Source organism: Cajanus cajan, chromosome 11, assembly GCF_000230855.2.
Source record: "Cajanus cajan strain Asha chromosome 11, NIPB_CcT2T_4, whole genome shotgun sequence".
In the NCBI taxonomy this organism is placed as follows: Eukaryota; Viridiplantae; Streptophyta; class Magnoliopsida; order Fabales; family Fabaceae; genus Cajanus; species Cajanus cajan.
The window spans coordinates 35820266-35892354 of NC_138527.1; the positions used below are offsets into that span (position 1 = coordinate 35820266).

General features: G+C 31.2%; 3 protein-coding genes across 6 annotated transcripts; 1 reads left to right on the top strand and 2 right to left on the bottom strand.

Moving 5' to 3' along the window:
• Positions 1-32994: 32994 nt before the first annotated feature.
• Positions 32995-42332, top strand: LOC109807817 (diacylglycerol O-acyltransferase 2D). 2 transcript variants are annotated; one of them, XM_020370464.3, is made up of 9 exons: positions 32995-33451; positions 33531-33605; positions 33684-33769; positions 34904-35010; positions 35103-35258; positions 36291-36377; positions 39276-39421; positions 40376-40463; positions 42028-42332. In XM_020370464.3, the coding sequence occupies exons 1-9, from the start codon at positions 33261-33263 to the stop codon at positions 42127-42129; spliced, it is 1038 nt and encodes a 345-aa protein (XP_020226053.1). In that variant the 5' UTR covers positions 32995-33260; the 3' UTR covers positions 42130-42332. The 2 variants fall into 2 exon arrangements, with proteins under 2 accessions (XP_020226053.1, XP_020226054.1); XM_020370465.3 differs by having other exon boundaries at positions 32998-33451; positions 39324-39421.
• Positions 42333-42826: 494 nt separating this feature from the next.
• LOC109809662 (protein FAR1-RELATED SEQUENCE 5) lies at positions 42827-47362 on the bottom strand. The gene is made up of 2 exons (XM_020373033.3): positions 44541-47362; positions 42827-43402 (listed from the first exon to the last, which is right to left on the bottom strand). Exons 1-2 carry the CDS (start codon positions 46737-46739, stop codon positions 43235-43237), a joined length of 2367 nt encoding a protein of 788 aa, XP_020228622.1. The 5' UTR covers positions 46740-47362; the 3' UTR covers positions 42827-43234.
• Positions 47363-50750: 3388 nt separating this feature from the next.
• On the bottom strand, positions 50751-56627 carry LOC109808417 (protein PIN-LIKES 3). Of its 3 annotated transcripts, none has more exons than XM_020371417.3 (11): positions 56609-56627; positions 55720-55891; positions 55551-55630; positions 55299-55423; positions 54241-54362; positions 53842-54072; positions 53275-53367; positions 52931-53031; positions 51966-52018; positions 51681-51866; positions 50751-51158 (listed from the first exon to the last, which is right to left on the bottom strand). In XM_020371417.3, the coding sequence occupies exons 2-11, from the start codon at positions 55852-55854 to the stop codon at positions 51034-51036; spliced, it is 1251 nt and encodes a 416-aa protein (XP_020227006.1). In that variant the 5' UTR covers positions 55855-55891; positions 56609-56627; the 3' UTR covers positions 50751-51033. The 3 variants fall into 3 exon arrangements, with proteins under 3 accessions (XP_020227006.1, XP_020227003.1, XP_020227005.1); XM_020371414.3 differs by lacking the exon at positions 56609-56627 and adding an exon at positions 56233-56387; XM_020371416.3 differs by lacking the exon at positions 56609-56627 and adding an exon at positions 56206-56304.
• Positions 56628-72089: the final 15462 nt, after the last annotated feature.

The following is a 72089-nucleotide window of genomic DNA, read 5'->3' on the forward strand; positions in this document are numbered from 1 at the left end:
CTACTCACTTCACTCTTCTCATTTTCTCCCTCTCAACTCACTTTCTCTCAATTCTCTTTTACTCTCTCTTTTCCCTGTTTCCTTTTTCCTCTGATCTTGGGTGGCAGTGGTGATCTTAGGAGCTGAGTAATGGTGTTGGATTGCTAGCTGAACCGTGCGGAGCTCTTCTTCAAGCTTCTTCTTCTTCCTTCTCTTCCCGGAGCTCGGAATCGTCTCACCGAGGTAAGGGAAGCTAGGATTTTGTGTTGGTTGTTGTTGAGTGAGTTAGAAACTCACGGATTGTCTAATTCTTGGAGATTGATGGTTGTGTTTGAAAGATTTTCATTTTCGGGGTTTCGAGGTTTGATGGAAATTTGGGGTTTTTGGTTTCTTGATGGAAGGTTGAACATTGATGATTTTTCTTGAGTTTTGGATGCATGCATGTTGTGATTGTTGATGTTTTTGGGTTGCATGTGGTTAGTAGTATTGCATTTGAGTTGTAGCATGGTTTGGGTCTCCTTGGATTGCAAGTTAATGGAGGTTTTGAGTGAAAACGAAGCTGAAATCCATGGAGTTTTTGGAAGTTCAGAAACCCACAGCTATAGCCGTGGAATCACAGCTATAGCCGTGGAAGAAAAATGCACTTGCAGGAACCCACAGCTATAGCCGTGGATTCGCAGCCATAGCCGTGGGAAGGAAAAACGTGATGGCAGAGACTTGCAGCCATAGCTGTAGTTTTGCAGCCATAACTGTGGAGAAAAATTAAAGTGGCAGAAACTTGCAGCTATGGTCGTGGATTTGCAGCCATGGCTGTGGAAAGGGAAATTGAACTGGCAGAGAGTTGCAGCTAAAACGCTGGATTGAGCGCTGCAGCGGTGGGCCTTGATGACTGAATTTGGTCTTAAGGTCTTCATGAAAGTTGTAGCCTTGGATCTTAGCTTTCCAATGGCGTTGGAATCACCAAAAAAGGAGTTCTAGAACTCCAGATATGGCTGTTTTAGTGAAGAGGGGTCGAGCTGCTAGCTTTGTTTATAGCTTTTGCGGTTTTTATCATTTTTAACATGGTAGATGAAGGAATTAAGATTTGGTGTCTTCATGAGAGTTGTAGGAAATTTAATTATCTTTCATATGAGATAAGAATGAGCATGGTAGGAGTAGTATAACTCCTTATGCGCTGTTTGCTGTGATGGTTGCCATTTCACATTTAGTGATTTGGTTAAGTTGGAAATTGTTTTAGGTGCTTAGGTGTACTCTTGTTGTTTGGGTGAGTAATTTGACAAGATAGATGAGTTGTAAACAAGATGGTTGGGTCGTATTAGGTGTTGATCATGTTGTTTTAAGTTGTTAGTGATGAATGATTATTGAGCTGAATGATGATATTGTTGTGCTGCGCTGAGCGCGACCCTTGTCGCGCTGGGCGTGAGACTCCTTGGGAGTCTCTGCCTCGAGGGCGCTGGGCGCAATTTGGTTTGCGTTGGGCGCGAGACCAAGGGAGGTCTCTGCCTGGCCTGCGCTGGGCGTAATCGGGTATTGCACCAGGCGCAAGAGAGCTTTGGACTCTCTGACTAAGTCTCGCCGGGCGCAGGCACGCTTGCGCCGGGCGCGCTGGCCCCTGGAGCCCTCTGGTTGTGCCACGCCAGGCGTGACCATGAGTGCGCCGGGCGCGTATGAGGATGTAAAGTTATATGCTGAATTTGTTGACAATATTGTTTCATGCTGAACTAAGTCGAAATTGATGAATATGATGTGATGACTAGTTGAAATTGTTGTTTGATGATGATGAGTTGTGTTAGGTGTATGTTGTTGTAAGATGCTTAGATGTGCGGTAAGACAATAGGCTGTGCTATTAAGCTGAGCTGTGCTGAATGTTGTTTATGCTGATTAATGTTGCCAATGCCGTGTGATGAAAAGTTGTGTTGTGCGGTATGTTGTTAATGATGTAATGCTGAGTTGTGCTACGTGATGCTAATGCTAAACTTTATTGTTTGAGTCGAGCTGAATTATATGCTGATAATTGTTGAATTTTGTTGTGATTGTTGAGCTGAGATGTAATTGATAAATATGTTGTGCTGACTAGATGTAAATGCTGAAAAATGATGTTAAGCTGTAATAGATGTATCTCGCTATGCTGAGCTGGGCTGTTATTGATAATTTTAAATGCTGATTTATAATATGGTTGTGCTCTAGAATGATGAGTTGAGTTATGAGTAGAAGCTGTGTTGAATACTACTTGGCTGTGCTGTATGCTGATTTTGATGTGTTGTTTATTGCTGAACTGTATGTTGTGTTTAGCCACTATTGTGGTGCTGTTATAGCCGCTATGTCGGTGCTGTTAGCCACTATTATGGTGCTGTTATAGCCGCTATGTTGGTGCTGTTAGCCACTATTGTGGTGTTGTTATAGCCGCTAAGTCGGTGTTGTGCTCCGTGCTGATAGGAGCTGTTGTAGGCCGTAAGGCTGAGCTGTTGTAGGAGATCTCCGAGTAGATATGTGTGACGACGCATTGTGTGTTTATTACTATTTATCGATGTGTACTGTTGTTATTGTGGAATGATGTGAGATGTGTGATGTTATAAATATATATATACATAGCTGATGTTGTTAGGCTAATGGATGTTCTGATAGCTGTAGTTGTTTACTATTCTTAAATTTATGTATATGTATGTTGTTTCTTTCACTAGCTTACCCTTGTTGTTTCCATGTGGTTTAGACTGCGATGATCATACTATGTATGGGAGCAGAGCAGGGATAGGTTGGTGGCTTGTGGCAGGTCTGTAGCTGGCAGATAGAGCTTATTTCTTATGGACGTTTTGGTGTTTTAGCTACTTGGTGTAGTAGCTCTGGACGTATTTTTGTACATTTTGAATCTAGTCAGACTTGAACATGTATATATGTATATTCTAGACACTATATGTATACACTTGTTCTTTTCTGTCCGGTTTCTGGTGTACGGTGTAGCATATAGTGACCAGCCGGGTCGTTACAGATGACCTTTTTATAGTAGATCTAGATATCTTATCTTATCAAGAAAATGAATTGAAATTTAACTCAAGTTTATAAAATCAGACTGTAAGGTGAGAGTTATTTCTCACTTATAAACTCTTTATATATCTTATTTATAGTCAATGTAGGACTTGAGTTTTTGCTGATACACTCTTTCACATCAAGTACTATTGAATTTGATACGTAGATAAACGATGGTAACCTTTTTCAATATGATAGGTGGGATTTAGTTTTTATTCAAATACACCTCCTCATGCCTAATATTATTAGGCTTAGTATGTGCATCAATAGTGGGTGACCTTTTTAAAGTGGATGTAAATAGTTTTGATACAATCTTAAGAAAGTGGATTGAAGTGTTACTTGACCTTAAAAGACCAATTTATAACATGAGAGTAAGATTCTCAAATACATATTATGCTTCTCAAACCTAACTAATCCCATTTGTTGGAGGAAAAAAAAATATTCAAACTTACCCATTTTGATAATTTTGGAAAAATATTACACCACATAAGTTAAAATGTCTCAATCCAATGGTAGTATAAACACGATCGATGTTAGCCGTGTGAAAATTTTTTTTCAACAGATCTGAATCAATCTAAAAAATTGATATGATCCAAATTATAAAATCAATTTATTTATAAAAAAATTAAATCGATCCACTTTATAAAAGTAGTTCGGTGAATCAATCTATTTTTATAAAGTGAATCGCTTTAAATCAACTTTTTCAAAAGTAAAAATAAACCATATATAAATATAAAGTAGATAACTAAACTACATTGAACCAATACAATTTAAAAATAAAAATTAATCATTTTTTAAAAAAATTGAATTGATCCACTTTACAAAAATGATTAGGTTTATCAAATCATTTTAATAAAATAAATAGGTTCGATTTGGTTTAAAATTTTCAAATATTCAACCCAACAAAGTCCAAATCAAGGTGACTTAATAACTGCAAAGTCTCATTTTTAAAGGACACCAAAAAATTACTTAGTCAATATAAATATTAAAATAAAAATTTACATAGTTATATTTTTGTAAAAAAAAATAATAATTAACAATTATCAATTAATCGGTGATGTTAAATAATCACTTTTCACTAAAAATTTACTCATAATTTTAAGAAAATTTACTCGTAATTTTTTGAAAATATATAATGTAACATTGTACTTTTTTTTTATTATTAATTATTGTCTTTTATCAATAGTTACGTGTTATGTTGGTTTGGGGTTTTTTGTGAACTCCTAAGGAGTGTTTGGGTGTTTAGAAAGTTTCTCTCAGCAAAAGTCTAATTTGATTATGAGAGACTATATAAGGTTTTTTTTTAAGATTTGAACCTCATAAAATCATTTCTCAAATAACTCTAGAGAAAAGTTAGATAGAGGAACTCTGGGAATTTTGAAATCTTCTTTCTTCCTTCTAAACTCTCCATGTGTATAGAAGATCGTGGTTTGGTGTCTTACGACGATTCAAAGATGTTGGAGCTGAGGATCATCTTTATAGTGGTATCAGTGGAGCTTTTTGGTTGTTCGAAGCTCGTTCTTCTTCTTCTTCTTCCTCAATTATTTTTGGATGAGGCAAGAGAAACTAGAATTAATTTATGGTTGAATTGTTGAGTTGCATGTGTATTAAATTCTTTAAATTCATGGATGTGTTGATGAATTCAAAGGTGTAGATTATGTATGGAAAGTTTTTGGTGTTCTTGTGTGTGATGGAGGTGAAATGCATGATTTGATCTTAATAGTTGTTGCATGTTGATATTGTGAGTGGATTTAAGTTGTTGGTGATGTACATGTGTTGATTTGTTGCAATGCATGTCGAGTTCATAATTTTCAGGTGAAGGGAGGGCCAAATCATAAGCCTACTAAGTGCATAACTCCTCATCATACCAAGCACACGACTCAAATCAAAGGCCTTTATCTCACTCGCATCAGATGCAAGATTGGCTACATCGAGCATGAAGAGAGAGAATAACCTTTGATTTGGTCATGTCGGATATGATTTAAATGACGTCGGGTGTGAGGTGTGAGGCAGAGAGCTCCCCCTATCTCAATGGTGTTAGGCACATGGTGGATAGTGTTGAGCGTGGTTTATTTTTGAAAAATCTTGTTGTTTGATTAATGATATGGTGAACATGGATAGATTAGATAAATTTGTTGCATATGTTGTATTGATATATAGTTGTTGTTAGTTTTATATATATTGATATGAGATAATATATAGATGTTAATAATTGTTGAATTGTTGAGGTGTTGATATTGATAATATTTTAGATATTTAGGTCGGTGCCTTCTCTATGATGCATTATGTATGCATGTATGCTCAGCATGCCGTAATAGAGATGATAACAAATGAACTTCCTTTGTATACTGTACTTATCCCAAACCATTGAGAATTCAGTCTTCAAAACTGATTTCAATGGAAAAAGTAAAATGATATTTGTACATCTAAATATATAAAAAAAATTACAAATATAATATATATGATTTGATGCGATAAAAAAAATGCGTTAATTTAATATGTTTAGAAATGGATTCCTTACTATCACTTTTGTATCCGCAAGAAATCCTAACTATAAAAATTAATTATTATATATTAAATAATTAAAAATAAAATTTTAAAAATTATAAGTTCATTAGTAAACCTACATTATATATTAAATTTACTAAAGATTGTTTTCAACAATTATAGTTATATATATATATATATATATATATATATATATATATATATGACGATTATTATTAATTTTTATTTTTTTAAAAAAAATCTCACTAATATAGGATCTTAGATCCGCCACTGATATTACACACAAGAAATTTGGATCTAGATGATCTAGATGTTTGAAAAAGTAAGATATCTAAAAATCGTTTCTTGCGAAAAAAATACAAAAAAATCAGCATGTAATCCATGAAGTGTGGGCAACATAGTCAAATAAAAATTCATCCATCCAATGAATATTTGATAAGTTATATTATTAAATTTTTTTCTCGCCTCTCATAATAAATTTAATGTTAAAAAAATAAGATTCAAAATAAGTGTTATATTAATTTTTTTAATATAATATTAATTATTATTTTTATCTCATTTATATCTTTATTAACATTAGTTAAAATATTGTTGTGTCACATCGTTTTTAGAATTAATTTGACAAAATTAATTTTATAAAAATATCATTCTCTTTCACTTATTTATAAGTTTTTTCTTGGTTTTGTGTAAAATAATATATGATGACATTTATTATGGAAAAAAATAATGGTATTTTTTTTTATAAAATTAGTATTTTAACCTATATAATACATGGCTATGTTGATTATATATAATAAAACTTTATAATAATTTATATATAAATAAATATTATGTGAGAATATAAATTATATTTAAAATTGTATACATAGATTTTTTTAAAATGTATAAATTATTTTATATTTATGACAAATAATATATATTGTAGTACAAAATTATTTTTATTTATTAGTAATTTATTTTAAACTATTATAAAAAAAATTAAAAAATTCTTACAAATCGAATTATATTCCTCCGATTATGTTAATCATTTTATCTTTTGTTTTGGTTCCTTCACGTACCTCATATTGATTATTTGTTCATATTTTATTGACTGACGAAAGAGGATTCTTTCTTTTTGGTGTGCATATGGAGACAAGGTCATGACAAGCTAAGAGTTGTGCTTTTTAGCAAACAAACGAAACATGTTATTGCGTATAAATTTGATTATGTGGTGGTCTGTCTGGATATATAAGATCAACTAGAGAACCACTTGCCTTTGTTGCCAACAAGGTTCCATTACTATTATTATATCTCAGTGTCTTGTATTCTAAGTTTGTTGTCAAAAGCTAAAGTCAAAGGAAACATAATTGAACCATGGAATTGTTTGACTAAAATACATAATTTTAATATTCTCGATTCCGGTTAGTTACATGCAATTTGTTTTTACTTTTCTTTTAAGGATGGTTAGAAATACACCTTTAAAAGCACTCACATTTCACAATTTTATGATATTTTTTATAATTTGTCACTTATTGATTTTCTAACACTATTAGTTAACTGTCAATATGAAATATTAATTATTGATAGACTGTTAATATAATATATTGATTGTTGATATAATATGTTAATTATTTACATGATATATTAATTATTAATATAATAATATATTATGTCATGTTATTATTTATATACAATATCATTAATATACATAAATAATTAATATATCACGCTAATAATTAATATATTATATTAATTTTCATTATCAAATGCTCAATTAATAGATAATAAAATGTATAAAATTTTTAAAAAAATGATAATAAAATCGTAAAATATTAGTAACAAAAAAATACAATATATTAAGCTTATATTCACAAAAGTGGACCAATTCAAGCGAAGCGTTTCCGTTGGTGGAGAGGGCTTGGAAGAGCAAGAAGAAGGGAGAATTTTGCTTTTGTACACAAAACCTTAATAGTAACAATTCTTTTAAACCTTAGGACAGCTGTGTAACACTTGCATATACGAGATAATAATGTAAAAGATATTTTAAAATTTATTTTTTAAATTTCGATATCAATATTAATGAAGGTGATATGTTTCTATTCAAATATTTTTTTTTCTTCTCAATTTTGAAAGACTTTTTCTTTAATTTATATTTATTTATAATTAATTTTACTTAATTTTAAAAATACCCATACAAACTATATCTTAAATTATTGTAAACATATGTTCATACATTGCATTCCATTTATCTAATTTTGTTTTTATAATAAAATAGACTGTTTTTAATCTTTCTAAAATGAGTAAGTTTTAATTTTCTTTCTTATGAAATATTTTCTTTATTTTTCATTCTCCTAAAATTTGTAAACAATATTTTAATACTTATAAAACAATTTTAGTCCTTATAAAGTGAATAAATTTTAGTTTTAGTTCCTTTAAAAATATTTTTTTTAACTCTCATTCTTTTGAAATATAACGATAATTTAAAAGTATATTAATAATATTTATTTTAAAAATCTATAAAAAAATTTAAAGATATTACACACTAATATAGCATATCACATGTAGGTAGTACCTAAAATGATCTTTAACTTTTTAATGAACAAACAAGTAATTATATAATAATAAAAACTAAAAATAATAATTCTAATTTTTAGAGAAATAAAAAATAAAAATATATTTAAGAGAAAAAAAAGTGCGAAAAGGGCAAACCCCTAAAAGGGAGGCAACAAGTGAACAAAGGCAGCGTATTGTCTCATTTGTCTGGCTTGGCGAAAATCCGTACGGAAAATAGCATCTATTAATGGGTTCATCCGTAAAATTGGATTAATTAACCTTTCATCGGATCAAAACTTCTAATCCATTCCATTTATTGATGAGTTGACAGATAAACTCGTTTAACAATTAAAATTCACTTTAATTTTATTTATGTGTAATAATTATTAAAAACTAACTATATTAACTTATATTTTAATAATAATTTATTTAAACATCATAAATTAAATAAAAAAATTATAAAAATTAACAAAACTATTTACACTTTGTTAACGTGTATATATATAATTATATATAATATAATACTAAATACAAATTTAAAAGAGTCAAAAACTAATATTATTAATTTATATAAATCTTATATGTTAATATAATAAAAAGTGAATCTTGACCAACATAAATAAATAATAAAGTGGCAAGATATAATAATTTTATAAGCAAAAATCATTGATCCATCTCAACCCTCATTCAACCAATTTTCTTACAAGTCAAATATAACAAGTAAGAAACATATTAATGGATTGAGATCGAGCATCTCATCAACTCTTCCTGACAAAAAATGGATTGTAACAAATTGATTCGATGAGTTCAATCCATTTTATCATCCATATGTTTGGTGCATAATTTTGGGAGAATAACTTCAACCATGTTGTCCTGTTTTTGAATTCAAAGGCACGAGAAGAAGAATATGCTCGGTCTTTAATGTCTTGCTTCTGTTTTTTTAGTTCTACATTTCTACCAAATAATCTTTAGAAACGCATCTTTCATGCCTCTCTCTTTTTCCAACATATATAGTTCTAGTATTTAATAAATTTGGACGTATTCCCTTCAAAAAAAATAAATAAATAAATTTGGACGTATTAGAACAGTTTCCATGGAGGATTGGATAACGATTATACAGAGTGAAGAAACATTTTTTTAAAACATATAGTTGAGTCTCTATGTTTGGTGTGGATACTCAATTTAATATTTCAATTTTAAATATAAAAACTTATTAAATTAATTCTTATATATATATATTGGTCATTATCTGTAAGAACCAAATAAAGAATATATAAGCACTACATGTATAAAAATCAGATTAATTAAGAATATGCAAGAGGTTTAATGGTAACATAGACCAAATCAATAAAATTTACATGTGTAAAGATTGATGTAATAATTTTTATTTATAGAGATCAAATTGAGAATTTAAAATATGTGTAGGGAATAAATATTTTTTCTAGTTTAATATATTTTTGATCCCTTAAAATTGAAATAAGTTTTTTTAATCTCTAAATTTTTAAAAAATATTTTTAGTGCTTATTGTGAGGCCCTTTTCTTTTTCTCCTCCCCCGGAACCCTCACTCACTCTCCTTACCTACTCTCTCAAACTCTCTTTTTACTCTAAAAATCTTCATTTGGCTGATCATTCTTTCTTTGCCTTGGATTCGTGGTGCTTTTGGTGATCCAGGTGCTGGTTGAAGTGTTGGAAGCTAGTGAAGTTTTCTTCTCCGTCCCGATTCTCTTTTCTTCCTTCTTCTCTTTTATTCCTCCGTTGAGCTTGTCTCCTTCCCGGAAGCTTGGGCCTTCGAACTAAGGTAAGGGAAGCTAGTCCTTCGTTTTTGTTTGGCTGAAAACGAGTCTAAGAACTCTTTGGTGGTATGATGTTTGCTATGTTTGAGCTGAGAACTGCTGGAATGGGTGATTTGGAGTCTTTCGGGTTTTCGGGGTCTTTGGAGAATTTTTGGGAAATTCTTGATTTGTGTTTGCATGTTGAAAATGAGGCGTTTTTATTGATATTTGATGAGAATGGGAACTTTTGGCTGGATTGCATGTGAATTTGCTGTTAAGTTTTGCAGGATTTGGACAAATTTCGAACTTGGGGAGAGTTGCTGCTGAGTTCGCGCTGGGCGCTGTTCTTTGCGCCGGGCGCGTGACCACCAGGAGACTCTGTTTAGGCAAGCCCGCCGGGCGCAAAGCTGTGTGCGCCGGGCGAGCTTGCAAATGGGAGTCTCTGGTTGGCCCACGCCAGGTGTGACTTGAGCTGCACCGGGCGCGATATCAAGGGTGACAAGTTTTGGGTACTTTGGTGTTGCGCTAGGCGCGCGTTTGGGCTCGCTGGACGCGGAGGCTCCTTTGGAGTCTCTGCCAAGAGAGCGCTGGGCGCAATGCGAATTGTGTCGAGCGCGAGACCTTGGTAGGTCTCTGCCTTCCCCACGCTGGGCGTAGGTTAGGCCACGCTGAGCGCACGAGACTCCCTAGAGTCTCTGCCTGGTAGGCGCTGGGCGCAATTGGAATTACGCCAGGCGCGTGAGAGCCTTGGACTCTCAGGTTGAGTCTCGCCGGGCGCGAGTACTCTTGCGCTGGGCGTGCTGGCCCCTGGTGCTCTCGGGTTGAGCCGCGCTGGGCGTGACCTCAAGTGCGCCGGGCGCGCAAGGAGATATGGTTATACATGCTGTTAGCTGTTGAATTTTGCTGAGGTTGATAATCAATGTCGTTATATGCTGAACTAGGTCGAACTTGATGTATATGCTGTGCTGACTAGGTGATAAGGCTGAGAAAATAATGTTTAGTTGTATTAGAGGTATATTGTTGTGCTGAGTTGGGTTGTGATCGATGAATTAAAAAGTTGAGTTTATAGTCTTGTGATACTATAGAATGTTGGGCTGAGTTGTGAGTAATAAGTGTGTTGAATTGTTGTGCTGTGCTGTGCTGAGCTGTATGATGTTATAGCCGCTAAGTTGGTAATGTTATTAGTCACATATGTGGTGCTGTTATAGCCGCTAAGTCGGTGTTGTTGTTACCGCTAAGTGGTGCCGTTATAGCCACTATTGTGGTGCTGTTATTGCTGCTAAGCAGTGCTGATATTGCCACAATGCGGTGCTGAGAATATTGTATGCTGTGAGTGGTATGAGCAGTGCTGGTGTGCTGATAGCCGTAGTTGTTTTCTATCATCATATTATGTATATATATGTATGTTGATTTTATTTACACTAGCTTACCCTTTGTTGTTTCCATGATGTTTGGACTGCAATGATCATACTGTGTATGGGAGCAGAGCAGGGATAGGTGGGTGTCTAGCGGTGAGTCTTCGACGGACCGGTGGAGCTGATCTCTTTTGTGATTATTTTGTTGTTGAGCAACTTGGACTCTGTTCAGATTGGATCATGTATATGTATATTCTAGACCCTATATGTATACAGTTGTTCTTTTCTGTGCGGTGTTTCTAGTGTGCTGTGCCGTGTGTAGTGACCAGCCGGGTCGTTACACTTATAATCTTGAAAAAGATTTTTTTTAGTCTCAAACCATTTACACCATTACTTATAGGAGTAAGTTGACTCAATTGTATAATAATAATAATAATTAAGTTTTAATTGATGTTGTTATTAACTAGTAATGGAATTTGTATAATAGAATTGTTAATAATATGTGAATAAAAAGACTAAAACCAATTTTTTTAAAATTATATTTTTTAAAATATTTATTTGATATAAATATAAATATAATATAAAGTGTATAGGCATATATACATGAATGTTTATTTATTATAATTTTAAATTATATAAAATAAGTATTTATCTTGGACATTGTTTTATTTTAAAATATACACTTTTATCCTCTCTAAAAAATGAATTATAAGTTAAAAATGTATCCATTTTATTACAAATGAGATTTTTATTTTATTTACTTTTTCTCTTGCACATTCTTATACTCACATTTAGTTTTAAACACTACTCCCTTTTTTTTTATAGTTATTTTGTCAGTATTTTATTATTATTTTTTCATTGTTATTTTACTAAAATTAATGACATATTAATTTTTTTCTTCATTTTTACCCTTGATAATTAATATATGTTTACTGAACAATATGTCTATTTATTTTTAATGTCTATCTATTTTTTCTTCAACCACTTATGTGAAGTTAATGTTGCATTTATGAGGGCAATATGTTTCCAATGAAATATAAAAAAAATAGAAAAAAAAAGACAGTTATTTACAAGACTTTTTAACTTTAAAAGGGATAGAAGACTCCATGTACACAAATTAACAATCTCAAGGCCTGAATGCAAAAAAAAAAGAAAAAGAAAAAAATAAAAGGTATAATAGAAAAGTAAGTAATAAATATTTTTGAAAACTAAAATATCAATCATTTTCTTAAGTCCCGTGCAAAACCTTAAACGATTATGAAAAAAAAATGGAGGGAGTATAAATGAGTTTTATTAAATAAAAAATGTGACTTACAAAATTTGTGAATTTTAATAAATTTTAATTAAAAATAAAGAGTCTTTAAAAAATTTGTTACTAGCATTTTTTTCCCTAACATATATGTATTGTTAGATGTTGAATGAAAGTAGGTTGGACCAAGTTTTGACAAGTCTAAATCGCTCTAATTTATAACAAAATTGTTAATTTTTTAATTTAATTTATTTATTTGATACAAACATTTTTTAAATTTTGACTTAATTTGACTAATATAATTAGAAGTTTAATATGAGTTAAAAATGTATTTATATAATTTGTTTTATATAAGACTTAATAAAGTAATAGTCTAAGTAAATCAACAGGTCTAAATATTAAATATATTATTATAAATAATTATATTTATTAAATAATATGATCAATTGTAAATTAATAAAAGATATAATATATATTATATTATATTTTAAATGAGGTGATTTATCAAGTTTATTAGACTCCTTTTAAAAGTCTAAAATCCAACCTTTTAATTATAAAAAAAATTCTAAAATGTATTAGTTGACTTATTTTTAATAAACAAGTCAAATTCCATATCCTAACATGCTACATGATCTATAGTCACTCCTTATAGGCTAGTTAAAATCTTATAAATTATGAATTAGGGCTAAAATACAATGTGTTTTAATTTACTCAAAAGTCAAGTTTTTAAATAATGATTTATCAAACGATGGCAATGATAGCGATAGTAGCAAATACCATAAACATTACCATTATCATATTATCATTGTTGTCATCATCTTAATCATATTACCATTGTTATCACTATAGCTATCATCACTTAATATCATTATTATTGTTGTTGTCACTATTATTATCGTTATTATCATCATCGTAATCATTATTACTATTATTATTATTGTTATCACTGTCACTACTATCATATCGTTAAGACCATCACTATCATTACTTAATACCACTATCATCACTACCATGATAGTGACAATAATAATATTAATAATGATGACGATAAAAGCAAGTAGTGATGATGGTAATAATAAAAGCAACAATATATAATAATGAACTTATAAAAAAGTATTTATAATTAAATTTTAATCTCAACAATTAATTATAATTTATCTATAATCTAAATGTTATTCATTTAATCCTTTCATCTCTCGCATTCTGATTGATACACTCTCAATACTGGGTTAATCCTTATCAATTATCTTTATTGTTCTAAATAGAAGTTAAGTTTTAATGAAAGGATAAGTTGAGCTTTTGGGTTAGTTTATTATACAGAAAAATGTATTTTATATGTATGGATCCGATCGATAGCTAGCTTGCATCAGTCAAAGTTGTTAATACTGTGTTGAACTTTCATCTCTTCTATTTAGGTTCGGGAACCCCTAGCCTGATGAATGATGATACTCTTAATAATATATCTCTTGCCTATCAAATAATAGCATAACGAAAAAAATGCCATAAAATGGGAAAATAACAAAAAAAAATGAAAGAGAGTGAGAGAAAAAAAAAAAGAAGAAAAAAAAAAGAGAGATATACATACATAAATTATAAACACTTATATATTTATGGAACTATTCTTCCACATATATGACAATTCATATAAACATATAGAAAAGTAGCAATCACGAAGTGACTGTTATTATACATGGAAATCTAAGATTTCAACACCCTTACTAGTTAATAATAAACATGATAGGTGGATCTACGTGCATCGATCTGACGAAGACTAGAGATAACATTGATGAAGCTATGGTTTATCATTTTCTGGTGGTGCTTTGGGAAAAATCTTTTGTATAGTGGGTGGGGGTTTTGCAGGCTGGGAACTTGAAGGACTTTCCCTGATTTGTTTAGGAACTGAAGGACAAAGAGCAGTTTGGATAGTGGGTGGGGGTTTTGTAGTAACAGTTTTAGGTGCTTCCATGGACGCTACTTAAACCAGCTAGTTGCTTTTGTGTCTGTAAGTTAAGTTTTGAGAAGCCAAGGCTTCGATAAGCGACAATTTATGGAGATCTCCATGGGTGAAAGTAGGCAAAGGCATGTGACCTGTTTGTACACCTTATATTCTAATATTCTCATGCATGCACATAGGATAACAGCTAGCTGATCACCACGTACGTATTTTCTTTTTTGTTACTTAATTTTTTTTATAATAATTATTTATTAGTAAATATTAATTATATTTGTAATTAACCAATCTTGATCGAAGAAATTGATTAATAATACCTTTAACAAAAAATTTGTTTTAATATATTTTTTATTTATTTATGAAATTCAAATTCAAGAATTTGTTTAAAATTTTAAGATAATAAGAGAACACTTTGAATTCAATTAGTAATCTTATAAGTTTTCAATTAACTCACTATTTTCTACCTTATAACTTATAAGATTTCGGCTAGTTTATTAGCTTTTAGACAACTTATAAGTTAGTTTTATTAAATGTGCCTCTAATATGCTTTTAATGTTATTTTGATTCAATTTATTAATTTTGACCGATTTTTTTTTAATTTATTACAAAAAATCATTTATTTGCAAAGAGAAAAAAAAACAATATGGTAAAAAGAAATTGTGAGCGTCTAAATAAATTATATTTTTTTTTTAAAGTATAATGTTAAAAAGTAAATTAGTGTTTCGAAAAGTAATCACAATATTAAAATCAAAATAAACCAATATTCAATATACTAAAAAAAATTATAAAAGCAAATTATTACATGTAATTGCCTCATTTATATTTTACATAAAATAATAAATACATTATTAAATTAAATTATATTCCAAAAGATTATCTAATTATTTTAATTAAAAATATTATTTATCTTAATTATTTTAATATTCTTCATTTATTTAGTTATGTCGTCATTAAACTAAAGTTAATGTATGAACTAAAAGAAAACACTAAAAAATATCAGATCTAAAAATTAATTTAAAAAAAATTACAAGAACTAAAACGAGACATGACTATATTTTTATTAACTAAAAATATATTTAATTAGAAAATTTAAGGAAAAATATTAATCTTCAGATATAAAACACCACATTCATTTTGTAAAAAAAAAAAAAAACGTTTAACTATGATAAATGTTAACGAAACTTTGGCTGCTAAATTAAAAAAGAGATTTTTTTAAAAAAAATTAAAAAAAAAAGCATGATTTGGTGTCAAACTATGAATAACGTTAGCGTAAAATAATATGATTAATTACACTAATTAAATAATTTCAAAAATTATTTTAAAAAAAGCAAATAATTGATCAAATTAATCTATTATAATAGAAATAAAATTAATTAAAATATCTAATACAAATCAAAGTATTTATCATATACCAAATTGTAAAAATTAAAAGAAGTCAATTTCACTAATATATACCTACTTGTCTAACTATATAAAGTTACGTACTATATTAATTAATAAAATAATAATACATAAATAGTTGATTTAGTTTTGATTGGTTTGAAATTCAATAATGTGAATATGATATCCGAACTAATCTATCAAATTTCTATTGATTTAATTCGAGTTTTAATTCAAATTATTTTTTTTAGATCAATTTAATTACACTATTAGTAAAGTGTTATTTTTCTGTAAATTTTTTTATAAAAAAGTATTTGTAAAATTTTTTTGCGAATTTTTTTGCAATAATAATTTCATAAATTTTTTTTATGAATTTATTTGCGAAAAATAATTTGAAAATATTTTTTACAAATTTTTTTATGAAAAATAAATTACAAGAAATATTTGCAAATTTTGCTATAATTTTAATGATCATAAAAAAAATTTCATGGTAAAAATTTGTATAAAAATATTGTAAGAACTTTATTTGTTTCTTACAGATTTTCTTGCAAAAATAAATTCACAAGTAAAGTTTACAGAAAAATTTTGCAAGTAACTTTTCTTGCGGATTTTCCTGCCAATTTTAATCCGCATGAAAAATTTAAAAAAAAATATTTAAATTTATAAGTTTAATATTTTAAAACAACTTCAAGTCTCATATTGATTGAAAATAAAATAATTAAAGAGTATATAAGTTGGGACAACACATACCTTACAAGTTGATTTGTATGGTTAGTGTTAGGCTTATAATCTACAATCTTAGAATTTAAAAGATTATGTATCACATGTTAGAGGTGTAGAAACAAATGCTTTAGATGAAGAGCATTTGAAAGTTGAAGAATTTATAGTAATTTCTTTAATTTTTTCGTAAAAAATATTCCTGTAGAATTTCTTCTAAAAGAAATTGCAGGAAACTTTCCTACGAATTTTTTTTTGCAGAAAACTTTCCTGCGATTTTTTTTCACAAGGAATTTCGCAGGAAAATTTCTTGCAAATTTTAAAATTTGCAAAAATATATTATCCACGAAGGTATGCAGATAAAATTTCACAAAAAAATTCACATGTAATAAGAGAAATTCTAGTAGTGTTAATTCAATTTAAATTATCAAAAATTTCAAATTGATGAACAGTCCTAAATTAAACAATAACATATTGGGTATTGTCGCTAAAACATAGTAGTGTTGGAAGTATATATTCTAATAAAGTGACAGCCACTTCTAACATGGAGTAAGCACGAAATGTATATATTAATTAATAACTAATTATATCATAATCTTGCTTTTAGATTTAGAGGGAACCTTAGCTTTATTCGAATTTTTTACATAAATAGAATTTAAATTTTTTTTTACCAAAATAACATATGTTACACTTTATTTACACAACTAGAACTGATCATTATTCACACTCAGAATTCGTTTTCCTGGGAATCGAATTCTGAGCTTCAATTTTTTTTTGTGCTTAAAATTCGGTTCCCGGGGAATCGAATTCTGAGTTGTTTTTAAAAAAAAAAAATTTTGCGTTTGTGGCCCGGTCTGGACGAATCTGGGAAGTGGAACGAGCCGTTCTGGAAGCAGAACGACCAGTTCTGCTTAAATGAATAGAGTGTTATTTTTTAAATTGGAACGGCTGTGGCCCGGTCTAGGCGAATCTGGGAAGTGGAACGGGTCGTTCCAAAAGCAGAACGGCCCGTTCTGCTTAAACACATAGAGTGTTATTTTTGAAATTGGAACGGCGAAGAACGAGCCGTTCCAATTTCAAAAATAACACTCTATTCGTTTAGGCAGAACGGATCGTTCTGCTTCCGGAACGGCCCGTTCCACTTCCCAGATTCGCCCAAATTGGGCCACAAATGCAAAAAAAATAAAAATAACTTAGAATTGGTTCCCCGGGAATCGAATTCTGAGCACAAAAAAAAATTTTGAAGTTCAGAATTCGGTTCCTGGAAAACTGAATTCTGAGTATGAACAGTAATCAGTTCTAGTTGTGTAAATAAAATGTAACAGATGTTATTTTGATAATTTTTTTTAAAATTCTATTTATATAAAAAATTCGCTTTATTCGACGCAAAAAAGGCAATTAATACCCGGATCATTACGTTTCAGGATTCTTATGACACGGTTAAAGGCAGTGTTTTAAAAACCGGACCGGTCATTGAACCGGTGAGAGTACTGGGTCAATGGGTCACTGGTTAGACCGGTGGGTCACTTATTAAACCGCATGACCCGGTTTCTATTAAAAAAAATTAAAAAAATATTTGTTATACATATTTCATACCTATAAATTTCAACAAAAAAAAAATCACATCATACCTTAAAATAAACTCCACAAAAATTACAAACACATTTTAACATAATTTTATAATGTCATTCATGAGTTTTAAGCAAATAAAACAAGTTCTAAATATGAGTTTCAAACAAGTAAAAAACACACATAAGTTCCAAGCTAACTTGTAAGTTCAAATATATAACAAGTCACGTAACAAAGCTACAAATAATATTTAAACATAATTGAACTACAAGATTTAAACAAATCTATATAAACTATTTATGTCCAAGGAGTAAAAGTTGTGGTCACCACTCTTTCATCAAAAATCTCAAATCCTTCTCCAATAACTTCTTCAATATTGCTTTCATTTAAATTCATGTTTTCCATAGTATCATCTTGTGCTTGTACATCATCATCATCATCCTCATCCAAATTTAATTGATCTATGACAATAATTTAGAAATAAGTTAGTAATTACAAATTCAAATTTAGTGATAACAAATACAAAATAATGAAATAACAATATAAAAAAAATACCAATGTCACTTGAAATTGGTTGGATGATCATATTTGCAAGGTCATTACGTAGTGCATCCACTTCCTCATTGGTTAAAAATGGTGGGGAATCCTCCATTACCCAATTAGAATGGTCATCAAGCGTTTCAAGATTAATAGGATCATAACTTTGATGTCTCTTTTTCCTAAGCACATGTAAATATGTAATGTATTTAAATCTAAGTACATGTATTTAGAAATAAAATGACACAAAAAAAGAAAGAAACATAATAATACCTATGTTGTAACCTCAAGTTGTAACGAACAAAAACTAGATCATTAAGCTTTTGATGCTCCAACCTATTTCTTTTCTTTGAATGAATATGCTCAAATACACTCCAATTGCGCTCACAACCCGAAGCACTACAAGTTTGGCTTAAAACACGAATAGCTAACTTTTGTAGATTTGGTGCACCACACCCATAAGATTCCCACCATTGATCTAGAATATTGCATGAAATAAATCAGTATATGTATTAAACTTAAATAAACATTAAGGATCACAAAGTCACAAGTTATGAAGTTACCTGGCATAACTGTATTTCTTTCATACAAAGCAGATTGCCTTCCAAAATCCAACTCAGCATCTTTGTATATTCTCATCTCAGTAGTCAATTTGTTTCGTAGTTCAGGATCTCCATGAGAATACTTTTCAATCACATCTAAAAGTCCAGATGTTGTGGAAAAATGTTGTTCAAATTCTTCATCATTAAATCTACAAGCTGGATTCAACCAATAACCAGCAGCATGAAGATTTCTACGAAGCTGTGAATCCCAACGGTTATCTATGATCTTCAAGTAAGGTTCCACTTTCATCTTATTTCTTCTAAACCTTCTCAATATCTCTTCTCTAGCTTTATGTATAGCTTGGTAAAGAAAACCCATGGCAGGTTTATCTTCACTATCAACAATACGCAACACACGTACAAGTGGTTCTGTGAGTTTTACTATATCAGCACATTTAGTCCAAAACCCAGAGTCTAAGACTTGTTCCACAAATTTCTTTGCTTTTGCTTCTTTGGCATAAGCTGAGCTTGTCCATTCCTTAGATGTTACCATGGCTCTTAGTGGATTTTTTTGAGCCAAAATACTTTGCAAAGCAATAAAATTAGTTGCAAACCGAGTTGGAGCAGGACGAAGTATTTCTCTTCCACCTGTGTGCTTTCTCATCAAATACAATGCATAACAATGATTGTAGACATATTTAGTAATATTTGAGGCATGTGACACAGCTATACTTACTTCCTCTAACTTTCCCATGTCTTGCAACATCAAATTAATGCAATGTGCTGCACAAGGAGACCAAAATAATTTAGGAAACTCTGCTTCCAATAACCTACCAGCGGCAACATAATTGGCAGCATTGTCTGTCACCATGTGAACAATGTTTTCTGGCCCAACATATAACACCACCTCTCTGAAAAGCTTATACAACATATCAGCAGTTTTAGAAGCATGAGAAGCATCAACAGATTTAAGAAAAATAGTTCCTTTAGGACAATAAACTAAAAAAGTTGATCAAAGTTCGCCTACACCGATCAGTCCACCCATCCGCCATAAGAGTACAACCTGTTTTCTTCCAAATTAAACGATAATCTTCTACAAGCTTCTTTACATCATCAACCCACCTATTTAACAAATGACCATGAATAGTATGCATACTTGGAACCTTGTACCCTGGACTCATACTACATAAAGCATCAACCATAGGCTGAAAATATGCTGAATTAGCTGCATTGAATGGAACTGATGCATCAATGAACCATTTGGCAATAGCAAGGTCACATTTTTCTATCACTTCTTTGCTTTGCAACACACTTTTTAAGGTAGGTTGAGCTCCAGGAGTTGTTCTAGGCATAAAAAAGTTACCAATGCGGTTCTTGCCTTTTAAAAATGTTGATGTTGATTGTTCCACTTCTGGCACTTCACCTTCTTCAATAGGTGGGAAAGAGTAACTATCATTATTTTCTTCTTGAATTTTTCTTTTCTTGCTCTTGCATTCATCAATGTTTTGTTTCATCTGAAAACGAATATCTGCGGGAACCTTTTTACATTGTTCAACTTGACCTTTCTCACCAGCCAAGTGACTCTTAAACCTATTAATTCCACCTCCCCGAATAACTTTATCACAGTATATGCATAATATAATAGATTTTTCATTTTCCTTAAGCAATTTACAATGCCCCCAAGCTATATCAGTTTTCCCTCTAATATTCTTTTGGAAAGAGTTTTGAGTAGAACCCTCTTGTGATGATGGCGTTTCACCGGTTGTCATGCCTAATATCAAAATATCATTCAATAACAACCAACAAAAAAATTATTGTAAATTAAATCAACCAAAATCAATATAATAATGAGCAAATCAAAGAGTAGCTAACAATAACATAATGTTAAAAATAACCAAATTATAAATTCAAATAACAGCTAATTCTCCACATTGCCACTCACAGGATATTGATATATACTAAATATCAAAGCAGCTAGATTCATCAACATTTAACACCAAGATATACACAGAGTAGGGTCCTCTGCAGATTCAATGAGGAGTGAAAATGAAAAAAATTTGATATGAACGACCAGTGCTACTAGCTATATAACTATAATTTTTGGCAAATTAAAAATGGAGATTATGGAGATTCGGTATTGGAAGCAGCGAGGACGTGATAGTGTGCAATATTTTAATTAAAAAATGCTACCAATATTTTAAACAATCAAAAACGGTTCCTTTCTACGACATCCTTCACGAAGGGATCTAGGCCCATCATCTGAAATCCCAGCAATGGATCACAAACTATAATTCAATTGATACATATATATTCCCATTAATCACATAACTACACCATTGTCATTAATCTCTATTCAATTAAATTACTTGATTAAAGGAACATAAGATAACATAGATTTAATTGATTAAATTAGGATTCGCGTGTCTGAAATCAAATGAACCAAAAAAAAGCGTAAATTTGGGAAATGGAAGAGGTGCCTGCAAGGGTGGTGACGGAATAGACAGAACCGTGAAGGCCACCGATGGCAGTGTAGCGATGCGGCAATGCGGTAGTGCGACGGTGCGGTGGTGCGACTATCGTGGTGCAGCGGTGCGGCGGTGCAGCTGTGGCAGTGCGGTGGTGCGTGCAGAGAAGCAACGTGCGACGAGCAGGATTTGTTTCTCAAAATCAATCTGAAAAAAATAAGCTTAGGGTTTCTAAAGGAGGAGGCAGCGTGCAACGAGCAGAGGCATTTTAAAAAACGACGTCGTTTAAATTTTTTTTTTTCAAAAAAACCGATGACCCGGTTTGGGTCATGACCCGCGAGTCGCTGGTTCAACCGGGTTTTTAACCGGGTCAAACCGAGTCATACCGAGTCAGCTGCATATCCGATCTGATCACTGGTTCGGCTCGGTCTAACCACCGGTTTCCGGTTCGACCGGTTCGACCGGCCGGGTCGAGCCGAGTTTTACAACACTGGACGATACACTCGGCCGCACCAACTGTTTCTCCAACAGGTCCTCCAACTGACCCTTCAGCTCAACCAGCTCAGCAGGAGCCATCCTATAGGGAGCCACCGACACTGGCCCTGCACCTGGAACCAAGTCAATGCTAAACTTCATCTCCCTAATAGGAGGCAACCCACGCACCTCATCCGGGAACACCTCAGCAAAATCCTGCACCACATCAATTTCAGAAATGACCCGCTCGATCTCAACACTCAACGCAACAAGCAGAAGACAGAACTCTGCTCCATCTCTCAACAATGATTCAGCTTGGCCAGCTGAAATCAACAGCTCATTCTCCTCCTGAGAAAAAGTCAACCTCCTATTGGCACAATCTATAAGAATGCGATTGGCAGACAACCAATCCATCCTAAGATTATGTCAATATCCACCAAAGGTAAACAGATCAGGTTCACCTTGTACCTCCTCTCATTCACCACAATCGGACAACCAGCACACAACTCAGAAACAACTACCGAAGCAGAAGCGGGCGTCGACACTAGCAGTCTCAACCCCAAATCACACACAGGCACACCCAGTATAACAGCACATGCATAAGATATAAAGGAATGAGATGCATCAGAATCGAAAAGAAACGTCACATCCTTACCAGCAGCTCTACCATTCCCTTTCACAAGATCTGAGGAAGTAGAAGCTTCAGCCCCAGTCAAGGCAAATACTCTACCAGCTGTAGTGGGTTTGTCACCCTTCTGAGCATTACCCCTCTGGGCACCACCTCTCTATGCATCACTCATCCCTGGTATATCTCTAGTAGGACAGTTAGCCGACTCATGGCCCATCTAGTGGCATCTGAAACAACGGCTCTCAGTGTGCGGGCAATCCCTGACAAAATGGGGCCCGACACACCTATAACATCTCAGAGTGGCACCTCCACCCTGTAGAGGTTGGGGCCTATCATACGGATTCCTTTGGTTCCCTCCCTTCTTGGACCCAGCTGGTCCCTCAGCAGTCTTCACCCCACGGTTACCACCTTCCAATCGCTCAACCACCTTCGCCTTCTCCACTAAGGCTGGAAACTCCGTGATGGCCATAGGCACCACCACCCTCTTCAGATCATATTTCAGACCCTCAGCAAACTTCCAACATTTCCAGGCCTCAGCTATACCTTGCGAATAAAAATGAGTCGGGTGCTCGAATTTCATCGCGTACTCGGAAACAATCATCCCTCCTTGGTGTAATCGCATGAACTTAGCTTCCTTGGCATGCCTCACACTCTCAGGGAAATACTTCTCCAGGAACACCCTCTTGAAGCATTCCCAATCAATAACCACCCCTCTGGCGGTCAGCATGTGATGGGTACCTCTCCACCAATGCTTTGCCTCCCCAACTAGCATATATACAGCATATGCCAACCTCCGCTCCTGCGAACAGCCCAGCACTGTAAAAATCTTCTCAAGCTCGCAAATATAGTGGTTAGCCACTTCTGGATCTGCATCCCCTTTGAATTGTGGAGGGTGGCACTTTCGGAACTCGGCTAGGTCCCGACTCTCCTGTGACCCAGTGGGCCTTGCTGCACCAGCCGCAGCTCTATCCGCCTCTGCCCTAGCAAAATAGGCATTCTGTTGCTGCATAGCCATGGTCATCATCTCCATGGCACGGGCTATCTGTTCGTTGGCTCTAGACATTGTCTACAAAAGTAACAACATCTTTAGTACACAATAACTAGACCAAACAGCAATCAACAGCACAACAAACAACACATCAATCAGCACAACAACAACACAGCAAGACAGCACAACACAGAGTTCAGCACAACAAAAGCCTAAAGGAACCACCCCCAAAGAGTGTCCACTAGACTCGAACTGCTCTGATACCACTAAAGTGTAACGACCCAGCTGGTCACTACACTCGGCACAACACACCGGAAACACCAGACAGATAGAACAAGTATATAAATATAGGATCTAGAATATATATACATACAAAGTTCCCATCTGACTAGAGTTAGAGTGTACAAAATAAGATACATCATCAACTACTACATCGAGTAGCTAAACAACAAAACAAAACAATACATCCCAAGAGGATCAGCTCTGACTGCCAGCTACAGCCCAACTACCAGTCATCGACCTATCCCTGCTCTGCTCCCATACATAGTATGATCATCGCAGTCCAAACATCATGGAGACAACAAAGGGTAAGCTAGTGTACAGAAATCAACATACATATTTAAATATATGAACAGAAACATCTATAGCTATCAGCACACCCGCACAACTTATACTACACCACAACCATTCAACAATATCAGCACCGCTCAGCGGCTATAACAGCACCACAATAGTGACTAACAACACCGACATAGCGGCTGTAACAGCACCACAATAGTGGCTAACAGCACCGACATAGCGGCTATAACAGCACCACAATAGTGGCTATAACAGCACCGACATAGTAGCTATAACAGCACCACAATAGTGGCTAATCACATCATACAGCTCAACAAATGAACAACACATCACCACAGCTCACAGCACAACACAACACATCAGCATACAACACAACTAGTAGTATTCAACACAGCTTACTACTCACACCTCAGCTCATCATTCTAGAGCACAACATTATTATACATAAGCATTTAGAATCATTAATAACAGCCCAGCTCAGCACAGCAATTTACATCTATTACAGCTTAACATCTTATATCAGCATTTACAGCATAACAGGTTATCAATTTCGGCTTAGGTTAACAGCTAGAAACACATCAAGTTATCAACCTCTTACACGCCCGGCGCACCCATGGTCGTGCCCGGCGCACCCATGGTCGCGCCCGGCGCAGCTCAACCAGAGAGCATCAGGGATCAACGCGCCCAGCGTAAGACCGCTCGCGCCCGGCGTGACCCCCTCACGCGCCTGGCGCAATTTAGAATTGCGCCCAGCACTGGCTAGGCAGAGACCCCATGGGGTCTCATGCGCCTAGCGTGCCTCGACCCGCGCCCAGCGCGGGGAAGGCAGAGACCTCCCCTTGGTCTCGCGCCCAACGCAATTAGAATTGCGCCCAACGCCCTCCTGGCAGAGACTCCCAAGGAGTCTCGCGCCCAGCGCGACTAGGGTCGCGCTCAGCGCAGAACCACTACCCAAAATGTTGCCTGCGCACTCGGCGCGATCCCTGACCTGCCCGGCGTGGACCAACCAGAGGCTCACCTTCTCAAGCTCGCCCGGCGCACACATCTTTACGCCCGGCGGGCTTGTCAAAAAGGAGCCCCTAGGTGATCTCGCGCCCGGCGCGAAGAACCGCGCTCAGCGCGAAGAACCGCACTCAGCGCGAGGCTCATCAGTCACCCCTCAAGTTCGAAAAACTTCACCAATCCTGCAAAATATCCAGAAAATCCAACATGCAATCCGGCCAACAGTTCACATTTTCAACCAAGAGTTCAAAAACACCAACCTTTTTCACATGCAACCATAAAACAAGTAAAAGCCCAAAATTTTCTCAAAACCCACAAAACCCGAAAGCCCCAAATCATCATTTTTCAGCAATCTCAGCCACAAATCATCCATCAACAAGTAGCAAATGAGTATCTAAGACTCATTCCCAACCAAAAATAGCAAAGTAACTAGCTTCCCTTACCTTGGTGAATAAATCCGGGCTCCAGGAAGTAGAAGACAATGCTCAACAGGGAAGAAAGGAAGAAGAAGAAGAAGAGCTCCGCACGGTTCAGCTAGAAAATCCAACTCTTACTCTTTACCAGCACCTTAAATCAAGCAACGAGAATGAATCAGAAACGTGGGAAAGAAGTGAATGAGAGTGTTGAGAGTGAGGAGAGTTTGGTAGAGTGAGTGTGAGTAGGAGAGGGTAAGGGTAAAATGGAAAGGAAGAAGATAGGGTCTCACAAATATGATGAAAAACAACGGTCATATTTGTTATTACAATAAACAATGAATTAGAATAAAATAAAATAAAAAATCTTATTAAGTCACAATAATTTTTCAAATGAATTTTTTTAATGTAAACGTATTGAATATTTTCTATAAAATAATAAATGAATCTAATTCTCTTATTGAAATCGATTTGAATACTTTTACAATAAAAAAATATTTTTGGCTTATTATTTGAATTCAAAAATTAAAACTTTAGATGATGATGAACTGATAATTATTGTATTAATCTTTATATTTTTTTAAATGAAAGTGTTGAGAGAAATATAAAAATAATTTAATTGTAAAAGTTAATAAATTATTGACAATTAAAAAAACTAATATAAAAATTGATCATTTATAATACATTAAATATTTCTGAAAAAAATATTTATACGTCTTTAAATTTCTAGGAACGATGCTTGTGTAACATTTGGATCGCTCCATTTTTATATGTTGGGTTACAGCTAGACAGTAGACAAGAGAGTAGACATTCTCCTATTTGACATTTGTTTCTAAACGCTTTTCTATTTTTAAAATAAAAGAATAAAGGTTATTGTTTGAAGAAAAAAACAAAAGAAGGTATTTTTTAGTATTTTTAAAAAATATATAAATTTTAAAAGCAAAGCCTTGGTTGATCCTTGTTTCTGGTATCGGGTTCGAATATTAAATTTAATAAAAAAAATGATTTTAAAAGAAATAACTTTAATATAGTCAAAATTCTGAAAAATTCCTCCAAATGAAGTTAAAAGATATTACTATTAATACTATAGTAAAAGAAAACTATTTACTTTCATTCTCTCCCTCTTTTATAGTTAAGGTATACTTCAATTTACAAGAAACCTTTCAATAAAATATGAAATTTGGACTTTAATGTTTGAGCACAAATCAAATTTGGTTTTATTTTTAGCCTGATTTAATTATGCTTCAATTAACACGTAAAAAGCCTTATAATTCGAGTGTTTAGGTTTGGACCTTATTTTGGAAACCTAAAATAAATAGTTTTTTATTTTTTATTTTGACATGTTATAGTTTGTATTCGAGACTAACCTAATTCAAATATGTTAGATGAAATATTTAGATGATCTTAAATTATGAATACGGACTAAATTTAAGTTATTTTAGTTCAATTTAAACTTATTTTACCTAGGAAATATTGTATTTACCTCTTATTTTTTTAAAACTTATTTTTTAAATTAGGTTGAGAAGGATAATACTCACGAAAATAAAAGTTAGGTTGAAAACTTGGAAACTTGAGAATATCCTCTAATGTTGCATATATTTTAATGCATCTAATACTATTGTAATTGTCTTTAACAAAAAAAACATCATTCAAATGTCTTCGTCATCTTTAAGAAGTATCGACCCATAATTAACATAAGAACCTCCAACGAGTAATATGTGGCGAAAATAAAGCAACCATTTGGGTATGAGTAATTTGGATTCGTTGTTGACTCATGTTTCAACTCTTCTAATGAAAAGCCTCATCTCATGACTATCGATGTTGGTCGAGGGCATCTATACAATGCCCTTACTTTTTTGTCAACAATCATGTCACCATGCCACCATTGTAGTACATAAATATATTTTCTCTCTTAGAACTAGCCATAATTTTTTTAAGATTGTTTATCAATTAAGGGATTAAGTGTTGTGTAAAAAAATCAAAAGACTACTCTTATTTATAGAATTGTTATACCCCTACTCTTTAAAGTTGTCTAACGTGTCTGGATTTGAATCGATGCGATCTCAACCGTCAATTTGTAGTTACTATTGTTTATTTACTCATGTCATATATGTTGTACCAGATGGGGTGGTAAGGGGTTGAGGCATTCAGGGACACCAAAATGTGACCTAGTTGGGTATAGGTCAAGAATTGATCATATGCAAAATACAGAGGTATACATATTTCTTTTAAATTGTTATTTTTCATATATTAAGACATTAATATTCATTCTTTTTATAGATCCTTTGGATGTCTTATAAAGGTTATGAGCGCATACTACCAAAAAATGTATTTAAAAAATCAACAATGTGTAACGTTTGTACCCTTTAATTTATTTTACAGTGGTTGAATGGAAACAAGTGGATAACATAAAATTCCAATTTGGTTTATGCCATGATATATCACAACCGCTTATAAATTTGGATCAACAACATGAGACTAAAATTTAATTATAAATGCCATACAGATGAATATATGACATGATATAAACAAAATACAATTCTTTACTTATTTCTGCCCCAACAATTACATGACCCACGAGTTGTAAAAAACATAAATGTTGGCCAAATGTCACAAGCGCCAACAAAAATGCCAATATAATAAGAATGTCTACAACAAAATGCAACTCCATATTCTAACCCCATTGTTATCGATAATATGCAAAATGATAGTTGGGAATCACAATTTTATTTAGTTGTTGTAACTCCTCCAGCATAAGAACATTTTGATCAATACTCTTTTGCATCAACAACATACAAATTTGTTAATAACCTATTTGTTGTAAATGTTGGTTTGCCACAATCAGCTACAACATATTTGCAAAGTATGTGTCATAACGATATCCCATTTTTTAACTAACATGAATCTTATCTTTAATGAGAGGCAAATACTTCTTTTACTTTTGTCAACAATTAATTCATGATATCCAAGACAAATTTGTCCTTGCTAAAATTCTCTGCGAAATAAAAAAACTGCCACCTTGTGAGATTGATGGTCATCTTCGACATTGAATTTTTTTTTTAATTTCTTTTTTTGTATTGCACTTTTTTAATATAATTTTTGATATTATTAAGAAAACTTTTTAGAACCAATTCAGGACATGAAAGTGACTCTATTAAATTTACAATCATGACAATTGTGAGTATTAATCATTGTTCAAATAATAAAAATATCATACACATTAAACATATTATACAAAAATTAACCTTTATAACAATTTTAAAGAACTTAACTAAGTAAATAAAATAATTATACAAATTTTTAATAATAATTTATACTTAAATTAATTTAATAAAATATTTCAATTATGTATTTACTATTTTATAAATTATTTTATTAAGTTTATTATGTATTTAATTTTTTTTTTAAATATATTTTAATATATTAAAAAATATTTTTATAAATTAAAATTTAAAGTAAAAAAAGAAACATGTTAAGAAGTCAGATTTCACATTCCCAACGTCTCACTATTGAAGAATGTGTGGCATTTTCATGAATAAAATGTGTAGTGTGGTATTGTTATAGTTAAAAAATCAAAAGGTGACATTTTCATATATAAAAAAATAATAAAAAAAAAGTTCCTCTTTTTGCCGTAAAAAAAACGCTTCCATTTTTTTCTCTTTTTCTAAAGGATTTTCTTAATACCTTTAATTTATTCATTTTTTAAAAATAAAATTTTACTTTCAAACCCTCTCCCTCATCTACTAAATCTCTTTCTAACTACTCTTGATATTCTTGTCCTTTTCTTGATTCTCTCCGATAAAAAGACATTTACATCTCATTTTTATTATTCTTTAAGTCTTATTTTTCTGCTCTCAATTTCATGATCCTTCAAATCCTATTTTTACACTATTATTTTTTTAAAACTTAAATATAATTTTATTCCTTCAAATTTATGATAAATTTAATTTTGATCTCTCAAATTTAAAAATTTATTTTTAATTATTGTAATTTTTTAAAATCTTATTTTAGTTTCTTAAGTCACAAATAACATATCTAAAAACGATAGATTAAAATAATTATGTAATATCAATTAAGTTTAATGTGATATTTTTACTGATAGATATTATGCTATAATATTTAACAAATTTTTTAATAAAATTTAAATATAAAGCTAAAATATTTTTTTTTAAATTATAAAAAACTAAAAAATTAATTTTAAATTTGGCTACTCATATGTATAAGTATTTATATATACCTCTGAACGGAAATAAGTTTTTTTTTTTTTGAAGGAGATAATTAGCGCAAATAAGTATTATATATTACGTAATATTTATCTTCTTCCTCCACACATGAAAGTTCACGTATAACCTTAGCAAACTAGGCAATCACAAAACTATAAGGTGATTACACATCGAAGGCTAATATATGACACTACATATGAATTTGCAAGAGTATATATATAAGTGATCGATCCTCATGCACGTGATGACCATATATTTTGAAGATAGCAATAACATTGATGAGGCTACCCAGCAAGTTCAGCGGAAATAGTAGTGATGTATATAACGAGTCATTTCTTGTTGGTGTTTTTGGTAAAGATTTGTTGTATAGTGGGTGGTGGTTTAGCAGGCTCAGAGCTTGAAGCATTTGCCCTGGTTGGAGGAGGAGGGTTTGTAGGGCAGAGAGCATTTTGGATCGTAACCTTTCTTGATGCTTCCATGGATATATATGCTACACTTGCAACTGTAAATTAAGGTTTGAGAAACCCAACCTTGTGAAGCCACAATTTATAGAGATATATGCTCCTTGTCTTTAGGTATTAAAATATAGTCCAATACCATGTTGGTGTTTTGCCCACCATATATTCTCATGCATGCAAACATATAAAGTATATCGTGTCTGTTAAAGTAGTTTTATCTAACCTTTGTTACTATATATATATATGTTTTTTTAATATATATCAATGAATATATTTATACAATCACTCATGGATAATTATGCTATAACGATGTTGTTCAGATCTAACGTTGCTGAAATTAATGGACAACTACAATATCTGTACCGTCTAGTTTTTTTACTACAGAAAACATATCTAGATTTTACTGTGAGATAGAAATTGTTAATGACAAGTTTATATATATATAACTAAAATTTACAATAAATTATATATAAAAATAAATATTATATTTGAATATATAAATTATATTAGTTTTATAATAAATAATGATATAAGATTATTTTTAATTAGATAATTTATTTTTAAAAAAATAAATTTAATTTAAAATAAATATGATAAATATATATTAACATAGATAGATGTTAAAACAAAATTAAAAGAAGAAAAACAATTTAAAATACTCTCGTATAAAAGAGAAATTCCTAAAAATACTTTTACAAAATATCTACTCGTATTAAATATATATATATATATATATATATATATATATATATATATATACTCGTATATTAAATATATAGAGATAAATTACTTATTAAAATTTTAGTATGCGTGATCTAGGACAAATGTTTATTTTATATAACTAAAGTTTTTAATAAATAAATATTTTTAATGTATAATTATATTATAATTATTTTTTTTGTAAAATTTAAAAATTATTTAATATTTTGTTACATAAATTTAAAATTAACGTACATTTATAAGAGTTTGAAAACCATTTTATTAATCAATTTGAATATATTTAATGAAGTATCACATAACTTTATTAAAAAAATCTAATCAAAATACAGCTTAACTAAAATAGGTTAATTAATCTTTGGAATGTTTGCTCATTGTCTCAAAATTTATTTGATTCTTCTCATTGTCTCAAATGTTATTTAATTCTTTCACTTTCAAACTTAACTTTGTTTACTCTCTTCATCTGTTTATAATTACGAGCATATATACTAACCATGGTCAAAATAATGTTATTTATTCTCTTTTAGATATTGGTGCAGGAATTTAGGGGGGAGAAGAGAGATATATGGTTCTGTACAAGTGAATTTTGAAAGCATCGACTTTTGAAGGTTGAATGGCTTAATTAATTAGGACTCGTGGATCCTTTAATTCCTTTTTGTGTGAAGTTTGCTAGTTTTTGGCACTAATTTTCCTTTTAAAAAAAAAGCTCCTAAAGTTTCCATCCACTAGTTTTCATAGAAAAGGTGGATTCGGTCATTTAATTTATTTAAGAGGATATCTAACACCAGTAAAGGACGCTTACTTTTTTTGTTTTGTTTAGTGAAAGTTAATAAATGAAATGATATAGATAAATAAATTTATCTCCTCTGTTTAATTAATTTATACAAACTTTCTGATATAATTTTTCTAAAAAATTATAAATTAGTTTATATATAAATTAATTTTAATTTGTAAAAACATTTATTTTATTTTTTATTTATTTTCCTAAAAAAATGTTTATAGAAAAGCTTATTCAAATATATAATTAATGACTTAAATATATTTTTAGTCTTTCAAATTTAGCGTAAATTTGTTTTTGCTCCCTTAAATTTAAAATTGATGTTTTTAGTCTCTGTAATTTCAAAAAATCTTATTTTAGTCTTTATATTCGAATTTTATTAAAAAATTTATTAAATATTATTGTATAAAATCTACTTATTAGTGCTCCTGTTAGTGAAAATATCACATTAAATCTAATTATATTACATGACCATCTTAATTTATTGATTTCAGATATGTTAGTGGTGAAACTAAAATAAAATTTTTAAAAATTATAGAGAATAAAAATAACGATTTTAAATTTAAGAAAAAAAACAGATTTATCTTAAATTTAAAAATAAAAAATATATTTAAATTATAATTAATTTATGTGTAAATAATATTTCATTACTTACGTCATTATACGTGATTTTTTTTAATCAAATTATCATGATATTTCTAACAAAACAGAAAAAACTTTTACGTGAACCTGCATCATGTAAAACTTTTTCTTTGTACTTCTCCAAACTACATTACATAAAGGAAAATGATTCGGCCTCCGAACATGAATGCTGAAATTCTTTCTGAACAAATAAAATAATAATTTAAATTATAAAATATTAAATAAAATAATTATTTTATAATAATTTTATTAAAAAATATTAATATTTTAAGGATTCGAATTATAATTGGAAGAAATTTTCAGACTTTGTAACATAACTCTTACATAAAATATCAATTTATTGTTATCATATTGTTATCATTATATTTATTGGATGTAAAAAAAATATTATTATTTTTAATAATTATTTACAACATTTAATATTTTTCTACGTGTAACTAATAGATACGAAATGTGTAAATGAATCTAATATTTGTATAATGTTATTGATTACGTTGGCATGTTTATCTTATCAAAATGAACTTTTAATCCGAAGACAAACACTCCTGATAGTTGATACTCATGCGTGAATAAGCATTTTCAACCCTTTTCTGCAACTTTTTTCCTTTCCTTAACCACTGATTAATGATCAATCAATTCGATTAAGCGCACATGACGAAGCCTAATTGACGTTTTATCCTCTAAGCTTCCCACGGCTTTCATAAGGCTCCTCTTTCACGTTTTCATCCCCCATTGGTTGATACGACGCCGTTCCCTCACACCTTCATAGGTCGGAGCATGGCAGCGGAGCCGGCGAGTGATGACGGATCCGCGCCGGAGAAAGTGATCAGCGGGAGACAAGAATTCTGCGATTCATCAAACGTGTTCGGTACGATTGTAGCAATGGTGCTATGGCTGGGAGCTATTCACCTCAACATTGCCTTGATCTTCTACGCCGTCTTCTTCCTTCCTCTCTCCAAATCGCTATTGTTCGTTCTCTAACACTCTCGTGCTTTTCATTTTTTTTTCCGGTTCGATTTTGTTGACTTTTGGCGTTTCGCGTGTCAGGGTTTTTTGTTTTCTGTTTGTGCTTATGGTGCTTCCTATCGACGAGAAGAGCAGATTTGGCCGAAGATTGTCGAGGTAGTTTTTCGGCTTCGTTACCTTTTTGCTTTTCACAAATCACGATTTCGAACCTCTTGGTGTTTTGGTACATTTCAGGTACATATGCAAGCACGCTTGCAGTTACTTCCCCATCACGCTTCACGTAGAGGATATGAAAGCCTTTGATCCTAATCGTGTTTATGGTTTGTATCAAAAAGTTGTAGAGTCAATTTTCAGAATTATGTTTTTTCTGTTTATGTTACGCGCCTTTTTCCTCGCCTATGATGTTTTGAAAGTTTAGAAAATAAAAATAAAAGCGGAATGGAAAAAAAAAAAAAAAACAATGTTTCCTATTTTGATTTAGGGGGGGAAATTATAAACCTTGGCTTTGCTCTTGGAAGAAAGGGTTATAACTACCAGGAAAGTGGGACATAGATAATGATGGTTTAGACTGTGATTTCCTGGAATTGCTGATTTGTGACAACTGTGAAAAGTTTAATTTTCAACTAAAACCAAAAGCACAGATTAGACAGTAAAATGCTTTTTCGGTTTGCTCTGTAGTGATTAGTGAAGTAATTGCAACATTGCACGGACCCTACATTTTTAGTGTATCTTACAGTTAATTTCTCATCTCTTTTGTCTTTCTTGTTCCTGATGCATAAGATATCATTTTCTTCTTAATTTACTCAGACTAATCTTATTATTATTTTGGTTAATCCCAATTCTCCCTGCTGTGCCTCAGCTTAACGTGCTATCTTGTATGGATCTTTTATTTTTGTTAGTAAATTGCTATAACCAACAAATTTCGTGAGATCGTGAGATTTCTACTCTGTTATTTGTTTTCCTAGTTCAAATGGATTCTTTTTGGCTTTTTGTATGAAATTAGGTCTAACCATCCTTATAAAACTACATATCATCTTAAATTAAAACGTCAAATATGACTTCTAACTATCCTTGTTGAAATAACTTCTTGCTTAACCTTGACATGAACTAGATAAAACATATGATAAAGTTTTAGCAAGCATAGTCTCTACTTCACCTCAGTTGCTGGAGATTTGCATATATTTAATAAGCACAATATACAATATACTTTATATTTCCCCATTGGTAAAGCCTCTTATAATTCCTAAGTCCTATAGTAGCTCGCTTTGAAAGTCAAACTGACTGTTTCTTTAATGTTTCCAGTTTTCCTGGTTATTTTGGCCTCCTGGTTTTGGGTCTTGAAGTTAATTTTGTCTGCAGAATTTGGACTAATAAGTCATTGGTGGTTATACTGTTTACTTGTATTTTCTTGTCCATAGCTCTTTTATTGTAACAAAAGTGTACCCAACATGCAGTTTTTGGTTATGAACCACATTCAGTTTTGCCAATTGGCATTGTTGCACTAGCTGACCACACAGGTTTCATGCCTCTTCCAAAAGTTAAAGTTCTTGCTAGCAGTGCGGTAGGTATAGCTAATACTCGGAACTTTGTACATGTGTAGGTGTTTTACACACCAATTTCATTTCAAGTTTTTCTCTTCACGTTAATGGATAGGTGTTTTACACACCAATTTTGAGACACATATGGACATGGTTGGGTCTTACACCAGCAACCAAGAAAAATTTTATTTCCCTGTTAGCATCTGGCCATAGTTGCGTTTTAACACCTGGTGGAGTGCAAGAAGCATTTCTCATGCAGCATGGCACCGAGGTGCATCGCTTTTAACTCCTCTTACTTAATGCATATGTGATACTTATATTCTTTTGACAATAACATAATGTTTGGTTGGAGGGGAAGGGAGGGGAGGGGAAGGATTTTATAAAAAAAAATTTGTTTGGTTCAATTTTTAGGAGGTGAGGGGAGGGGAGTAAAATCCTTCTTAACCCAATTTTAGCTCCCCTCCAATATTGGAGCGATTTGGAGGGGAAGGGAGAGATTTTAAAACATTTTTAGTATAATATCCAAAATATCCTTATTTATGTTATTAAATTTAAAATTATAAGAATACAAAAGTAAATTGATTTTTAAAATCCCTCTTCTCCCCATGTGAACCAAATAAAAAAAGAGTTATCTCCCCTCTCCTCCCCTCCCCTCCCTTTCCCTCCCCTCCCCTCCTTTGAACCAAATGGACCCTATATGAAAATTTTGATTTTCCTCTAGGTATAGGATTGTTAAGTTTAAGAATACAACAGTTGGTACAGGCAATTTTCCCAGCTATTGTATCAGTGGGGCTCAACTAAGAATTGCATGTCTTTCAAATTTCAATAGTATAATCTTTCATATTGAATTTCTATATAGTCTTAGAGGGTGGAAAGAGAAATGCAGTTCATTTACTTCATTTATGTTCTGGGTTTTAGGATCAATAACCAGAAATCATTCAGCCTACTGTATGTATTTCCTGCATGCTGACATGCCAATCACACATGATGCGTGGCTGGGTGTGATAAATAAAAGCTTGTTGAATTGGTGAGAAAATATAAGATGGTGCTAATTCACAAATATCAATACGCACAGTATATAAATATATTTTTTTATCTTTTAGCCTCCTCCGAGTATGGTTCTTCTACTAAGAAGATACTGTCCAAGAAGCTTTGGTTCAAGGTTGTCTTGAATCTTTTTATACTGTTTAAAAATATAGGAAGAAATGGCCATCCATAAAATGGATCTTTAAGAATGACTTTGCTCTATTCAATGTATATTTCATAGAGGTTAACAACACAACTTGAACTCTTTGCTTTGTAGATTGCTTTCCTTAAGTCAAGAAGAGGATTTGTCCGCATAGCAATGGAGAAAGGCCTACCTTTGGTTCCAGTTTTCTGCTTTGGTCAGGTATTTATTTCCGATAGAATCAGATTTCAGTTTACAGTTCAACAATCATTCCTCCCTCTCTACATTTCTTCTTCTCAGTCTCAGATATCAGAAACCATAGTTTCTAATATGGTATCACAGAGGTTCATTTTTTACTCATGGCTTCCTCCGTGATGGCTTCATCTGTGGTTCCTGTGAAGTTTTTCTCTTTGATTCCAATAAAGCTTGATGATAACAATTTCCTTCTATGGCAACAAGTTGAAGTTGTGATTCATGATGACAAGCTTCAGCACTTCAGGGTGAATCCTTTGATTTCATCCCATTTTCACACAAAAGATTGTGAAACTGTGGATGAGCATATTTTGGGTGGGATCAACAAGACTCTTCTTCTATCATGACTTCTCTCATCTGTCTTGTTCTCTTCGAGCTTGTGTAGTTGGTTTCTGCCATTCTTGAAAAGTTTGAGAGGAAATGCACAATCAGTTCCATGCTTTCATTCATGCAAAATCACATCAACTCTGTCTAGAACATTGTCACATCAAAAGGGCAACAAATCAAACTGAGTTTCTACTTTGGATGAAGTCCATTGCAGATGCACTATTGCCTATAGGAGACCCTGTCTCTCCTCATGATCAACTAGACACAGTTTTGGGTGGATTATCCAATGAGTATGACTCATTTGTAGCCTCTGTTCTACGTTGTCTTAATCCTATTTCAATCACAGAGCTTGAATCCCTTTTGTTAGCTCACGAAGTTCAAATGGCAAAGCACAAGAATCTCTCTCTCACTAAGTCAACCTAGGAGAATGTTTTGCACAAGCTCCAACTTCAGCTCAACCACCTCAGTTGTAGGTGGCACAACAAGCTCAAATATCTGCAATCAAAATCAAACATGAGAGTTGAGACTGTGGTGGCAGATTTTGCCAATCCCATGGATGAAGTAGAGGACACTTTGTCCCTCGGTCTTCATCCAATGACAAATATGTCTCAAGACAGGACACAAAGCTTCCAGCTGTTATCATCAAGAACTGGGACCTCCTCAGACGTTTCACTTTTTCCTTTTGGCTATGGTTCTGCCATATCAAGTCACCATTTCTTAGATACTCCATCTTAATGCCAACATTCCCACAGTTTGAAGTGGTTCCTTCTTATCAGTATTGTAGAAATGCTGACTAAAGTCATGTGCAATCAACTGCTGCAACTCCACAACCAACTCAGACCTTACTGGCTTCGAGGCTCAGACTTAGTATTCAGATTCTTGCACAACCCATCATTTCATTTCTGACCCACGCAACCCAATCTAAAGCACTCTCGTGTGTAGACCTGAACAAGTCATCATGGGAAATGGTTAAGGTCTGTTCATCAAATAAATTGATTCTTTTTATTTTTCTTCCCCTGTTCATTTTCTTACTTCTTTGGTCCTCAACAATTTACTCCTTGTTCCTTACATCACTAAGAACTTGTCTAGCTTGTCATTAGTAAATTTTTCTCAACATGATATCTTGGGATTTCATCCCATCTGCTGTATGTTTAAATCCCAGGACTCCAGTAATGTGCTGCTGGAGGGCACTCTGGGAAATGAACTGTAAAAGTTTACGAATCTTGTCATTCCAAGAGATGGTCCTGCTATTCCTATTGTTCAAAATTCCTGAGTTTTATCCTCTACCTTTTCTCCAGAATATTCTACTGTCTGTATCTCCCGTGTGTAATTTATAGCTCCTGTAATTATTTTGATTCTGCTACACATGTTAATTCACTCACTACACTTAGTACATGTGTGAATAGGCATTGTCAACTTGGACATCCTCATCATGAGGTATTGCACAAAGTCATGCAAACTTGTAATATACCTGTGCCTTGTAATTGTAAAAGTGCCAATGATTTTGTGCCTCCTGTTGTCTCGGAAAGGCCCATCACCATCCCTTTTCCCAATCCACTACGATATACTCCAAACCCTCTTGAACTTTTGTGACTATAGGTGACATTTGAGGTTCTGTTGCAGTAGATTCTTCTTGTGGATATCCACTATGATATACTCCAAACATCTTGAACTTTTGAGACTATAGGTGACATTTGAGGACCTATTTCCCTAGATTCTTCTCATGGCTATTGGTTCTTTCTCACCACTGTAGATGCCTTCTCCAAATTCACGTGGTTATATCTTTCTGTTTTCAAACTGTTCAAGAGAATGGTAGAATTACAGTTTGGGAAGCCTCTTAAATCTGTATTTGGGGAGGTGAGTTAGGAATTATTCACAGGCTAACCTGCCCATATACATATCATTAGAATGGCTCTGCGGAAAGCAAGCACAGTTATGTAGTGGAGACTGTCCTCATATTACTGGCCGATGCTTAGCTCTCAATCCATTTCTGGGATGACTCTTATTTCTGACACCTTCCTCATCAACAGACTTTCATCTACAGCTTTCAACTCAAATTCAACTCACAAGGCTACTAGTCAAATTCCTGACTCCAAAGCACTTTTAAGGTCTTCAGGCATGTCTGTTTTCCTTTTACCAGACCTTACAATGCACTTAAGCTTGATTCTCGCTCAAGGGAATGTGGTTTTATAGTACGCTACCACCCACAAAGGGTATAAATACCAGGATTCCAGTGGCAGAATTTTCGTATCCAAAGATTTAATAATGATAGAATCAGATTTCAATTTGCGAGTTCAACAGTCATTCTCTCTTTTTCACTCTTTGATGTCAGAAACCATAATCTCTAATAATTTTTTGCCCTGATCTCTTGTATTCATGAGGAAACTTTGTACCTTTTTTCCTGACTCTACATGTCAGCTTCATATAAGCATTACTATAAAATGTATCTATGCCAGTTCAGTATCTATTAATGTTATGATTAATGTTACTCATTTCTTTGCTCATACTTTTTTGGTTGTGACATTTTTTTTGCATATACAGTACAAGTTGAAGATCATTATCTTGTATTTTGGTATAACTTTATTGCAGTCAAATGTCTTTAAGTGGTGGAAACCAGGTGGGAAGTTCTTTCTGAATTTTGCGAGGACTATCAAGTTCTCCCCAATATGTTTTTGGGGAGTTTTCGGGTGCGTTTTTCTTTAGTGACAACCTGCGCTTTTCTCATTGCAGTTGTTTTCGCTAGCAACTTTGCTAAGGGTTCTTCGAATAGGAATAAATCTATCCACTATTTTATGCTTGAAAAGTTGAAGCTGAGGTTGTGAAATTGATTAAATTGGAGAAGATGCTAAAAAATATAATAATGCAATTTTAAATGGTGAAACCATACCTTCCTCATTCAAAATGCTATGTGGGTAGGGCATATCTAACAAGGGTATGAGGGGTGAGAAGAGTTAATTTTGGCTATAAGAACTATGCCGGGATCGCAAAGATTTTGTACTTAAATTTAATCTTAAACATTCGTTTTGGGTGTATGGTCAATAGGTCAAGATTAATTCCTTTATGCTCTCACCTAATATGTTTCTTATATATTTATGCTATATACTTTTTGACAACAAAAGGAATTGACGTCTAATATGTATAGGACATGGAAAAAAATGAACAGTTCAAGTTTTGCTGGAAATAAGCTTAAAAATATTAAATGTGATTGGAAAAAGAGGATTTTTTTTTTTATTTAACATTAATATCTTAAGATTTCGTCTTACATTAATCTAAATTGACTGATAAATAAATAAAGTATGACAAAAAATTATTTTTGTCAAGAATCAAACTTGGATACTGTCTGAATAATTTAATCTTAATTTCAAAAACAAAAGAAAGAAAAAGGATGGATTTGAATGACGTGTAGGATATATCCTTCAATCAGCTTTTTTAATAACTTGCAAGTTTTTTCATTTTGGTGTTTCATCCTGTATTGAAGACACTTATGCAGCATTCAATAATTAATCTGAGGAGAATAGCCATTTCTTGGTTTAAAAGTATATAGTCTAAAGTCTAAACTAGTTAGCATGGGAGTTATTGTTCTCTGGAATTATTGATTTTACTTTAAAATAAAAAACAGATCTTCTCATCTCCTTTTTCAGATCTCCATTACCGTTCAGATATCCGATGCATGTGGCGGTGGGTAGACCAATTGAGCTCGACAAAAACCCAGAACCATCCACCGAGGAGGTATGTGCTATTGTACAACATTTTTGTTAAATAGGATTCACAAGGAGTCAAGGATCCAGTAATTTAGAACCTCTCCCAGGTTAAAATGCCTCATAAAATTTTATTTCTTGTTAAGACAGTAGTGAATTACTAATTTGGATTAGCACAAATGACACATAACTCAAGTCATTTAATTAAGTGATTAGTTATCGAATTCTCGTTAATGCATAAAATTAAGTTGAGAAAGAATATTTAGGTACTTGTAAACCCATAATTATTCTCGTGAATTCTCGCAATGAAAAAAAAGAAAGAAAAAAAGACAGTATTGAAGAAAAGTTGGACTAATTACTCAAGAAATTCTCATCTTCGCTTAAGCAAGTTCAGGGGTTCGAATCCAGTCTTGTGTATGCAGCCGCGTTAAATCTTGGGGCCAGCTATCCCACCCTTTGAGGTGCCTCCAACGTAGCGAGGAGATTAGTCACTACTATCGGTGGTGGATACTCCAGGAACGAACCAAAAAAAAAAAATTACTCAAAAAATTCTCATCTGGTTTGATCGTTATCCTGGCTTATCCTTGCTAAAGTGTTCGAGTAAAATGCAATTGCCCTTATATGACAAACTATAGTATTCCTTTTTGGGAGTAGGACAACTACTATCTTGTTATTTTTCTGAAGCTTAGGGTTTACGCTCATGTTGTGATACAAGTTTCTTGAGTTTTTTTTTTTTTATGGACATAATTCACACAATATTTTAAAATTAATAATTAAAGATCAATCTATATTCGGTGTAAGACATGACTTTGCCGATCAAATATTATTTAAACAAATGATATATTTATTCAAAGCATTATTTTTCTTGAGTTTATATATTAAACATAATCAATATTGTTTTCTTGTCAATTGATTATTTATTCAATGAAGATTTTATTTTCTGTTTTATTTTATTTAATCAATGATCAAATTTCTTCTATTGACGTTAGGCATAATGGGATTTTACGAATCAATGATTGAATAAGCTTTTTGTTAACTACACTATTTTTATTTTATTTTTCAAAACTAAATTTTTTATGTCTGAATTTTTATATTTTAATCTTCTTTTTTTTTTTTGCAAATAAAATTATCTTTCATTAATCAAACTAACTTTCTCAGATATTTTTTAATTTATATTTTTTGTATATATCTCTAAATTCTAATACTCAAGAATCCATACAATCCAAGAAATTATTGTTTGTATACTTTCACAATTAAAGATTTAATTATTATTACTTTCAATTTTCAAACCAAGTCTCTTGTCGAGTAATTGTAAAGTCTATTGTTGGATATGGAGGTTGATCTGATGTTCTCAAGATTGTTTCTTGTTCATGTTAAAATAATATTTGATCTTGTAAATGCAAATTAGTCATTTATTATTTATTTTGAGTCACTTAACCAAAAAACAAAAAAAAAAAAAAGTTATCAATACTACTACCGATTATGATGGGCTGAGATTAGCATAATATGATGAATATTTTGTATATAGGACTTCTTGGTACTGTATTCAGCTGGCTGAATTTCTAACCTCGTTCATTATTTAAACCTGCTTTTAGGTTTCCAAGATACATGGTCAGTTTGTGGAAGCACTTCAAGATCTCTTTGAAAGGCACAAAGATCGGGCTGGTTATCCAAACCTTGAGTTAAGAATTGTTTGATAAGGCCTTAATATGGTCCCATATTTTCATTGATTTATTTATTTATTTCGTTAGGTGTATCTATTAATTTTTCGATATAAATTATATATTTCATGGAAATGCCTAGCCTAGCATTTATTTGGTGGATTTTGTGTAATTCTGTCTGGGAACCTCTGTCATGCTTGCACAATAATAAGAATACAGCAAGCAAATCTTTCTACCAAGTAGGGTGATAATCGCTATATCCTACCTGACTAACTCCACTTATACAAAGGGGGAAAAAGGAGTTACGGTTTTAATTGAATTGAATTTGTAAAGTTAATTGAGTTTGGTCGATATCATGTTTGACAATCTCACACTTGGCCTGATTTGATTTGATTGTATAAAGAATCATTTAATGTAGTACTTATATAAAGGAAAGAAACTTCTGTGATTTATGTTGCATAGAATAAATTATAAACATGTTAATTCTTTTTCATAAAAGTAACACTCGAGGAAATGGTTGTATGAGTAATTCAAACAAAAATATATAGATCTGAGTCAATTAATTGCACTAAAGATGAGAATATAAGAGTAAATATGATATTTGTAAGGAATATAATAAGTGGGAAAATATTAAATTAACATTCTAAAATTTAAAGTTAATGTTGGAGCAAGGTGGAATCAAGGGAAAACTATATGCAATTAAAAATTAAAAGGAAGAAAAAAATTAAAAAGGTTAGAGACAAATATTACTGTATGAAATTTGTATATAGGAGTAATCGAGCAATGGTACTGGTGCAAGCAAAGTATGAGTAGACCCGCAAACCCGACTAGATCCAATCATAAAAATTTCATTTTGGTTTAGACTAATGGGTTGGTTACTTAGTTTGTATTGAAAAATCCAACAGACTGGGTCTCGAGTTTGAAGATTTAAATACCAGTGAACCCAAATCCCCACTAAAACTGGTTAGGCATAATTAAAATATATATATATATATATATATATATATATATATGTTATAAAAAAAAAAAACTGGTTAGCCATTCTCTATTAGCAGCTTCCGAACTTCACTACACAGGCCCCTACTAAAATGCATCGCAAGAGGGTCAACCTACATGAATGAATACTAATGCCAATCACAATTCAATCTTTCATTTCTAACTTGATATTTTGTACTTTAACTGATAACTGTAGCTTCTGCTCTTCAATATCTTTCAAAATTGACAGCAAATTGGACCTATAAAATTCACACTTCCTTCGAGCTCGGTCAAGTTGCCGTGTCAACTTCTCAATTGTCCTGTCTTGGTCATCCTACAACAAAATTATATTATTCTTTAGAAACAAAATAGACTTGGAAGATAAGTTGGGAGAGGGATTGGGAATTAGGATGGGATACCAAAAGCTAAATAAACAGTTCATAAATGATTTCACTGCATGTATTAAAGCAATTCTGTTAGGGCATGTTTGGATGAAAAAGTTTAGAGAAGGGAGGGAGGGAAATTTTTCATTATAAGAAAACATCATATAGCAAATTAAATAATATTCACAATGATAAGGGCCCAAGATTTTCTTAACAGTTTTTAATCTTTTCAATTTTTTGAGAACTATCATCACTAATAGAATAAGAATTAACAAGGGTTATACTTAATTGCAAGAGAGAGTAATTTTCACTAGTACTATTGAGTTTCAAATAGGATATCATGATTCTCATCAGATACTGATATCTCTATAGACTTCAGATTTTCTCTTCCTTCCCTGCTCTCCTTTTTCTTCTCCATCATTGTATTATTCACAATACATCTATTGGTATCAGAAATCTGTCCTATATCAACTAGGTTTCAACTAACTTAAGATCATTCATCCTAGCATGTCATTTTTTGTGCTACAATCAGAAGATCATATATACCAAAGGTCCAGTTTAATGGTTATGCTAGATGCAATTGAACATTGAACATTAAATCAACAAAAAACCTTTAGCAATTCTAACTTGCAGGAAGTAGCACAAGACAGCAGATATGCAAACAACGAAATTCTGGAACATGAACATAAAGACTATTGTTTAAAAAAATAAATAACTAAATGCACTGGAGAACTTTAGGGCTTTTTGAAGTCAATCACATAATAGGTTTGTTCTCCAATTTACTTGAGGATAGTTTTGAGATAGAAAATCTCCAAAATTTACAAGGAGAAAACTTAAACAAATCTAGAGTGGAAGCCTAAATCAAAATGCAGTAATTGTTTTTAAATAAAATCACAACCAACGATGCTGTCCATAAAATTTTTGGATCATTATGATTAGTGGAATGGGAACTTGAAAATAACATAACAACATAAAACTAGCACTATTTAAAAAAACGATTAGCACATCAGAAACTCTATGAACGACAAAAGTACAGAAATATTTCTGCAGGAAAATATGGTGAGTATAAATTACCAAAAAACAACAGACCTTATGCGAAGATTGTTGTGAACCAAATGAAGGATCACTACAACTTGTAGTTGCTTCATTGCTCTGGTGAAGGTCTTCTTCACAAACTCCATTTAAAATAACCTGTTTTCCACCATTTTTTGTTGCAAGTGCCACTTTATTCACAGCCTCCTGAAGAGCACTCATTGCTACATCATAAACTTCCAGAGAGGTCACTCCCTCATCAACATACTTACAGGCCTCATGACGAAGATTATTGTATCGAATAGTTAGAGATTCTTGGGCCCCATGTGACAAACTAGTGGAACGTTCTTCCAATATGACACCACTTTTAGCAATCCTGCTCCATCTTTTTAATATATAATGCGATGGTAAAGTAAGAAGATTTGTCACCCTAAAAACAGTCAATATATGTCTACAAACTAGACCAGAAAACTCAAACATCTGGCAGCTACAAGTAGCTTTCATCTCAAAAGAGTTAAACCTCACAAAGTAGGCCTTGTGAATTTCCCCATATCTGGCTACTCTATACACAGTAATCAATTCTTCTTCATCTACTTTGTTTGCCAAGAATGTTAATGTCTCAACCAACTCCTCCTGAAATTTGATAAACAATCTCCTTGTGTAAACTCCTGCTGTCTGTTTCTCCATAGGTGATGGAGTCTTCAGAACCGGAGTAGTGTTAATTGTGTCATAATCAGCTTTAACTTCTTTTTCATGACGGCTCTCCAGAGCCTTCTCATACTGCGTGACAAAAAGCTGAAGGGTTGTTGATGCATTGATATATCCATCAAAATAAGAGTTTATGCTATCACTTCGCTGTGTTATTGACATTTCTGCAAAAAATGTGTCCCTCAAGTACACTGGTACCCACTGCCGCCTATCACCATAAATTGCTTGGAGCCATTCATGTTCCTGGAGATTATACCTATCAATTAGAGAGAACCAACAAGACTCAAACTCCTCAATGGACTCTGCCAGGTTAACACATTTATGGAGGTCAGCTTCAAAATTATGATGTTCAGAAAGCACGTGAGACAACTTCTCCTGGCACTCTTTAAAAATGTGCCACTTACAAAATCGATGACGGGTACCAGGAAAGACATGGTTGATGGCTGCACGAATCACCCTATCATGATCAGTAGTGATTGAAACTGGAGGTCGGCCTGACATTGCTTCAAGCCAGGTTTTGAACAGCCAGACAAAAGATTCCTCAGATTCATTTATCAACAGAGCACAACCAAATAATACAGGCTGTCCATGATGATTTATACCAGTGAAAGGTGCAAAAGGCAATCTATAGCGGTTTGACCTATATGTTGTGTCAAAGGTGACAGTGTCACCAAAGTAACTGTAGTTAGCCCTGGCCTTGGGATCAACCCAGAAGATATTATTCATGCAATGATCATCATCACCTTGCACAGCAAAGAAAAATGAAGGATTCTCTGCTTGTTTGCTTTTCAAGTAATCCACAAGGATTTGAGTGTCACCTCCAAGGGTCCTTTGCCTACTGCTCCTCATATAATTCCTACAGTCACGCTCCGTGAAACCGATATTGCTAATTGCACCATATTCTCTGATTAGAGCAGACATTATTCCACTAGGCCCTATTCCAGCACCCTGCAATGTATCAATCAATGACTTAGCTGGACCTGAAACATGGCGGTGAGAACGAAGGCAATGAACCTTGTCCGGCGGTACCAATTCATGGTTATGTTCCTTGACAAAGGAAGTAACAACCCATCTGCCAGAATCTTGAATTTTCACAATCAACATGGCCTTGCAACCAACCCGGGTTTCAGCACGAGGCCGCTTGACTCTTCCATCAACAGAATGCCTCTCCTTCTCCACTCTAAAACCTTCCTTAGCACATACAAAAGACCTCTGAATTATAGAACCATCGCGCCTGGAGCGTCGGGACATGCTCACCCGCGTACTAAAGCCAACACGGCGAGCATAGGAATTATAAAAGGCCTTTGCAGCCTCTTCGGATTCAAATTCCATACCATGACAAGGTTCAAGATTAGTGTCCCCTCCAGCAATTTGGGGTCCCACACCATCAGCTAGACCAGTAATAGCAGTAGCATGACTATTATCAACATTAACAAGGTCCTCATCATCTTCAACAGAGTGCTCCATGTCAATGGCAACATCATCCCCCAAACCAATCATATCAAACTCAATAACCTCGCTACTTAGACTCAAAGGCTCAAACTCCATTTTACAGAAAACCCAATAATCAAAATAGCATCAACCTCTCACCAAAACACTGCCTTTGTTGAAAAATTAGATAGGAAAAGTGCAAAATACAAAAGGGCCCACACGATCAAACACAACCGAAACAATTAACAAAACACAGCAATCCTCCATCATCATCATTTATGTGCATGAATGATACAGTTTGAGCTCTATTAAACCATCACAAATGGACATGAATGCATGATTAGAATAGCGGAAAGAAGAATGGCCGAGTGAAATCGACATGGAATGAGGAGGGAAAATAACAATTTAAAAATAAAAAAAAAATTGGAAAAGGAAAAGGGCAAACCCGGATCTTGGAAAGGAAAGGAAGTAGATGTTGAAGTTGAATGAAAGTGAAAAAGATTGTGAAGGAGTACTTAATAGTGGGTGGAAGCAAAGTTGGGTTTTGGGTGAGGAGAGTGAGACACAATGAGAAACAACATTTACTGTATTCAAAAGGTGAAGAGAGATTTGAAGAAAAAGCGAAAAATGTTATGACTTGGTTTTGCACTTTGCAGTTACCTCGTCACTTGCCGGGTTTTCAGTGTTTGCTAACATCAACTTCGGTGCGTTTCTCAAAACCCCAAATTACTCTTTTTCTCTCAATTCATTTAATTTATTCGATTTCATATTTCTATTACAAGTTCAATTTCATCCTTTAATTTTTAAAACTGATGTAATATATTTTTTTCAATTATTATTAACAGATTAATTTTGTGTACATCTGAAACAATAAAATTTTAAAAATAAATATTATTTATTTATCTTAAAATTATTGTTAGTGACAAAAAATAATAATTTTATAAGACTAAAATTAAAATTTATTTTAAAAGGACAAAAATAATAATTCTAAATTTTTGAGAGATGAAAAACAAAAAAAATATTGGAATCAAAATCAAAACTAACTCATTTTCTCTTTACAAAAATATAATAAAAAATTAATAATTATAGTTACTTTTGAAGATTTATTTTTTATTTATTAAATAATAAATTTGTTTGTTTAGATTTCAACAAATTGAACAAAAAAAAAAAAGGCTAAAAATCTTCGGAAACAAAATTCCCAAATGATTACTAGGAGAAAAATGAAATTCATCCTTAATTGAGAAGAGTCAAAAGTAATTAAGTCAACATATTAATACCGACTATTTATTGTTCGGCAAAAAAATTGACACACTATTTTGCTTCTCTTAGCACATCCTATGATGAACTCACAAATATTATTAGCTAAAGCATACCTAAATTTACGAAGGAGGAAAAAAAATTGCTAGTTACTACTAGATATTAAACAACAGGTTTTTCAAAAGTACATTTTTAAAACCAAAACTCGGTCATTTGTGATCCATGTTTAAGAACCAAAAAGCTCTAAAAAAAGGAATGTTGTTAGTTGGCAAAAAGCTACCATCTATGATGAATAAGAACATCAAAACCTTCATTAGTAGTCATAGGATTTTAAACCACCTCTTAACATATCTACAAGACAAGTTCAATGAGATCTGATTTTAAAGTAGTCCTAATACTTACAAAAGACACGCATCATTTTCATTTAAAGAACAAAGAATTATACAACAAAGTAAGCTTACATTGCAAGATTTTATATCCTAGCACATTATTATTTTTCCAATCCCAAAGTCACTATAATGAGTGAAGAAAGAAAGAGACTCTTGTTTAGGAATGACAAATATACCAATACCCGCAGGTAATACCCGAACCCGTCCCGATTTTGACAGGAAATACCCGGTTTGACCGGGTACGGGTACGGGTAAAACCCGATATATTAAATCGGGTACGGGTACGGGTACGGGTATGTACTTACTCGCCCCGTACCCGTACCCATACCTGTCCCGTTCCTATTTTTAATTTAATACCCACTTTTAATTTAATTATATTAAAGAATTTTAATATTTTTTATGTGTGATTATTTATTATAATATAAGATAAAAAAATAACTTAATTATAATTATAATATAATTAAAAAAATAATTTAAAAACATTATATTTTTTATAAAAAATAAAAAATAAAAAATTTGACGGGTACGGGTACGGGTATACCCGATACCCGACGGGGACGGGGATGGGGATGAAAATCACATACCCGACGGGTACGGGTACGTGGACGGAGATGAGTTTGGCTCGCGGGGATGGGGACGGGTATCATGAAACCCGTACCCGTCCCGTCCCGTTGCCATCCCTACTCTTGTTCACACTTATGTTAGCAATAAGTCAATGCTTTAAATCATGACCCAAAAAATTTCCCCAAAACGTAACCAAAGAATGGGGGAAAACTTCCAAAGAACTGGGACATTGGTAAATATAATGTTGGCACCTTCCAATAATAAAAGCAACATATACATTTCCCAAGTGAGGAAAAGGAATGAGAATGACACAAAACATTGGTAAGAAAAGCTTCATATAAGTGAAGTCAAACCATTTTTTTTTTTCTTTCTAGAGCTCAAAACTTCCCTATCATACTCCAATTCTAACTTAGTCTTCCTTGATTTGGTTAAAATTGAAGTAACTCACAAGTGTTAGTAAATGCACATCTTAGTATAGAGGTGAGAAAATTTACAAAAATTTGTAATGGTTTTGAACACTAAATAAAAAAAGGATAATTTATTTTTAATTTTTCAATGATATATGATTTCAAAATTATTGACACACCTTTAACAAGTAGACCAAGTCATACCAATAGTCAATGATTATTTCTACAAGAACTTGCATTGATGTTTAGCACGCATACATATATTTATTTTCTGAACAATAGTTTAAAACAATGATTTACAAAGAAAGATACTCAAATACTACTTAATATAAAGCAAAACAAGAATTTAAGGGTTGAAAAAACTTAGTAAAATTCTTTTTAAAATTTTGTCAAACAATTGAAATACAAAAAATTGATTTAACAAATATGATTAAATATGTTGGAATTACACTTTACCAAATTTCATTATTATGCAACACTAAGACCACTTCTCCATGCTTATATTTCTACTCTTAACATCAATCAATAAGTTAACTAAAATCCTAATCTTTAGGTTTAGGATATAAGGTTTTTAGTTAAATTTTAAATCTCTTAGATAACTTGACTAATGAACTTGCTTTAGAGTTAGGATCGGAAGATGACTAGAAAACCAAGCTTCATTCTTAGATTTAAGGTTTTTTTAGGTGTTTAACTTGGGTTCAAGATTTGACAAGAATTTTCTAATCAAAGATCAAGTCAAGTAACAATTCATGGGCATTGAACAAATACAAGAGATTTGATTTATTTACATCTAACTCCAGCTACTCATTGTTACACGGCAAGCCAAATACAAAGAGAATGAATGAGCAAGAAAAAGACTTCATGAAGCTCATTGCCACCGATATAGATAAGGAGGACAAATCTTAGGGGGCGCACAAAAAACAAAAGTTGATTCTACTTATAAATGCCTTCACTAACCAAACCTCTATAGTATTTTTCATTTTTCCTTACTCCCACCACCACATAACAATTGTTTGAAAAAGATTTTAGGTTAGTATAATACCTTAAAGCGCCTTGGAGAAAGAAAGAGCATAAATTTGAACGGAACTCAAGATTTTACTTCAAAAGTACAATTCAATCATCAAATGGCAAATGATTACTCCACCAAAAATACATTATAAACGTTGTTTTACCTTTTCCACTTTTTTTTTTTTAAGTTGAGCCCTTTCTGGGATTTAGACTCAAATACTTAAAAAGTGTTTTCCTTGTTTACGATTCAAGGCCAACGTTATCATATGCTTGTTTTAATTATTCCTTGTGCACAATTAAAACAAGACAATGCCCATGATATCAGCAAGCAATATTACATTGCAATCTCTATGGTATAAGAATGTAAATGAGTTAAACTATTAGTGAATTATTTAAACTTGACAACTTAAATACTTATTCTAGCTCTTTTATTTAACTAAAATTAGACCTCTAGTAGTGGTGTGAAGTTACAAAGCAACTTCTCTTATAAAAGAATTATATGATTCATACACAGGCCAAACCGCTTATGTCATCTATAGAAAAAGTATTTCATGTTTAAGTACACACATATATACTCATAAATAAAAATAAAATAAAAAAAAGTACACACATATATATTTAGTAAAATTTTCTAAACTGTTGCAGATTTCATCTTTTTGAGGAAGCTTGCCTAAAACTACAGATAGTGTAGGTAGTTCCACTAGCCTGGCTGAAAAGAGATAACTAATATGGCAAAAAAAAATAATCAATAATATCAAATAATAACCATAGCAAATAATAAAAAAATTAAGCCACGATCCACATGAAGTAGGTTGACCAAAGAGTGACCGCAACTGATGCCAAAACATATGTCCATAGCATTATAATAGAGCATTCACTTTCACCAGCTCCAAACAACTGGGCGATTGTGCCTAACACACAGAAATTCGAATAATTATTTCAAAATAAGTTCATTATCTTGAAAAACAGTACTAACTAATTACAAAGGTGAAAAACAGTAGATACAAAAGAAATTAATGGTTCCCTGTCAAAGTCTACGTTATATATAAAACAATAGATATAATATTTTTTCAAAATTTATGAGAATCAAACTCCACACTAAAGAAGTTTATAACAATATAAACCAACCGAACTTAATCCTTGACATATAAATAGTACAATGATCTTCAATTTGACATGTATATCAACATTAACTATGACATTTATGTTGTTAGAAAATATTAATATATATATATATAGATAGATAGATAAAAAGAGATTAATATATTAAAAAAAGAGACCAAATTACTTCAGTAGTAATTATAAAACAATGATTTCACATCCTCATCACTCTAAAAGTCACCCCACAATTGACTATCAATTATGACCTAACACTAACAGACATTTTATGAAGAAACAATTATACAAGTAGAGGTTTGATATATTATACGTACCTATGGCCATAGCTGGGGGAAGGGCATATTGAAGGAGAAGTATGAACTGATATAATGGATCTGGTTGCACCAACCCCAACTGTGTTACTCCTTTAATAACAAGTATACCCAAAATTGGCAAGAAAATATATCTAACTGCTATAATTCCAATGATAGTCCAAAACGAAGTATTTGCTCCCTTCAAGCCTGTTCCATTCATATATATTAAAGAAACAAGTTATTCAAAAGCTGGGAAAGAGGAGAAAAAATATATAAAGCATGGCTATGTAATTAAAAGACTATTGCCTTTAAGGAGGTTTGCACCCATTATAAGGGTTATAACTGGCACGGCGGCTTCACTGCATGTAATAAGATACTGTAAGGAAATAAAATCTCTCTGGAAAATTAAGCTTCAAAGTGATCAGCAATCAAAACCAACTAAATCAATTATATAAAATATTTTTCATAATTTAATAAAAATTATTTTCTCTTAAAACAAATTATTTTTAATTTTTATATTTTCATGTTATAAAAAGTTTTTTAATCCTCCATATATATAAATTAAAATAATTACTTTGAATTAATATATTTTTAGGAATTATTCTTCTATGTACGTAAGTGCTTTTAAAAGTGTTTTACTTTAATAAAAGTTTTTTTTATAGAATTTTTCTTAATCTTTTATATTTTTTGATGTATCCATTTTATTTTTAAAGAGCATCAATAATTAAAAAATAATTTTCTATCACAATATAAATTATTGATCATACAACTAAAATATAACTTATATGTTATTATGTTTAAAAAATTGTTTATTATAAATTTTAATTTATTATTGTTTATATATTAAAAATATTAAAATATTGTTTTAAAAAATTAATTTATTTTTTAAAAAAATTTATACATAAATTTTTTATTGTTATTATATATATACACATTACAAAAATTAAAATACTAATATAATAATAAATTAATTAACTAATTTATAAATTATAAATAAATAAATAAATAAATAAAAACTCACGCACCTCCCCCTAGTGGGAAAGGTTTATCTAGAGGATTCACTTTCATTCCCCCTAATCAGAAACAGTGGTTTCAAATCAGGTAGGTGTATTTTTATTTTTTTTTTGCGTACTTTAAATTTATATTTTTAAACTAAAAAGACGAACACTCACAACCACTCAAGAGGATTAAGTTAAGCAATCCACAAATTATCTGTTTTCAACCTTCCGTAATTTCAAAATCTTAAAAAAAAAGGTTTTTGGAATGCATACCCCAGCATGGTAGCAGAGTCTTCAACCACATGAAGTGGGGCATCGCTGCCAATCATCAATTTACGAATCTGTGGGACTACACCAATAATAAAGCCAACAATCTGCATAACCAATGAAAAAAATAAGTTCATCTTTCACATGGATTGATAGGTGAATATTTTTAAAATAACATAAACTATTTTGGCCACTTTAATCAATGAAGGACCTTATACTTAAAAAAGTATCTGGTGGCTAGAATCTGTGTATCCTATATTACTACTTTGCATCACAGTATTTCACTAATAAAAGTTCAGTTCACAAGGAACTATGGTTGTCTAAGGAGGAAAAAGAACATTGTATCATACCGCTCCAATAGTTGCTGGTGAAAATATGGCTCTGAAACTGGAGTTCACTAAAAGCTTTCCAAATAGTTGCTTGATTTTTACTGTGATTGGTACCTGCAATGGAAAGAAAGAAAAATTGTATGACTCTTATAAGGAGCTTCACTGCTCTTAGGATGCTGATGCATATATAGTTTAATTTATTGAACAGTAATTCTCCTGCATAAGATAGAAGCTCAGATGAATATTAGCATCATAAGTTCTAGGTGATACTTACGAGGATTTTGCAATTTATAGACAACTCATTGAGGAACAAGGATTCAAATCACAATTTTATGTGTTACTACATTCAATTTGAATTCATTTTATGTTTATTGTCAAACACTTGCTAAAAAGAAAAAAATAAGTTAGAAGCAGGAACTTGGCTTTCGCTTTATTATCTACTCTCTTTAAGGATAGGTTGTGATATAGGAATCTAGTAAAATGAGATTTCTGAGACAAACATTATATACAAGTTAGTCCTTTGTAGATGAATTTTTTAAGATCATTGATTAGTATAAAGTATCTTTTGAAAGGGTTATTTGTAGCAACCTTCACTTTGTCTTCAGATTCATTTGAAGAAAGCAGTACGGTGTATGCATCATCCATTTTGTCCTTTGCTGGAGTTTTGGGTTCTGAGGTTTCTTCATCCTGGAGTAACTCTAGTATCTCTCCTGAAGCCTCCAGTTTGAAGGAGCTAGTTCTATAATCTTCTTTGCGGACTATACTTGCGGAAACTCGCATTATGTTGTAGACATAAGTCCATATATAAACAGCTCCAACCTACACTTTCCCAATGAATACCAGTTCAGCAAACAAAAGGGAAACAAATATATATAGCCAAATAAACGTTTTCATTTTTTCCTGCTGTTTTGGTTGGAAAATTTCACATTTATACCCACAATTGTAACTTTAGCATTAGTATGAAAGAAGCTGATATAAATTACACACCGCCATAGAAAGTGAAGCATAAGCCATTCCATATCGATAGCAGACATCGGAGTCTCCAAAAGGACTACCTTTGTCTTTACATATAGCTGGGATAATGATTATAGGCAAGTTTCCTAAATTTCCTGTTCATGTAAGTCTGAAAGATAAGCTCAACAGCAAGATGTATCCGGCAAGAACCTATGCTACAGCTTGAGCCTTAGATATAAAATAAAAGATTTCAAACATAATAGCAGGCTGCAGGACATGACAACAAGAAGCAAATAGTTTTGTGTGACTTTCGTGTCTACAATTAACTAAAGGCCTCTCATTTCATTCAGAAACTGCAGAATATTTGGACTTCCAATTATTGCTTAGTTGCCTTGTTAGAACAATTAGTAAATTTACAGACCATATATGATATTTCAGACACTAAGGCAGCATTTTCATGTTAAGGAAATTAAGATTACGCAGGTACAATATTCATTATCAGTAGGCCATGGAGCAAAGTACTCGGGTGGAGAAATACTAATAACTTACTCTCTAACACACTCTTTATTTATTATTGACCGATATTTGTTGAAAATCACAAAATCCTTATTTCATATACTGCACTCATAGTTTTATAGTTTTCAATCAATTTTAACTAATAAAAAGGATCTTAGGGAACTGCACTTTGGAGAATAAACAACAATAATAACAATTGATTAAAAAATAAACAGTTAATATTATAATTAATTTTAGATTTTATTTTACAAGAATTTGATTTCATCATAAATCTTACCCATTGATTTTATAATTAACAATAGTGAGTGTATTTTATCCTCTAAGGTACATCCATCATTTTAGAAGAGTTGAATCTAACAGAAAAGTATGTCGGGAGGGTGTTGCTAATACTCCTCATAGAATCTTTGGTATTAACTATTCAGCAATAGAATTCAGTGGAAATAAACAGTGAAAGCATGACACAGATTACAAATCTGACTGCTGAATAGAATTCAGTGGAAATAAACAGTGAAAGCATGACACAGATTACAAATCTGACTTCAAGGATTCATTTATGTTTGAAGAGAAGATTCTACCTGCAGAACAGACACCCAATATTAGTCCTTCCAAGTGTTTGGGTGGCCTTGTTAATTTGACAAGGATCCATCCTAAGGCAGAGCCTATTATAAACGTAAGGAGGATATTGACGGGCATGAACCACCTAAATGACAACCAAATATGTCAGAAACCATAATTTAAGTTAGAAAGCAAATCCTCAAATTAAAAGCAACAATTTATGGGATGTTCTTGGATATATGACAAAAATTCTGAATAAAATCAACACTCACAATGAAACAACATTCTCAAAAGTAATCGTGTCCGCCAAATTGCCACCCACCAGTGCTGGATTAAACACATAATGAACAAGCTGTGGCAGATGAAACACTGTTGTCAACAAGACATAAATGAAAACAAGAAAAAAGAGGAAGGGACTTCGTTAAGAGTTCATGGAGTTACATGATTCACTTGTATCCTTGCATCTTTTCCCAATAAATTCACATTATCCAGTGCAAGAAATAAGCCAACTGCGGTGATCATTAGTACTTTGATCACCGGCATAGATGCCACGGTAAAAAGCTCCAGAAACCCCATTGTCACGATACTTCCAAAATATATGTGCTAATTAATCCTGCACACAACGAAGAGACTTCAGTAAACATTTCTTAAGCAGACAAAAGGACAATGTTCACACTCACGCCGATCGAGAAAAATAAAATAAACCAGACGGATATCAAAGAACACAAAACTCAGATCCATTCTAATACTAAGACCACAACAACAACAAATGTTATGACTTGGCTGTAAAGAGCATATTCATGTCATGGAGAGAGGATGTAAAGAAGAACAAAAACTACTGATTATATTTTATATACCACAAGTTCATAGACAAAAGAAACAGTACTATATGAATACAAAACAGATAAAAAAAATTTAAAAAAAAACCAGTGATAAAATTGGAGCAAGAAGTACAAGCATATGTTTGCCAATGGCCATATCCTACAAATAGAAAACGCTGCTTGGTCCTATCCGGTTTAATAGGAAGAAGACGAGGTGAAAAAGCACGAAAAAAATATGCCGTGGCAATAATGCCAGCGAGATGACATAGACACTCTAGATGATTGAAATGGGACCATAATATATTATAATAATGTTGCCACTAGTGGCATTCTAATAATTTGAGCTTTCTATTTGTTATCATAGAAAACTTATCTTACCGAAGAAAATTATCCTTTATGGAATATAAGATGTATAGATGAGATTTAGCAAAAGAAAAAGAAGAAAGGTTAATGTTTGTTATTGGTTTAGTAAATGGGAAGAAAAAACAAGACACGCCATTCTTACTTACTTTCTTTGGTACCTGATTGGTTCCCTACTCCCCGAATTTGGACAGTGATTGGAACACGTTTGAATAATTCAATTGAAACAAGGCTTTGGATCTAATGATTAAAGTGGAGAAATGGGTACAGAAGAAGGGTGCAGCTATGAATGATTTGTTTGATTGGACCAAGGAAATTAGAATATGAATATAAATAGAGGAGAAAGTCATGATAGAGTACAGTCACAAGACGGGGGCTCAACTCAAGCTCTGTCAAAACTAAAATATCGGAAAAGCTTCAAAACAACTGTCAGTAAAAATGGAGAGAGAGGTGTCGGAAGCTACTTCTTTGCATAATGTGGATAGATACTACTCAACATGTTTTAGACTTAGTGTCTCTTTTATTATTTCTTTTTTAATCATCATGTCTCTTTTTTATCGAATTCAATTTTCGAACATGACATCTTGAGTTTTGAAAATGTAACATCACATTAACAAAAGTTGGTAATATCTGTTATTATTATTAAATAAAATAGTAATTTGCAGATACATATCACATCATTTTATAACAATATATATATATATATATAATATTTTTCTTTATAGTAATATCAAAATTAAATAGTGTTAATAAATAATATCATTCTTTAAGTATGCGGTCAAATATTTGAGTCTACGAAAAAATATTTGATGAAAAAACTAATCTTATAAATGAATTATTTCGAAAAATTATTTTTTAACTTTTGATTTAAGAATACCTTGAAGATATACAATAAATAATATGTACAACAAAATTCATCTATTCTCATATTTATAAATATTTTATTAATAATATTAAATATTATATTAATTGTGGTTCTTTTGTATTTTTTATTTTCATAGTATACTTTGAATGTATATACATTAATATGAAATCAATACATTTAATTAATATATATTATATTTATCAAAGTTAATTATATATTATTGTATTTAATAAATGGAATAAGATTAATTATACAAGAAAAAATATGTTTATATATATTAATAAAATGTCGTATTATTAATATTAAATATTTTTTTTTATTTTTTTATTTTATTTTATTAATATATTAAAATTATCAAATTTAATTACATAATATTTAATGAATACAATAATTAAGAAATTTCTTTCTTTTTATTTTTGTAAATAGTATATTATATTCAATAAATACAACAAATAGTATTATTTAAGGGAAATTTATTTGTTCATATATTTAGAAAGTATTGTATTAATAAATAATTACAAAATAAATATATCTTTCTTGATATAATTCATTTCATATTTAAAGTTAAAATTCAAGGTTTGAATAATTTATTTCTATCACTGTGTATAGAGAGAAAACAACATATACATGATAGGTGATGTAATAAAAAAAAATAAAGAAAAAAATTGATAGAATTGAAATGAGAAACAAATGATAATTACAAGTTTTGTTTTTGAATATGAAGAATTTATTCCCGTCATTGATAGGTTTATTTGAAATGATGACTTGTACATCTACACTATGATTCCTTAGGTTACCCTCTCATTTTCACTCGTGGTATTATTATACTAGAACCCGTGAAACACATCCAAAGTTGCATTATTTTTATCCTTTGAAAAATTGGAATGGGGAATCCACTTGGACAAGGAAATGTGCTTTATTTGCTCTCCTACAACTGTGTAGAGACATTTGTCGTATTAGTGGATGAGACTTGAGAGTTGGGAGCGAACGAACCTCAATTCCAACTTTACATTTGAGGAAGCAAGTGGGCCAAAGCTTCACGGATCCACCATTTGACACCAAATATATGTTTGAATCAATCTCTTTTGTCGCTTAATCACTTATATACGCAATGTTAAGGCATATTAAGTAATTGTGGATATTATGTGTAAGATTCTGAGTTGCTGAAAGTATTTTTAAAACAAATAAAATTAATAATAAGTATTATATCTATGTTAAATACAAATTATTATTTAATGTGACAATATTTTTAAGAAATTTTCTTTAATAATATTTTTTTTTTAAATTTAACTGTTTATCTAATTTATTTTTTATTTAATATAATTATTTATAAATTAAATTTTAATATTTAAAATAATTTTTTAATAAATAAAAAATTATATTGTAATAGAAATTATTTATCATATTTATATATTTAAAATATTAATTTATATAAATTTTAAATATATTTTATATATTCAAATATAATACTTATTTATATATATAATTATTATAAATTTTAGTTATATATCATATTACACGGACTAATATATTAATAAGTAATAAAAACAAAATATAAATATTGAAAACCGTTATAAGTGGAGTTAATATATAATATTAGAGATATAAAATACAGAATTTTTAAATATATACTACTAATTTAATTAATCTAACAAAGTATATTTATCCACTTTTAAATAAGTATACGTCCGTCACGTCACTAAAGTTGTTTCGAGGGATGGATGATCCTCTAATATTTTAATCTCTCCCTCATTAAAAATCGTGTTCTTTAAATATGAATTAATATTTGATTATCAGTTTTTTCATTATACAAATATTATGTCCATAAAAAATTGTTAACGCATTAACTGACGCGGATATAAATTCAATGATGGTGATGCATGCATTATTTTTGCTTACACGATCGAGGATAAGTTGAAACGTAATTCATAGCTGGCTGTGGCTGCCAAAAGGATAATTATTAATGGTCATTATCTTAAGTAATGTACACTGCAACGACTCGTCATGATCTTTATACTTAGTAGAATTGTACTATTATTAATAAATTAAGATAAATATTAAGTTGGATAACTCATATATACAGATATAGGTAAAAAATAAAAATAACTCAATTTTTGTATACAAAATAAAATACCATATATGTATAGTCATCCCAAAAATAATATTTCATAATATTGTCGGTCAAGTACAAACAAAACTATTACTTAAAATGATAACTCTAACACGAGAATCAAACTTTCCGTCTTGCAGCAGTCACCTCAACTCCAAACTATCCCTAACCTGTTCCCATACCAAGTATGATCATTGCAGTTCCACCACATGGAAACAAAAAGATAAGCTAAAGTTCAAAAATCAATCATACAAGTACAGGATAAAATCTATACTACACATGCATCCAACTCAAGTCCCAAAGGAACTTCCATCTCAATCAAATCATTCATTCTTCAAACATGAAGTCAAACACCATACACTTCATCATCATAACAATCATGCAATACATGCAATTCATGACAGATATCAATGCATATCAATCATCTAATGCGTTGTCACACATACACCTAGGAGATCTCCCTAACAACTGAACAGTATAAGTGACATCCCATCCTACTAAAACCATCCCAACCGTTTTCACGCCCAATGCGCCCGCTTAGTCACAGCTAAACAGGATATAATCCTCACTCGGGTTTACTCGAATGATGTCACTTACACAATTGGAAGTCCAGATCCATCGTCAAGTATAACACAGCTGAGTACAGGCTTACCACGACCTTGACATGCATTACCAAGTCAATTGTGGAGTTCACCCACTGACTATCCACAAGGATCCACGCACTTCCAAAGTACTTGGTTAAGGGATTAACCCTCGACCTCATACTCTGCTCCAACACTAGCTAAGGACTTAGAGGAGACTCACCCAACCCAATGGCCTACCTGAGCACCACTCTCCCAAATCCAGTGGCCTACCTAAGCACCACTCTCATATATCAGTAGCCTATCCAAGCACCACTCTCAAGAGACTCTATGTGAGCTCTTCCAGTTCGAAAATATTTTTCCTCTCCTCAAGTCCAAGGCTAGACTCATGTCATAAGGCATCACATGTAATTATGCATCACACATCATACATGGTCTGCCCACCATCATGATCAACAATCATACACATGTCATAAGACATCACATGTAATAATGCATCATATATCATATATGGTCTACCCACCATCATGATCAACAATCATACACATGTCATAAGACATCACATACAATAATGCATCATACATCGTACATGATCTACCCACCATCATGATCAACAATCATACACATGTCATAAGACATCACATGCAATAATGCATCATACATCATACATGGTCTAAAACTTCAACTTTAAACATGTTGAAGCATTATTTCAACTATCACAAATAAACATGTTCACGCCCTGCGCAGCTTGAGCGTGCCCGACCTAATCCCAGTCAGAGAGTTTCAAAACTCTCATCCAAACCAACAAATCCAGCCACATACAAACACAAAACACAATGCATAGGCTCCATACGACTCAAAAATAAACTTAAATCTCACATGCACCCATCCGATGCATCAAAATCACCAAAAATTCTATTTTTCTCAAAACCCCGAAAAAAAATGAACGAATTCTCCGATCCAACCATGGATCCTCGACTTTCATGCATCAATTGAGTTTCTAAACTCACATGCAACCTAAACAATAAACATTCTAGCTTTCTTTACCTAAAAATTGGCTCAAATGGCCAAGAACTTAGGAGAAGTAGAATTTCCTTCCAAAGCTCAACCTGGAACTTCAATCCACCCAAAGCAAGCTTTCTAGTCTAAATTTCAAGAAAAGACAGAAGACATTAGTGATTTAGAGGAGAAAAAGAATCATATAGAGAAAATTGGGAGAGAAAAGAACTCACAGACCTAGAGTCCTTCTCTCTAAAACTTCTCTCTAAAAAACTCCACTTTCTCCTCAACCACACAACCCCTATTTATAGAAGTTCAGGAGTGCCCAAAATGGCCTGTTTCGAATCCGGAACGGCCCGTTCAGCACCCCTTCATCATGTGCAAAAATCACATGCAGAACGGCCTGTTCTTAAACCAAAACAGTCCGTTCTGGGACTCATCCAAAACGACCCTTACTTCATCCAGAACGGTCCGTTCTCAACTACGATTTATAGGTCAATTTAGTAGTTTGGAACGGCCCGTTATGGACTATTAAATCACTCATACTGGACTTTTGAGCCTTCTGAAATAACTTACTATGTTACATACTGTACAGAAAAATTGTCTATTTCAAACTTTGACTGGAATGGTTTTGAAAAATATGTTGTTTAGAGAATTAGTTTTTAAAAAAAACTACAAGATTATATTTTGAAATAAATTTAAAAGAACCTTTTACTTAAAACAATAAAATAAAATATTTATAAAACATAAATATAGTATTTTTAAGAAACTAACAAGTTATTAGTTTAAGTAACATTAGATCGATCATCTTAAATAATGTCTTGAATTTAAGTTTTATGTATAAAAATATATATATATAATTAGCATGAGAGACATTATTAAAATTAGTCGGGCAAAATTTTCAACATAGTTCAATCATCTACACAAAGTCAATAACAAAGTCAATGAATATTTTGTAATATTACCATGGTTAAAGAATAATATTTTTAAGAAAAATATAGATTTTATGCTTATAACTAGTTTAATTTAACGCTAAAAAATAAATTATTTTTACTTTCCTTAATATCAAATTGTAGTGAATAAAATAAATTCTAAATTAAAAAAAAAAATACCAAAAGAAAATCCACTTACGGTGCAACCCCGTGAATTCAATATTAAGATTATCATCAATTATTGCGAAAGTGTTATATTTACTCTAGCTGGCTAAGAAATATGACCAAAAAAATGGTAGAAAAAGAGAGAAGAGAGAATATAAAAAAATAAAAAATAAAAATAAAAGTTCTATTTGAGATGATGTATCGAAATAGTTTTCAAGTTTTATTTTCGGTTTTTTATTTTTTAATTTAAAACAATCTTATATTAAAAAAAATTAAAAAAGTTGTTGGCGACAACAAATGTTTTTCTTCTAATTTTTTTGGGTAAAATCAGCACTTTTGTCTTCTAATTTTTATTTTTTATTTTTTTACTCCATTTTCATTTTTTTTATTTAGTTATATTCGTTTATCTAATTTTGATTGTAATGCTTATTGTAGTTTTTGTCAATGCTATTTCATAATTCATAGATTTTATCACTAAACTTTTAAAATTACATATTTTTCAAAATATTTCACATTATCACTTTATTAATTAATTATATGATATCTTTTAGTTAATTGTTAACGTTGATCAACAATATGGCACATACCGCAACTATATTATTTGTATAGTACTATACTATTATGAATTAAAATACAATTTTGAATCTTTCAATATATATGTTTTAATAATAAGAAATTTACAAGTTTTTCAAAGAAAAGTTTTTCATAACATATTATATGATGAATTATAATAGATGAATAATTATATTGATATTTAATCTCTCAAATGAATTACGTTGTTAGTAGGGCAAAAATATTTAATATATATTATTTATAATATCTAATAATCAAATTATATTTGTTTATGATATTTTTCAACAGATCAAAAAGAATAAAAAGTTTTTTCAGTACCTTAATGGTGATAAATAACTTTCTTGATTAGATAGGAAGTGACAACTTGGTGAAATGTATTTAATGTATCAATGAATATTTTTCTCCATAACAAACAAAGATGAAGATAGATGAAACAAGTTTGTGATTGATGCTTAAGGATTTACAACAGTCATCTTCATGAGATATCTATATAAAGAAACTTGAAGATTCAAAATAAAAGAGAAAACATCAGTTGTAAAAAATTCATACTCATTATTTTTGTAAGAAAAAGTTTTGTATTTGAATTGATTGTATCACATCTTAATAGTAAAATGAAACAACAAAGTGAGTTTTAACTTTGTGTTATTGTTTTAAGTTTAAAGAGATTTGGCTATAAAAAAAATACTTGATTGTTGAAGCTTTGAGAGGCTTTGTGTTCAAAGCATACTTGAGTGTAGTTGCTTGAAAAGATAAGTCAAGAAACACTTAGGTTAAGCCAAAAGTGGTTTGTGAAAGAATAATTGTATATTTGCAAAAGATGATGAAACTTGATCGGATTGATCAAAAATCGAATGTAATCTCGATAATTAAGATGAACCAGTATAAAAATATTGCGTGTTCTTTTTTTTAACTCTTCGTCTACACTTACTAGGTTTTGGACACTACTTCACTTATTTGAAAAAGCATTGAATTTTTTGATTGACATTATTTAACTTTCCTTCTAGTGTTTTTATTTTCTCTATAACTACATCAACCTCACATTATCAACCAACATGACACATCAATAATTTACATATCATGTTAACAATTAACTAATAATATCAGACAATGGACTAATAAAATGAAAGTACGTGCCAAAATTTGAAAGTTAGGTGACAATATGCAATTCAAAAATTTGAGCAACAAACAAAATTCACAAAAATCATAAAATATGAGTGACAAATTGTGCAATAAATAAAATCTTAGTGATTTAACCTTTAGAATTAAAAATGACAATTTGTGCAATAAATAAAATCTTAGTGATTTAACCTTTAGAATTAAAAATGACAATTTTTTGTTGACCGATGATATTTTGTGACAAATGTACCAAGTTTGCTATAGTATAATTAATGGAAATACAAGTTGTTGATGTATAGGGACTTAAAAAATATTTGTAATTTTTAATATCCTAATTAAAACTTATAAAAAAAAGATGTACACGAAATATAAACATGTTGTGCATTTCAATATTGAATTTATAAATAAAATATCATTGAAAAGCAAATGTAAATTTGAAGGATAACAATGAAAAAAAATATTGGGGTTGAATTTCATCTATATTACTTTTATGTCCTCCAATATTATTTATAAATGATTTCTATCATTCAATTTCATTGAATTCTCAAAGATTATTCTAAGTCAATTTCTTATCTTTGAAAATTTTAAGAATACTAATTTAATAAATAATTTCTTAGTCTACCAAATTAGAGCCATTGCATCAAGTTAAAAAATTTGTTCAACTAACAATGTTAGAAAAAAAAAATGACCTATCCAAGAGGGGGTGAATTGGTTTATTAAAAATTTCTTGCACAATTATTTTGGTTTTGAAAAACTTTTATAAATCTTTTCAAAGAAGTGTGTTGATCTATAACTTGTATATAGGATATTTAGTTCAGATTCAATGCAAGTCTAAATTCACTCAATTTTTAATGTAATGTACATGTCTCAACACATAACAACAAGCATGAAAATAGAAACGCAAGAATGTAAAGTCAAGTATAGGAAGAAAGAAAAATGTACAACTAATTTATACTAATTCAGTCACGTTCACTTGTTACCTACATCTAGTCCCCAATTAATCCGATTGGGATTTTTCACTAATATTTAATATCAGAAGATTTACAATCACAATACGACATGCAATACACTTCTATAATATTATAGAAACTAATTGTTGAATGCCAATAAGCACCTACATGTTGCACTTAATTACAAGATTTTTCTTTCTTAAGAAACTTATTTAAGAAAACAATTAATAAAGAAGTTTAACGAACAAATTCACCTGATGTACAGAACAAATCAGAGAAGGTGAATCAACCATGTATCTTAACCTTTCACTCCATGAAGATGATGATCAATACAATTCTTGAAAACTTTGTTGAGGTCACCACAAAGGTTAAAGAATACTTTTCTTGCAAAGAGAAATATATTTCAAATAGTATTCTTGTAAAAGATATCACAAAGAATCAAAGTCCCTCTACTCAAGGTATGAAAAATGATATATATATATATATATATATATATATATATATATATGTGTGTGTGTGTGTGTGTGTGTGTGTGTGTGTGTGTGTGTGTGTGTGTGTGTGTGTGTGTGTGACTAAAATAATCGATTAGTTTGTTCTTAGCAATTTTGGAAACCAGTCACTAACACTTTAATTGATTCTTTTGAGCATTAATTGATCATTTTAAAACCTTGTTTATGAAATAATCGATTATTACAACAATTGTTTCTCAAATAACTGAAAAATATAGCAAATAATTTATTATTACTTAGCAAATAATCAATTATTATTTGAAATAGTCGATTATTTTATGTGAAAACTTAATATCTCAATTTTTGTACCATTTCTCTTTACAAATCAATTTTAACGTATATCTAAATCATCAATCATCATCTAAATTGAGATAAAATGTCAAGTTACTTACCAAACACAAAGCACACAAGCAACAAAGCTTAAAATTACACAAAACAAGATACAACTTACACTTTTATTTACCAAGAGACACAAAACACAAAATAAACTACAAGTTGCACTCTTATCTCTCTAAAGACTTATTTGTAATCACCAAAATCAACTAGGATCATGTCTTCATCTTGAGTTTGATCAACAAATGACATTGAATATATTCCAAGCTTTTAGAATCATTAGGTGATTTGATTCAAAAACAAATTTATAAAATATTTTCTAACCAAAATCTAAATCAAAGATCAAAAGATGATTGATCAATTTACCTTAAGTATTGAGAACAAAATCAAATCACTGATATTGAATAATAAAATATTATATATATATATATATATATATATATAAATCAAAAGGATTACAAAAGAGTTTAGTGGATTACATTCAATCCCAACATAAGAGTGGATTAGCTATCATAGTAATGGAAGCAATCTCCATGTACATAGAAAGTGTAGAAGAAGAAGAAGAAGAAAATGAACCCAAAATCATTGTTCCTATATGACTCTTGAAGTTGTTATTCTCCTTAGTTTTGTTCTTGTTTTGTTTCACTCTCCAACTAATGTGATTTTCTATCTCTTGATCCCTTAAATATATCCAAAAATAAAATAGAGTGAGCATGAAAGAGACAAATCCACTCATCCTTTTTTAAATGATCGATTGAGGAGATTTTTGAACTCTTTAAAGTGAAGAAAACTCCGTCAGTTGAGTCAATTCCAATGCGTTGAGCTCCTAAGGATTACATTTTTCACCCCTCTATGGATCAAATCTGATCAATCATTTCCAAACGGCTAAGTGGATTTGGCTCTACAGCCACTTTGCTTTATACATCTAATCCACTTAGTCCTTTCCAAATGGTTGAGTGGATTTGAGAAATATTGAGAACTTGGAACTTTATCAAATATGTGTAAAAAAAAATAATTCATCAATTAAAAATCCATAAATTATATTTCAATCATAAGTTTATATAAGCTCCACAAAAAAATCATAAATTTTATGACGTAGAACATGAGTTATGAAATAAATTCTAAATAGAATTATTCTTGAAACAAATGAATCTTATTTTTTTTCTCTCTCCCTACATATATTAAAATGACTTTGGTTGATTTAACTATCGTGACTTTTAAAAAAGAATCAAGTGAAATTGATATAATTTTTTACTAATCATTATACTATTTAATAATTTTATATTAAAAGTAAAAAAAACAAATAACGTTTATATGTATAAAAAAAATCAAGTTGTTGTTTAAATTTTATAATCACTTAAAATTCACATACCAATTATATTTTAATTTGGATAACTCTCAACAAGATTAATAGTTAAAATTTTCTGTTCTAACCATAAAAAAAATCCTCTCACTTTTTTGTCTCGGTGTGTATATTCTTAATTATTAATAAGACCTGTCATTACTGCACTTTAATTTTTGTTTCCAAAAAGAAAAGGTGGAGCCGAGTAATGTGGGAAATTCAGGAGCACAATGGCATGCATGCCCCATCCAATCCAGTGTTTCATTTACTGTGTCTTTACTCTTTGTGATGTTGAAGCTTCACGGCTTCGCGTGATTAGAATTTTTGTACAGTGTCAAAATCGGAATTGATGCCAATCATGTCCAAAGAGTCAACAACCCAGCAATAGAAAGAAAAAAAAAAGTGTAAACCCTAAACATTCCATTTTTGTCCAGACCATTCAAAATAAAGTATAAAAAAAAGACGCTAAAAATAATAAAATGGAATAAATACACAATAATTATGCACGTAAACATTCTTATTTAAATAAATACCAGTAAATGTTTTAGAAGAAAACGAAATAAAAATGAGAAATTTTGATTTTTTTATTATTATGTTAAACTAGAGATGACAAATAAACTCGTACTAGTCAATAATATCCGAATCCGTCCCAATTTTAACGAAAAATAGCTGATTTGATTGGGTACAGGTACAATTAAAACATGGTATATTAAACCGAGTACGAGTATGGGTATATACTTACCTGATCTGTACCCGTCCTCAAACTCATCCTCGTTCCCATTCTCGTTTTAATATTCATTCCCGATTTAATTATGTTAAAGAATTTTAATATTTAATTATGTGTGATTATTTATTATAATGTGAAATATTTATGGTTATTTAGTTATTAAGAAATCTCTTGATTAAAATATGAGATAGAGAAATAATCTAATTATAATTGTAATATAATAGAAAAATAATTTTAAAATATTATATATTTTTTTGCAAAAAAATAAAATTTGATGGGTATGGATATGACCATATGGGTATAGGTATATCAATATCTGACGGGAATGAGAATGAAACAAAAATTATATACTCGACGGATATGGTTACGAGAATGAGGATGGGTTTGAGTCGTAGGAATGGAAATGAGTATCATAAAACTCAAACCTGACTCATCTCATTGTCATCCTACGTTAAACACCTTAAAACTATAATATTAAACACTATAAATAACTACGCGTAACATCTTTTTATTATTCAAAAATTTGACGAAAAATATACAATTTTTATTTATGTAAATTGAAAATGACTTTTTATTTTAATAAAAGTAATTTCAAAATAATTTATTTGATCATAATAATTTCTTTTTGTGTGTTAAACATCAAGATTAATTTTTTTAATAAGTGGAAAATATAAAAACAGAAACTACAAACGAGAGACTAATAATAAATATATACAGGAAAAAATACTTATAATTATTTTATAATTTTTAGAAGAAAAAAACGATATAAAATATTATTTAACATTACGAATTACTAAAAGTAAATAAAATACATCTTGGGGAGATCTTTTTCCCTTGTAAACCTCACTAGGGTAAGGCCCATACCTATGTTGTGGGGACAATGACCTAAGACTAGGGTTTCCTCCTTCCAGGAAAAAGCAAAACAACTTTAATGCAAGGAATTAAGAAAAAAAAAACTTTAATTCCTTTGAATTTTCATTTTCTTGTAACTTCTCGACTTCTCTAATTCAATTTCCATTTCTTAAATTCAAACTCAATGGCTCACATCTAAGCATTTTTTTCATTATTCATTACATCTAAGCGTTAAGATATCATCTTCTCAACAATGATAAAAATTTGCTGTGTATGTTTCTGAAACTCTGTTTTTAACCTCTCAATTTTATAGTATTTTCATCTTACTAATAATTTAGTTGTAGTGAGTCATATAGTTATTTTTTTTCTTATGTAGCAAAAAGTTTAATGATTATTGCTATATGAACTCGTTGGTTACCCTTATTCCAATTGGAATTCTTTAGGGGCCACCCGAAAGGTGGTAACAATCTTGCTACCCACAAATGCGATGGTGAAATATTCAAATTGATGGTAAGATTTTAATTAAAAGGGTGTATAATTCAATATATCAATAATAAGGATATATTCTGTCCATTCCTTTTTTTTTTCCATTTCTTTTTCGTATGTAAGCACGTGTCAACCTTTAAGGTCCAACAACATGCATGTAAGAATTTATATTTAACCCAAAAAAAGTATGCTTAATTTAGAAAAATATCACGTCATTTCCCCCAATTTGAACATCAATTTCTTCTTTGAATATTTATGATTCTAGAAATTAGAGTAATTTTGATGACAAAGCAAGAAATACTTTAGTCGAAAATAAGTCTACAAGAGAAATGAATCTTGTTAATTTTTGCAATACATTTAGACACTTTTCAAATGGTTATTATTGTTTCCTAAAGTTGATCAATTACAAGACTAATGACAAAAAAGAATGATTGGTTTATTCAAAATCACATTGACAAAGTATATTGCTTATATGCAAGTTGTTCAAATATGACTATAGTCTATAATACTAATAAAATTAAATGTTAAACAATGGCTTAAAAGATTCGCAAAAGGCTCAAAACAACATGAGAAAAATGTTTAAAACCTTTCACGCTAGCTGTGAATTGAATCTGCATTCATTGTTGTGAACGCAAACACAACCCCGCGTGCGACAATGGTTACCTAAGAACTATCCTAGTCACAAGACGCCAACTGTGATGCCAACAAAGGTTAACCCTGACGTCCCCACCAAACATCGCAACTCGCAATTAAGTTATTCTTCCTTTTTGCAAGGCATATATGTTCTTACTATGTGTGCAACATATACTCATTCCTTTATGTAAAGTCATCTTCATCTGATACGCAAAACATCTTCTTCCTATGGGGAATGCTCCGGTGCCCTCTTATTTGAAGGGGTTTTGGTGCCTCTCAGTACAAAAGTTGGGTTTTTAGAGGTAATAAGGTAAATTGATCAATTTATCAATTTACCTTATTGCCCCTAAAAACCTAACTTTTATACTGAGGGGCACCAAAACCCCTTCAAATAAGAGGGCACCGGAGCAATAGCCTCTTCCTATTCACAATAAGGTATACTTTGAATATTGCCCTCACTGTCGATCGTTCTGCTTGTATTTTGTTTTCATTCATTTAAATGTTTGAGCTATCTTAAAGTATATTAATATGCGTTGTGCTGTTAATTTTTTTTTTTTTTTGGAAAATGTAAACTACAACGTAGTTTTATTGACATGAAATGTTTTATCAATGATGTTGTGAGCGTGCAAATTTTAATTCACAAAGTTAAATATTGAGTTTATTTGTTTAAATTTTTTTCTTATAAAAGTACGTTTTAATAAAAGATTTTTCTAACCTTTTGATATAATTATAAAAAAACGTTATATATTGTGACATATATCTTATAGTAATATAATTGTTATTAAAAATTATTTTTATCTGTATTATAAAGATAATATGTACTAGTATATTATTAAAAAATATAGATATAAATATTATAAAAATATTACATATAGTGACATACAAAAAGTATTATTATAGTTATACATAATTTAGTATTGATTTTGATCAATTAAATTTAATAATATATTTTATATTTTACTATAACTTATACAAATATTTTTTTAATAATATACTAATATATATTATATTTATTATGTAAGTAAAAATAATTTTTAATACAAATTTTATGTTATTATATAATAAGTGTCACTATATAATAATTTTCTTATAGTAAAATTACAGTGACTCATAGCATATATTGTTAAATTTTTATTAAAATCAACACTAAAATTGTGTGTGAGTATATGTTAAATAAATTCATATATATATATATATATATATATATATATATATATTATATTTATAATGATATTTTGTATGTTAAAATATTTTTAGTTGTGAATTTTGTTACTAAAAATAATTTTGCCTTTTGAGGATCCGAATCATCCGATGCGATACTATATATCAAAATAGAAATGATAATTTATTGAGATATATTGATTGAAATGATAGAATATGATATGATAACGCACGATCATGTTATGTTAGATACATTTAAAATCAAACCCTAAGCGTGTCGTTCAGCGGTAGGGATTGATCCACGCTTAAGCAAGATCAGAGGTTCGAATCCTGCCTTGTGTATGCAGCCGCGTTAAATCTAATCATTACTATCGGTGGATACTCTATGAACGAACAAAAAAATATACATTTAAAATCAATATAATCATAATTATTATTTCGAACATGAAATTAAAAAATGAGATTATGCGTATGTTTGAGGTGGGGATTCAAGTCCCTTAAACTAGCATTAAAGCAAAAGTTATGAATAATTATTTTGTAATTTTGTGTATTAGAAAGTAAAATTTTTCATTTACGTCAAAGCATACAGGTTTTCCTTTGCCCATTTATAGTTCCAGAAGTTCCATCAGATTTTTTTTTTCTGTAAGTCCTGATTATACTAATATTGTGAGCCATCAATTTAAGAAGAAATAATTCTAATAGTATGACGTGTAAAGGTGTTATTAAACAATAAAATCAGAATGAGAACGTATTTTTTAAATTTTTTTAAAAAGCTGATGATACACATTTAAAACTTTTTTAATGAATTGCCAAATGCGTTGAAGATATGACTTTTGTGATAATTAATTAGTTTTCATACCCTATGCCTGTTCATCCATTTTTCCTCAATCAAATATATCTTTTCTCCTGATTCCCACTTGTTCTAGTCAATAAGCAACCACGTGATTGGTGATGAAGGTCACCATCCGACCACCTATGTGTTGGTCAGGAAGATGCTCCAGCAACCACGTGAATCATGAAGAAGTAAGGTTACCAAAACTGAAACTTCATCGATAAATAATAATGTAAGAATAGTTTATAATTCACCCTTTGTTGACCCAAGTAACTCAATTATTTATGGTTCCTGCCACCTTAGAGGCCACGACGTGCATGAAAGTGAAAAACCATATTTTGAGAGTAGAAAACTATAACATATTCAAATCATCACCAAATTAAATCAGATCTGCAGATAAAAATAATGAACTACATCTGTCCGCATTATATGCATTAGGTGTATCTTCTTATTCATATTCATTG

Coding starts and splice junctions, on each gene's coding strand:
- LOC109807817 (XM_020370464.3), top strand. CDS start 33,261: ATGGCAGCGGAGCCGGCGAGTGATGACGGATCCGCGCCGGAGAAAGTG. Junction 36,378..39,275: donor CAGTTTTCTGCTTTGGTCAG/GTATTTATTTCC, acceptor TTGCATATACAG/TACAAGTTGAAGATCATTAT. Junction 39,422..40,375: donor TGTTTTTGGGGAGTTTTCGG/GTGCGTTTTTCT, acceptor CTCCTTTTTCAG/ATCTCCATTACCGTTCAGAT.
- LOC109809662 (XM_020373033.3), bottom strand. CDS start 46,739: ATGGAGTTTGAGCCTTTGAGTCTAAGTAGCGAGGTTATTGAGTTTGAT. Junction 43,403..44,540: donor CACAACAATCTTCGCATAAG/GTCTGTTGTTTT, acceptor ATTTTGTTGTAG/GATGACCAAGACAGGACAAT.
- LOC109808417 (XM_020371417.3), bottom strand. CDS start 55,854: ATGGGGTTTCTGGAGCTTTTTACCGTGGCATCTATGCCGGTGATCAAA. Junction 53,368..53,841: donor AATCTGAAGACAAAGTGAAG/GTTGCTACAAAT, acceptor TTTCCATTGCAG/GTACCAATCACAGTAAAAAT. Junction 52,019..52,930: donor GACTCTGCTACCATGCTGGG/GTATGCATTCCA, acceptor TATTACATGCAG/TGAAGCCGCCGTGCCAGTTA.